Here is a 72,089-nt window from a genome sequence, read left to right as displayed (position 1 = left end):
TAAAACCCTATCAAAACTTGAGGATAGTTTTTTGAAGGAGAGTTAAGGGTTTCATAATTTCATTGGATATTTTTATATTCTATTGTATCTCTGTCAGTGGTCATCTAAGAGCAATGATCACTGTTTAGTCTTTAAATGCCGTTTCGAAGAAGCTTTTGGAGTTTGAAGAGTATTGTTTTCTTTAATAAATAAGGTTGATGGAGCTGATGAAGGGTCAGCATTAATGGAGGTAGTTGAGTGTTATGAGTATTGAATCGAGGTAGAGGTTAAGGTTGGTCGAGTTTGATGTAGTTGATGCAGGCCAGAATTAATGGACGTAGGATTTTTTTTCCACATTATTGTCCTAGTTTTTTGGTTGTCATCTATTCGTGTATAACTCAACCCTATAAGAAGTCAGTAATCTCGATCAAGTTTTATCTGAGCTGACCTTGATCTTTAGTTCGAATGGGACAATTAATTAAAAATATAAAAAAATACTCATAAATTAAAAATAAAAAATAGTTAAGTTCGTTCATTATTCAAATTGATTAGTAACATACTTGAATATAGTTATACAATTTGAGTTATCAAAACTTCGATGATCAAATTGAAATGAATCTTTTTTTTTTCTGTTCGAGATAAATGGAGCAGTGATTCATGATTATATATATATATATATTTGCAAAGTGATTTGAATTTCATTCAAAATGATAATAATAATACAAAAAGTAATTTTAGAAAATATTTAACATGATTAATAATCTTTAGATCTAGTGGCGGATTTAGAAATTTTTTTTAAGGTGAACATATATATATTAATAATATAAATTTTTTACACGATAAAATTTCAAGGTGGACGCATATAATTTTAGGATGAATATATATATTAATGAAGAAAATTTGGAGTTTTAAAAAAGGAAGTTTGAATTCTAGGATATTTTAAAGCATCACCATTGTTTAGATCATATGTTTAAAAGTTTTTAGTTAGAACATTCTATTTTCATAAGTGTAACTTTAATAACAAAATTTCTTCTTTCTTCTCTCTCAAGTAGAATTTATTTAAAAATTTTGGAAAATTTGAGATTATTGGGTGATTTTTAAATTTTAATTCATATCTAATAATATAATAATTATTTATCAAATATATAATATTGTTTAATTTTTAATATTATTTAAGTAATGGATTGGGAGCTTGGCTCAACAAGGCTGATCATAGAAAATAGAAAAGAGAAGAAGCAAAACGCAACGCACAAAGGAAAGACAAGTTCACACTTTGAGAAATACATCTGTATTGGCTCGCTCCAACTCCTCGACCGTCTGCAGCTGCTAAACGCTTTCTTCTTTCTTCTTCAGATTCAAAATCGCCATGCCATGTACTTATCGGAGAAGCCCCGCCCAATAGACGTATACAAAGAGGAAGGTCCCGCCGCCGCCCGCGACATGATCATCGAGGTCACCACCAATGGCGATTTGCCACCTCACCAGCAGCCCCACCACCACAACATCAACAGAAACAGCAAATGATCTTAGGTGAAAGCAGCGGTGAAGATCCTGAAGCCAAAGCCCCCAAAAAACGAGCCGAGACATGGGTCCAAGACGAAACCCGCAGCCTTATTGGCTTTCGAAGAGAAATGGACGGCCTCTTCAATACTTCCAAATCCAACAAGCATTTGTGGGAGCAGATTTCGGCTAAGATGAGGGAGAAAGGGTTCGATAGATCCCCCACCATGTGTACCGACAAGTGGAGGAACTTGTTGAAAGAGTTCAAGAAAGCTAAGCATCAAGATAGAGGGAGTGGGTCGGCCAAGATGTCTTATTACAAGGAAATTGAAGAGATTTTAAGGGAGAGGACCAAGAATGCCTACAAGAGCCCAACCCCAACTCCTAAAGCTGATTCCTTTATGCATTTCGCTGATAAGGGTGTGTCATGTGTGTTTATATTTTTAGGCTTTTCCTTTTTGGCATTTTTAGAAAGTGGAAATTTTTTTGTTCAGTTGTTCATGGGATGAATGGTGGGCATTCTTTGTAAAAAGCTCTATTCTGGTGGTTATTTCAAGACAGATGAAAGCTTTAGTGGTTGAATTTGTTGAAAGTTACTCCCTAAAGTGACTTAAGAGGGAATTATGAATTGCTATTGTTAGAAACTTGGAAGGTGAGATCCCCGGAGTCGGAGCATGTCATAAAGTTGCTATTAGTTTTTAGGTTGAATTTGTTTAAAATTACTTCCTGAAGTGACTTAAATGAGGGCATTATAATTGCTATTGGGAAAGGGGAAAAGAAGGTTACTTTTAGTTATTTCACTATGGGAATTTCTTTGATTTGAAATAACTTTGACTGAGTAGGCTTCCAATTTTGTCGATGGTTATAATGAGTGCTTTATAAGAAGTTTTGTCTGCTTTAATCATGTTTCATGAAGTTGATATTGAAAAAGCTCCGGCTGATATCTTTATTGTGGTGTTTTAGATGGCTATATATGTATTATGTCTGCTCTTGAAGCAAGGTGCCATATCAAAAGAAAAACTGCATGATTTGAAATATGGTATCGTGATCAAGGTCCTTGAAGCATGAATCATGCTGAGCAGATCAGGAATTTTTAGTTTGATAGGAAACTTCCAGATATGGAGTAAAGGTTGTAGATTTCTCTGGTTCTATAAAGTTTAGTATATTATAGCCTGTAAGAGCAGAGAAGTCGAATGTCAATAAGCGCTATAGGCTTCTTCGGTTTCTTTAAAGTTTTGATATGATGTAAGGATTGTAGGCTTCTTTGGTTTCTTTAAAGTTTCAACATGATGTAGGGATTCTGGGCTTCTATTCTACGGTTTCTTTAAAGTTTAGAGTATAGCCTGTAAGATCAGGGAAGTTCTACATAGATAAGCGCAGGAGGCTTCTTTGTTTTTTTTTTGTTTTTTTTTAAAGTTTAGATATGGCGTGAAGGGTGTGGGCTTCTCTGGTTTCTTTGAAGTTTAGGAAACAACCTGTAATAAAAGCAGGGAAGTAGTAGTAAATATGTTTTAAGAATTAAATTCTTATTTTGGTAGACATAATTATCACTATTGGTCTATCGATTTCCATTCTGTTGTTTGTTGCTGGATCCCTTGTCCATTCACTTCATTCTATGTTTTCTTGATTTCATCTGGTTTCACCCTTCACATAAACTTGCTGTTGCACAGCACTTTACAAAAGCAGTATATAAGTATTAACCTCCTGCTTTCGGAGATTTTGATTTCTCATTCATACTGCAACATGTATCAAGTCTTGCATCCTATTATAATGATTTTCGTTATCTTTGCCAATATGGTTTGGTTCTTGCAGGCTTTGATGATACTGGCATATCATTTGGTCCTGTTGAAGGTATGTTGTTGTAATTGAGTTTGCTTTCTTAACGTTTATTCTTGTTTTTTCGTCAAGTTAATCTGGCATATTGATGCATTTCCACACTGAATTAACAAGCAAAAATTATGTACCCTGAGGAGTGATCAAACAACTTCTTACTGAAGCATGTCTTCAATCTATTCTCAATATCATGTCTTTGAAATGTTATGCATCTCCTTCTGCTTGTGTATTCCGGTGTGCAGCAAATGGTAGGCCAACACTCAATCTTGAAAGACGTTTAGATCATGATGGACATCCTCTTGCTATCACAACAGCTGATGCAGTTGCAAACAGTGGAGTTCCACCTTGGAGTTGGAGAGAGATCCCGGGAAATGGTAAGTTATGTAAATTAGAATTTTCAACTGATTTTACCAAAAGATTTGGTGGTTTTGCATGTACGACAAGGTTCAGGTGTTCATTCGCACTTGCTCAAGTGAATGTGATTTTGGCGGACAGTCTTGTTTCAGAGTGTTATGCCCCAAATATTGTCTGAGATGAAAATTTTAAATGCAATGAATATCCACTCCATATATCGATTTCTCATTTTCTTTCACGTTCTTTTTGGTAGGTGGGGACTGTCAGTCATATGGAGGAAGGGTTATAACTGTCAAGTATGGGGACTACACAAGAAGAATTGGTATAGACGGAACTGCGGATGCAATCAGAGAGGCAATTAAATCTGCATTTAGATTGAGAACGAAACGTTCGTTTTGGTTGGAGGATGAAGACAATACAGTTCGCAGTCTCGACAGGGAAATGCCTTTAGGGAATTATACACTCCAGCTTGATGAAGGTAACATCGGTATGGATCCCTTTAGACGATATAATTCTGGTCATTTAGGGAATTAAAACCTTATGTTCGTGTCATGTGTATTGGTGTTTGACTTTTTATGATCAAATTAAGTTGAGTCGGGTTTTGGTATTCTGACGGGTCAAACTCTAAGACATTATCATTTTGCTATCAAACATGTCTGGGGACATGATTACTGACGTTTTTTTCACTGATAGAAGAGAGAACACAATAAGTACTTATTTTTTGTGCATTTTTTACCTCCTGCATTCAGGTTTGGCTATAAAAGTGTGCCTCTATGATGAGTCAGATCATATACCAGTCCACACTGAGGAGAAGATTTTCTACACAGAAGATGACTACCGTGAATATCTAGCCCGTAGAGGCTACACAGGTGTCAGGGATATCGATGGATACAGAAACATAGATAATATGGATGACCTTCGACCTAATGCTATATATCGTGGGGTGAGCTGATTACCAGTGCATTCCTCTCGAGAGGCTATACAAAGTTGCTTCTTGACAATACATGACAATATGGATGAGCTAATATTCGCTCTGCTGCATTATAAAGATGGTGATTATGTTGTTTGCATTGTACTAATCCGAACTGTGTAACGCGGCTGTAAATAACTTGTCGTCTAATGTTTCTTCATAGGACATGGGATCTACTCACCGCCTATGGTACCAGTTCTGTTCATGCGGCCTTCATGACTGGAGTTTGTAAATATGCACTTTAGATTAAGTGCAGGTCTGCAATTTGAACTCCAGTTTTCAACACCTATTTTTTATATTTGCTTCAAACATTTCTTAAATGCATGATACTGATGATAAAGGGGGGGGGGGGGAGGGGGAAATCCACTTACCTCAATCTTGATTTCTAGAAAACAAGTCTTATAAATTGTATAGGGTTATTATTGTTAATCTCTAACAACATAGTTCCCTAATTTTTTATTTTATTTTACCAGTCGGATCAACAATTATCACAACTCCAAGAAATGGGTTTCAATGATAAGCAAGGGGCTATATAGCTACCGCCGGAAATGTCCATGCCGCGGTCGTGAGACTTTTGGGAAATCTCCTTGAAATTTGACTAAGAAACTCTCCCATGTAAAGATTAGTGGATATTGGCTTGATGCCTCGGCAAGCCACAGAGATTATGGGGTCATTGGTGCCTGATTCCTTGTTATGACCTTGCTTAATAAGCAAGTAAACAAGAAAATGTTATACCCGAGAACTTGGAAGTTGTTCGTATAGCCTTATGCATACATACTTTGGATTATCAATACATCCATGGCTCAAGCGAATGCCTTGACCCCGGGAATGATAAGGCGATTTCATTAAAGTTGTCTTTACAGTTTGAGTTAAATTAAGGAGATTCAGATTTGTATATTTATTCCTTTTCACATTAAAGTTGCTTAATAAACATTTCATTGATAACCTCAAAAGGAATACAAGACCTTGACAATGCAGCAGAATGCTGCCTGCCTTAGCAAAACAAAGCTGCAAATCACAGTTTAACTATGAAATAAAAGAAGAAATACAAGACTTCAATCCCACAAATAGCATCCATACTCGATCAAGCTCCCTGCTACTTCACATGAACACGGTGAACGTCCTCGCCGTCTTCTTTGGAATAAAGTGTGACCCTAAGAAACGAGTCCACTCAGAGCCACTGATGTAGTATGTGATGCCTCCTAAACACTTGCATTTAAATTTCCACCGTTGAGAGACTTGAGACCCGTCTGTGACCGTCAAGTTAATCGTATCAACAAGAGGTACAGAAAGTGTGCCGCTATGATCGTCAAAACTACATCCTGCTTCATTGTTTCCATCAAGATAAACTTGCCCCATCACCGAATACATTTTCTTCAGGACTCTGCGGATTCGAGTTTTTTTTTCCTGAAAGAAGGAAGAATGTAGCTTTGGTTGCATTTTTCAATAAACTCTAGAGGCTTATATAAGCTTGAAAGTCTCTGCTTTCACGAGCGATGAGAGGAGAAAATGCATATTGTTTTGGTCATCTCGAGATCTAAAAATGGCAATACTCTGTTTTGATGGATAAAGTTGGTGAGGTCAAAGAGCAAGCAATGCATCATTCGCGAGCTTGAGTGCTCAGTTGTTAGCTTCTGGATGTTGGAAATAATTATATCTGAAATTTTGGGAAGAAAACCTTTCGACGTTGTTCCAACTCGATGCTCTGTTTTTAAGGTACCCTGGCCTGAATGTTTCTAATTTGTTTTGTTTTGGTGTTTGCGAGAACTGACTCGCCATTTGGTGATGCGAATGAATGCGCACTCTCTCGATTTCATCTATATTTAATATTGTGCACTTTTTTCTCTCAGTAGAGAAAACCACGACATCGCTCGCTCGCTCGCTTGCGAGGGAGACGATGAATCAGACTTTTCCAGCCCATTAGGGTAAATTCAAATTTTCATCACTTAACTTTATTATTATTCCTATTTTAGCCACTGTCTTTTCTCTTGTTTTAAAACAATCATTAAATTTGAATAATTCCTATTTCAATTGCTCAGGTCTAAAATAAAAAACATTAAAATCTCATAACCTCTTAAATTATTGTTTGCTTGCCTGGAAATCACGTATCAGTCATGTTATATTTTATTTAATTTGAAATTTTAATTATAATTATTTGTAACTTTTTTCTCATGATCGATTCTTTAATATTTTTAGGGTTAGTATAAAAGTACTCGAAGTTTACTTTAGGTGCTGAAAGAATTTTTTATTAAAAAAGATGTCTAACGTTTTCAACGTTATACTTTAATTTTAGGTGTCTAGATTATAACGATCATTAAATTCGACCTTTAAATGAGAAGTGTCATATTTATGTTTCTTTTAATTTTTTAGTTTTTAAAAAATTAAGAATAATACTAATTAAAAGAACTCATTTTTTTCTGAAATTTAAAAAAACCTCAACACCCTAAGATCCTTCATTTACTCGTTTTCTTTTTAAAGCTCGATGTTGGATGTTAGAGTTTTCACAGGCCGCCCTCATAAACTTGTCAAATAGCCAGACTGACGTCCGATTACGAGATTGTCGCACATAAGTTTTAGATTTTCGAGTCGAGTTGAGTTTATACAATTACAAATTGAAACATTTTTAACATCTAATCGTATAAAAAATAATTTTTCAAACTGAATCAAGTCTTTTTTAACTTTTTTACTAAGAGAAAATCTAAAACCAACTCACTCGCCGACCATTGTAGCACGATGATACTTTGATTTTGAGATAAATGAGTGTTTAGTTCCTAAACTTTTTAATTTTTTTTATTTAATTCCTAAACTTTATTTTAGTATATATCAATCTCGAAATCTCCTAACATTTTCTAACTTACTCTTTAAATTGATTCTTATCTATTTACTCTCTAAAATTGTACTTAACAACGTGTATTTGATCCTTATTTGATAGATTTTGATTCGATTTGATTTTACAGTGTTAATTTTTTTGCTTTAAAAATTTGAGTTCAAATCACATTGAAATTTCAAAAGGATATGATTAAAACGAATTCAAGTTTAGAATCAAATTTAAAATAAAAATATTTGATTCAATCTGATATGATAATAATAATAATAAATTTTACCTTTTATATATTTAACTATCCAGAAGTAAAAAAAAATTCTAAAATTAAAAATTTAATTATCCAAACTCCAGGTTTAAGCTAAAATAAGGGCCCACCTAATACTAAGAAGTGTATAATTGCGAATAAAAGATTAAATACACCTTTATCTCCTTAACTATACCATTTGTACCGAGTTGTTTCTTAAGTATTTTTTTGAAACATTTTACTCCTTAATTATAAATCGTTAATTTCGTTTAAAAAATAATCATAAACCAATCAGAATACGCCATGTCATTATTTTATTTTAATTTTCTTTTTTTAATATGAATAAATAAAAATAGATTAAATAAATAATATTTTAATTATTAAAATAATATCAAACCTTTCTCTCACCTCTACCTCTCCTTCACCTGCTACCCTCCGTTACCAGCCAACTCCGACCCTCCCACCGGAATTAACTATAAAGGTGAAAGATAAGGTCCACGATGGCGAACACGATGATCCTAGTGATTCCTACAACCCTTTACAAAATCCCTCGATATTTCCCATTAAATACATCTTCACTCTCCTTTTACAAAACCCCCCAATCTTTCCCATTAAATACATCTTCACTCTCCTTTACAAACCCCCCCATACTTCCCATTAAATACATCTTCACTCTCCTTTACAAAAAAGCGAAGATAAGGCAATCTGTTATTCTGTTCCAGTAAATTCTGTCTTTACGGTTTGAGCTAAATTAAGGATATTCAGATTTGTATATTTGTTTCATTTCACATTTAAGTTGCTTGTAATAGAACAAAACCAATAAACATTTCATTGATAACCTTAAGGAATACAAGACCTTGACAATGCAGCAGAATGGTGCCTGCCTTAACAAAACAAAGCTGCAAATCACAGAAACGTACGTGATTTATCTATGAAATAAAAGAAGAAATATAAGACTTCAATCCCACAAATAGCATCCATACTCGATCAAGCTCCCTGCTACTTCACATGGACACGGTGAAAGTCCTCGCCGTCTTCGTTGGAATAAAGTGTGACCCTAGCTTTCTTCCCCGCCCACTTGAAGAAACGAGTCCACCCAAAGCCACTGATGTAGTACGTGTTGCCTCCTAAACACTTGCATTTAAATTTCCACCATTCAGACCCGTCTGTGACCGTCAACTCAATTGTATGACCACGAGCTTCAGCAAGTGTACCGCTTTGATCATCAAACCTCCATCATGCATCATTGTTTCCGTCAAGATAAACTTGCCCCATCACCAACGACATGTTCTTCGGGAAACTGTTAATTCGAGTTTTTTCATTTTCTGAAAGAAGGAAGAATGTAGCTTTGGTTGCATTTTTCAATCAACTCTTGAAGCTTATATAAGCTTGAAAATCTCTGATTTCTCGATCGATGAAAGGAATAAATGCATGTTGTTTTGGTCATCGCGAGAGCTATAATGGCGATGCTCTGTTTTTATTGTACCCTGGCCTGAATGTTTCTAATTTGTTTCTTCTCGGTGTTTGCGAGAACTAACTCGTCATTTGGTAGGTGAATCAGACTATCCCATCCCATTAGGGTAAGTTCAAATTTTCATCACTCAACTTTCTTCTAATTTCTATTTTAGCCACTATCTTTTCTCCTTTTTAAAAAATAATCATTAAATGTGAATAATTCATATTTCAATTACTCATGCCTAAAATCAATAACATTAAAATGTCATAGCCTATATTTTGCCGACTTAAATTATTGTTTGCTTACCTGGAAATCAAGTCTTGGTCGTGTAATATTTTATTTCATTTGATTTTTAAATTATAATTATTTGTAACTTTTTTCTTATTATCAAATCTTTAATATTTTTAGGGATAATATAAAAGTAAGTGCTAAAATTATAACCGAAGTTAACTTTAGGTGCTTAAATAAATTTTCATTAAAAATAGATGTCTAGCGTTTCTAACGTTATACTGTTAGGTGCTTAGACTATAACAGTCTTTAAATTCGACCGTTAAGTGACACATGTTACATTTATATTTTTTAAGAAGAATTATTTTTTTAAAAATTAAGAATAATACTAATTAAAAAAAACCCATTTTTCTAAAATTAAAAAATCAAAACCCTAAAAATCTTCATTCATAATCCCATTATCAATCGTCGTTGGTTGGCTTTTGTCATCGTCGAACGGCCACTCACCCATCGTCAAACCTCCATTGTTGACCATCCTTTTTGTTCGTCGTCCTAATCCCTCTAAATCCATAAATTCCTAAAAACCCAAATATTCAATCCCTAACCCTATATGTCTCAAGACATTGATTCCTGAAGGTGAAATATCATACGGGGTGGGAGTTCATATACAATAGATCAAAACATTTATTTAGCAGATATTGGCAATAGGCTTGGGAAGGAGGGCGACGTACAAGGGAGTTTTTATTTTTTTTTTCTAAAAAATGTTTTTTAAATAATATATTTTTTTATTTTTTCTAAAATCTTAAAAATTATCAGTATAACACGTGTCACTTGATAGTTCTATTATCGACATTTATTCCGTAAGAACCTAAAAATATAACGGATAAAACATTAGATATTATCTTTAACGAAAGTTTGTTTAAACACTCAATTAGGATATATCTTATGTACTTATTTTTGCATTAACCTTTTTCATACTCTTATTAATAATTTGCAAAAACGAAACCCTAGATTCGAATGACAGAATCAACTGATAGAATCAGTAAGAAAGACTGCGGCAGCCATGGAGGAGGAGATCAAAGCAGAGTTCTTGAAGAGTGGGTTTACTCTTGACGAAGAAGAAGAAGTACTTAAAAAATGTGAGTTTTCATTTTTAAAATTTCAAATTTATCGCTCTCTTTTTTCTCAATAATTAACAGTAAAGAAGACCTGAGTTATTTGTTTATTTGGTTAGGCCATACTTTTTGTCGAGATTACAGTCTCCAGCCTTCCAAAGTCGTTTCAAGCTGGGAGGTTTATTATCTTAATTGATATTCTACTGATTTAGCTAATCCTCTTTTGTTTTGTTAGTATTTGTATAAGGAGAAATTTGTTATATGATTTCGTTTTCTTTGTTTTTGTTTAGCTTTATGGAAGTGTTAATACTCTAACTAAAAAACTACTTTCGGTGCAGACAACTTGATGATCCTGTTGTAAGGGATGCTGAAATGGATGGGTTTTTAGGACACATGCAGAACGAACAAGCAGGGACGGCTGTTAAAAAGATGTTGATTTGCATATGTACTCTTTCAAAGAAGTTGACATGTCAACATTTTTCATGCTATATTGTCAGGTTGTTAAAATAATCCAAACCTATCATGTTCCGCCCTGACCCTAGAGAAGTGGTTTTCTAAAAATCGGATTCTAGTTAGGCCAGGTCATGTGGCTTTTCCATTGAAATTTTTGGGTTCAGGTTGGAATTGTTTTACACAAAATCCACCTACCAGGGATATTTACTAATATACATCTCTCTTAATTTTAGAACTATTTTTATATTTTAATTATGGTTTGTTAAGTTTGCTAAACTTTATCATAGGTTATATATATATATATTTAATGATATGTATTTGATTTAGTTGGTAGTTTTTTTTTTATAAAAATAGGAGGCCTCATTAAACCCCCTCATAGTAGTCCTTTAACCTAAGGCGAGAACCGACTAGCGGAAGAAGGAAAAAAGTACCTCAATATATTAATGATAAACCAATTACATAAGACTTAAACACACTCCCATTACAACTGAACTCTAAAACACACACAACAACTAAATACAAATCTTACAATCACCCAATCCCCTCCTTTGCTAGCTTATCAGCCTCGCAATTACAACACCTAGGAATCCACCTCACAATAATCTCTTTATTTGAAACAATAGAAACAATTTCCTTAACAAGATTTCTTAGAAAAATAGGAACCGAAGCAGGATCTTTAATCTAATCCGCTGCTAACTTGCAATCACTTTCAATAATCAGCCTACCCTTCAATACCCATTCTGAAGAGACAAATATGTCGATGCATTTTTTGATGGCTTTCAAATCTGCTAGAGGGGGAGGAGTAGGACCAACATTTTCTGAAAAAGAAATAAGAATAGAACAATTCCAATCTATGAGAATACCCCCTATTCCACCAATCATCCCAAAACTACTAACAGCCCCATCCACATTCATCTTAAAGAAATAGACTGGAGGATGACTCCAACAAAGCAAAGGCCTATTCTGATCCTTAAAAGTAGAAATTTTATCTGCCAATGAGGGTCTCTAATTAACAAATCCACTTGAATAGGGAGAAGATGATACTTTGCTAGGAACCATTTCGCTAACCTGAATCGAACAATGAAAAACAAGGAGAATCTGTCCAACTTTCATTTTTCAAAGACAACGTCATTTCTCATCTTCCACATTGACCAAAAACTACCCCCGTAATAAACTTCCATATAGCAAAATTAGGCCTCAAATCTGACCACGAGCTGAGAAGGGAGGGAGGATCAAGAGGCAGAACTAAAAGAAGACCCCAAAAGCCTATTATTTTATTCTAAAGTTCCCACGAAACAGAGCAAAAAATGAATAGATGCTGAGATGATTCATCAAATTGGTTGCAGATAGGGAAGATACTATCTTCCCCTATGGGATCCTCATTTTATTCAATTCTACTCTCACAACTACTTTTTGACGAGAGACTTGCCAAAGAAATGTCTCAACTCTAGAAGGAACTAAACCCAAGCAAACCCATTTCTTCCACAAAAATAGTTCATCATTAAGAGAAGAAAGTGAAATTCTGCACTTTTTAACTAAAAACAACCCATCACTCTTTCCATTCCACAATAAAAATCCTCCATTGAATCAGTTAATTTAATATATTTAAGTCTATCCAATAAATCCACCAACTGAACCACTTCCCAATCGAAAAGATTCCTCCTAGTTTTAATATTCCACTCTCATCCATTCAAATCAAAGCTTCCAAAATCAGCCACCTTACCCCACTTATTAGATGAAAGAGCATAAATCCTAGGAAAATTCAATGGAAAATCCCCAATCCAAATATCATTCCAAAGGCAAATAGATTTACTATTACCAACTTGTAACTTTGCGTGTGATCTAAGGCAACCTCCAATGTAATTATCCTTCATGAAGTTATTCACGATTCCTCTCTAAATCCAAGAGTCATTACGAGAGAAAACCTTGTTGATATCCACGATATGACAACTGACATTATGTTTGCTATATAACAATTTTTTCCACATCGAATTTTTTTCATTAGTAAACTTCTAAACCCACTTTCCCAACAAAACACGATTGATAAGTTTCAAATCAACAACTCTCAGTCCTCTACTACTCATCGGTTTGTAAATATTCCTCCAACTCACCCAATGCATTCTTTTCTTCTCAACCCCACCTCCCCATAAAAAAATCACCATCAAATAATTTATCTTATGGCTAATTTTACACGACATCTTGAAAATAAATATGAAGAAAATGGGTAAGGATGACAATACTGACTTCAAAAGCCCAATCTACCAGCCATAGATAAAGAAGAAGTTTTCCACCCTCTCAATTTCTTATTGAAGTTCTCAATGATCGAATCCCATAATTTCTCCGAATTCTTTTTTGCCCCAAGAGGTAGGCCTAAATAAACCGAAGGAAAATAACTATAGAACAACCAATTGCCTTAGCCCAATCTTGAAGGATGTCATTTTCAACATTTATACCATATAATTTTCTTTTAGCTATATTAAGATGTAACCCCGTTATTAAGCTAAAAATTCTCAAAACTCTTATGACATTTTTAATCTGAGTCTTACAAAAAAAAACCCGTGAAATAGACCTAATTCAATAGCTTTAATTAACATCAGATGAAGTAATTCACCAACCACATTAAACAAAAGAGGAGAAAGACTACAATCTTGTCTTAAACCTTTAGCAATAAGAAACTCTTTTGTAGGTGACCCATTCACTAAAACCGAGATTGAAGCTGAAGAAATACAATGTGAGATCCACGAGCACCATCTCTCACCGAAACCCATCTCTTTCATTATTCTTAAAAGAATCGGCTATTCCACATTATCATATGCTATACTAGAATCCACTTTAAATACAACCCATTTAAGCCCTTGTTTCCTCCAAAAATCAATGCCTTCATTAACTAAACATGCACAATCCAACAATTGTCTCCCCGGGATAAAAACAAACTATGTTGGGCTAACAATTTCTTTGACATAAGATATAAGTCTCTTTGAAAGAACTTTAGAGAGTATTTTATAAAGGCTGCCAACAAGACTAATAGGTCTATAATCTTTAAGACTCTCGGGATTACCTTTCTTTGGAATCAAGTTAATAAAAGCATGATTAACCCAATGATCCCACTTCTTTCCTTTATAGAAATTTGATAAAAACTCCAAAATTTGCTCCTTAAGGTTATTCCAATATTTCTTATAAAAACCCATAGTAAAATCATCCAGACCTGGAGCTTTTGCACTTTCAGAAGAAGAAATTGTTTGCCATACTACTTGCTCTGAAACCTCTCCTCAAGGTAAGCACTTTGAGTTGCTGTCAATTGTGCAAAATCAAAATTAATGCCCTCTACTTCCAATGTTGATTTTTTATTATAAGCAACCTTGACGAAATTGAACACACTAGCTTTAATCTTTTCTGGATCCGAAATTACTTCCTCTTCAGTTTCAAGGAATGAATAGTATTGACTATATTCCCTTTCATAGAACTAAGGTGAAAAAACCTCGTATTTTTGTCTCTATCTTTAATCCATCTCGTTCTGGACTTTTGAAATCAAATACTCTCCTCGAACTTTAGCAATCTCCATAATTCCTTTTTGGATTCAATCAGCTAATCCCACTTCCCCGTAGATAAGATTCCACATTGTGACTTTATCTCCAAGTCATTTATTTTCATTTCTAACAACGAAATATAATTGCCAACCCTAAATGACTGCTGCCAGGCCAATTCATGATCTTCTTTTTGGTAGCATGTAACATTATGAAAATTCCCCCTCGATTCTTCTTCTTCTTCTTCTCTACTGCCAGAAAATATTAAACCATTTCATCAAAACCTTGTTCCTCTAATAGAAAAATTAAAGAAACAAAACGGTTTGGGGCCCCAATTGAAACTAATATCCTCTAGCATAACCAAATTATGATCGGAAATTGATTTCGGTAAAAGACTTTGTGAAATATTAGGAAAGTTGTTTAGGAAACTGCCACAAATTAAGAACCTTTCTAGTTTAACCCATGTTGAAGATGCTCTGTTGTTACACCAAGTGAAAGTTCCTCATGACATTTGCAAATCTATAAGATTAGCTTGTTACACAAAGGATCGAAGAAGGTCGATGGCATGCCAATTTTGTGATTTCCCTAACTTTTCTTCCGGATCAAGATACGCGTTAAAATCACCCCCAATACAAACTGGTTGATTCAGAGAAATTACATAATTCAACAAATCCCCATAAAACTCTTCCTTTTCATATTCAATGGCAGGGCCATAAACATTTATAAAAACAAACTCCTTTTGACCTTCCTTAAATTTCCCAACTAATGCAAGAAACCTATTGTGAATATACTGGCCTGTGACTTCAAACACATTTTCATTCAACATACAAATCAACCCACCCGTAGACCCCTGAGCTGGAGACAACATCACTCCCTTTAACAAATTTTCCCCTATCCTCATTGTAATCAACACATGACATTGTTCAAGCTTAGATTCTTGAATAAAAAGAAAAACTGGTTTGATATTCTTTACCTGCCTTACGACTGCTACAGACTTCTCTTTTCTCCCTAGACCTCTTATGTTCCACAATAGAATACTTAGTTTATAAATATGAAAAATTTACCACCAAACTCCAAAAAAACCAGAAACTGCATAAAACATATACCGACCAACATATCAACCTTCCCTTACTACCTCTGAACCTTTCTCAAGGCTTAAAATTTTGTCAATAAAAGCCTTCTTCCCTTCCTTAAAATAAATTTCTAGCATCTGACAGACTTCCCATGTAGCGATAGCTTCCTCCAACATAATCAAAAAAAGGGTGAAGAAACAATAGAATTATTTACCAAGTCCAGAGCTTCACTAATTAAAGTTATTCTCCTCCTTCTGTGATCTTTTCATGTCCCTGAAGCAGTATAAAAGCCTACTTACAAGTTTTTCTAGAAAAGGTTCACTCTAGCTTAGAAGTGGTAATCCAACTAACTCAACCAAGCAATACGCCAAAGGAACGCCTTTTTCATTCAACAACGGAGCTAACCAATCAAACCAGAAGAAAAGCTTCTCTCGAAAATTCGTCAACGCCTTTAAGAACTCTTCATTTGAATTGAACATGATAATACATGAATTCCTTACATATCCCCAACTTACTATTTTTTACCTCAAATCCCTCATTTTCCAAAACTTTCATCACCAAATCTGGCTCAAAAGGATATTTCATAACCCATGTTAAAGAATTTTTCGCCCAGCAGGAATATTCTGTAGGAACATCATTTCCCATACATTCCTTAATCCATTTGTATTTTATTTTAGACCTCCCCTATTTTCCAACGTTTCTTGTTCCATTCTCAATCTATTATCCACATTCAAAACCTCCTTATACGTTCTTCCATCACTCAGACTTCTCGTTAGCTCTAACTTCTCCTGCTGCCTTCCTTTATCCCCTTCAACTGGCTTGTTAACTTTCAACAGAAATCTACTATCATCTTCTTCTCATTTCCTAGCATTTTTATATTTTGCAACCCCCACTAAAACTCTCTTCCCATCAATCAGCGTTCCATTGATATTCTGTATTGCTCTTCTACTACCTTCCTCCTTCGTATATTGAACAAATGCAAACGTGGAGGATTTATAATTCGGTTTATTCATAAAAATTAGAATGAAGACCCTCATTACTCATCCATAATGGTTGAAAATCTCTCTTAATTCTCCTCTAGAAACTCTCTTACAAAGATTGTCAACAAAGACAATCCATTCCTCACCGGAGGATAAACGACCTGTCACATTCACTCTCTTTCTCACTCTACCTTTCTCACTCATATTCTGTATTAAGGTTTTACTTATATTGTTTCCTTGGAAAATTATTTATTTGGTAGTTAGAATAGAGCTTAAGTTACGAGAAAGCTTAGGGTTTGGAAATTTGTTCATTTTGGGGTCAGGTTAGGGTACTAGAACTTAAACTAAGTGCATGTTTGATACTGGTGGGGGATCGATGGAAAGAAATGAATCTCTGGACTCTAATTATTGTTGAATCCATCGATACAATTCATATGGCATTTGTGGATGTTATCATTTTCTTGGTAATTTTGGTGAATTTCCTCTTGAAGCATTGCCAGGCTTCAAGTTCTATGTTTTGGAATACATTGTATATTTTTTGATTAAGTTAGTTTTTAAAACATGGGATGTGATTTGGCCAGGGTTTTAGATGTTGAGGATGAAGATACAAACAATTTTATTCTTGGAAATTCAACAGGGAAATCTCAGAAACTTCATTTGACATATATGACTCAGCACATAAAACGAATGGGAACATTTTTTTCTTCTGAGAGAAAATCAAAACTGGTGACACCATTCGGTACATGATGCAACAAATTTGTGGTCAAATTCAACACTGATAATCATCCTGCTACAGAGACTGCCAACAGCAGTAAAGATAATGAGAATCTTAAGGATGACATTATCAAAAGGATTCAACCCCAGCAAGGTTGTTAATTGGTAGTCCACATATCAGGGCCAGAATGAAGGTCCAGGTTCTTGTATGACAGGGTTGAAGACAGGGTACCTTACATTTATTATAGCATCAACCATTAATTTCTTTTAGTAGCAATGTATGTTACTAAGATGGCTTATCATTGGTACAGTTCAATGCAATTGAAAACTGGATCAGAAAGCATGTAGTTGCATTTGTTGCATCTAGTCCCCACGAAGTTCCAATGGATCCATCACTTGCTTCAGAGGTAATTTGCTGTTTCACCAGTCCTCATCTCTCGGAGACTTTAATTGGCCTTGCATCTAAAAGAATTTATTGCTTCATAGGAATGAAGTGTCGGAGCATGTCATAAAGTTGCTATTAGTTTTTAGGTTGAATTTGTTTAAAGATACTTCCTGAAGTGACTTAAATGAGGGCATTATAATTGCTATTGGGAAAGGGGAAAAGAATGTTACTTGTAGTTATTTCACTATGGGAATTTCTTTGATTTGAAAAACTTTGATCGAGTAGGCTTTCAATTTTGTCGATGGTTATAATGAGTGCTTTATAAGAAGTTTTGTTTGCATTAATCATGTTAATGAAGTTGATTTTGACAAAACTCCAGCTGATATCTTTATTGTGGTTTTTTAGATGGATATATATATATATGCATGCATGTATTATATCTGCTCTTGAAGCAAGGTGTCATATCAAAAGAAAAACTGCATGATTTGAAACATGGTATCGTGAATCGTGATCAATGTCTTTGAAGCATGAATCATGCTCAACAGATCAGGAATTTTTAGTTTGTTAGGAAACCTCCAGATATGGAGTAAAGGTTGTAGATTTCTCTGGTTCTATAAAGTTTAGTATATTATAGCCTGTAAGAGCGGGAAAGTCGAATGCCAATAAGCGCTATAGGCTTCTTTAGTTTCTTTAAAGTTTTGATATGATTTAAGGATTGTAGGCTTCTTGGGTTTCTTTAAAGTTTCAACATAATGTAGGGATTCTGGGCTTCTATTCTATGGTTTCTGTAAAGTCTAGAGTATAGATTGTAGGAGTAGGGAAGTTCTACATAGATAAACGCAGGAGGCTTCTTTGGTTTTTTTTTTAAGTTTAGATATGGCGTGAAGGGAGTGGGCTTCTCTGGTTTCTTTAAAGTTTAGTAAACAACCTGTAATAAAAGCAGGTAAGTAGTAGTAAATATGTTTTAAGAATTAAATTCTTATTTTGGTAGAGATAATTATCACTATTGGTCTATCGATTTCCTTTCTGTCGTCTTTTGTTGCTGGATTCCTTGTTCATTCACTTCATTCTATGTTTTCTTGGCTTCATCTGGTTTCGCCCTTCACATAAACTTGCTGTTACAGAGCACTTTACAGAGGCAGTATATAAGTATTGACCTCTTTCTTTTGGAGATTTTGATTTCTCATTCATACTGCAACATATACCAAGTCTTCCATCCTATTATCATGATTTTAATGATCTTTGCCGATATGGTTTGGTTCTTGCAGGCTTTGATGATATTGGCATATCATTTGGTCCTGTTGAAGGTATGTTGTTGTAATTTAAGTTTGCTTTCTTTATGTTTGTTCTTGGTTTTTCGTCAAGTTAATTTACCATATTGATGCACTTCCACACTGAATTAATTATGTACCCCGAGGAGTGCCTGATCTGCAGCAAACAACTTCGTACTGAAGCATGTCTTCAATCTATTCTTAATATCATGTCTTTGAAATGTTATGCATCTCCTTCTGCTTGTCTATTCCGGTGTTCAACAAATGGTAGGCCAACACTCATCTTGAAAGACGTTTGGATCATGATGGACATCCTCTTGCTATCACAACAGCTGATGCAGTTGCAGCCAGTGGAGTTCCACCTTGGAGTTGAAGAGAGACCCCGGGAAATGGTAAGTTATGTAAATTAGTAATTTCAACTGATTTTAACAAAAGATATGATGGTTTTGCATGTAGGACAAGGTTCAGGTGTTCATTCGCACTTGCTCAAGTGAATGTGATTTTGGCAGACAGTCTTGTTTCAGTGTGTTATGCCCCAAATGTCAGTCTTATGAAGGGTTATAACTGTCAAGTATGGGGACTCCACAAGGATTGGTATAGATGGAACCACGGATTCAGAGAGGCGATTAAATCTGCATTTAGATTGAGAACGAAACATTTATTTTGGTTGGAGGATAAAGACAATATAGTTCGCAGTCTTGACAGGGAAATGCCTCTAGGGAATTATACACCCCACCTTGATGAAGGTAACATCGGCATGGGTGCCTTTAGACGATATAATTCTGGTCATTTAGGGAATTAACACCTTATGCTTATGTCATGTGTTTTGGTGTTTGACTTTTTATGATCAAATTAAGTTGAGTCGGGTTTGGGTATTCTAACGGGTCAAGACATCATCATTTTGCTATCAAACATGTCTGGGGCACATGATTGCTGACATTTTTTTCGCTGATAGAAGAGAATAACACAATAAGTACTTATTTCTTGTGCATTTTTTGCCTCCTTCATTCAGGTTTGGCTATAAAAGTGCGCCTCTATGACTAGTCAGATCATATACCAGTCCATACTGAGGAGAAGATTTTCTACATAGAAGAGAATAACACAATAAGTACTTATTTCTTGTGCATTTTTGCCTCCTTCATTCAGGTTTGGCTATAAAAGTGCGCCTCTATGACGAGTCAGATCATATACCAGTCCACACCGAGGAGAAGATTTTCTACACAGAAGATGACTACCGTGAATATCTAGTCCGTAGAGGTGTCATGGAGATCGATGGATACAGAAACGTAAATAATATGGGTGAGCTGATTACCGGTGCATTCCTCTCGAGAGGCTATACAAAGTTGCTTCATCTTGACAATACATATGCATGTTGGATATTCTAATATTCGCTCTACTGCATTATAAAGATTGTAATTATGTTGTTTGCATTGTACTAATCCTAACCGTATAACGCGGCTGTAAATAGCTTGTTGTCTAATGTTTTTTCTTAGGACATGGGATCCAGTCAACGCCTACAGTACCAGTTCTGTTCATGTGGCCTGGACTTCTGGTGTTTGTTTATATGCACTTTAGATAAAGTGCAGGTCTGCAATTTGAACTTGAACTCCAGTTTTCAAGACCTATTTTGTATATTTGCTTCAAACATTTCTCAAATGCATGATACTGATGTTAAGGTGAAAAAGTCCACTTACCCCAATATTGATTTCTAGAAAACAAGTCTTATAAAATTGTATAGGGTTATTATTGTTAATCTTTAATATCATAGTTTCCTAAAAAAAATTATTTTACTAATCGGATCAACAATGATCACAACTCCATGAAATGGGTTTCAATGATACGCAAGGGGCTATATAGCTACTGCCAGAAATGTCCATGCTGCGGTCAAGAGACTTTTGGGAAATCCCGAGCAGTAATGCCTTGAAATTTGACTAAGAAACTCTCCCATGTAAAGATTAGTGGATATTGGCTTGATGCCTCGGCAAACCACACAGATTATGGGGGCATGGGTGCCTGATTCCTTGTTTTGACCTTGCTTAATAAGCAAGTAAACAAGAAAATGTTATACCCCAGAACTTGGAAGTTGTTCGTGTAGCCTTATGCATACATACTTTGGATCATCAATACATCCATGGGTGAAGCGAATACCTTAAAACCAGGAAAGATAAGGCGATCTGTTATTCTGTTTCGAGTAAAATCTGTCTTTACAGTTTGAGTTAAATTAAGGTGACTCAGATTTGTATATTTGTTCCATTTCACATTGAAGTTGCTTAATAAACATTTCATTGATAATCTTAAGGAATACAAGACCTTGACAATGCAGCAGAATGCTGCCTGCCTTAACAAAACAAAGCTGCAAATCACAGAAGCGTACGTGATTTATCTATGAAATAAAAGAAGAAATATAAGACTTCAATCCCACAAATAGCATCCATACTCGATCAAGCTCCCTGCTACTTCACATGGACACGGTGAAAGTCCTGGCCGTCTTCTTTGGAATAAAGTGTGACCCTGGCTTTCTTCCCCGCCCACTTGAAGAAACGAGTCCACCCAGAACCACTGATGTAGTACGTGTTGCCTCCTAAACACTTGCATTTAAATTTCCACCAGTCAGACCGTCTGTGACCGTCAACTCAATTGTATGACAACGAGCTTCAGCAAGTGTACCGCTATGATCATCAAACCTCCATCCTGCTTCATTGTTTCCGTCAAGATAAACTTGCCCCATCACCGACGACATGTTCTTCGGAACTCTGCGAATTCGAGTGTTTTCGTTTTCTGAAAGAAGGATGAATGTAGCTTTGGTTGGATTTTTCAAGCAACTCTTGAGGTTATATAAGCTTGAAAATCTGCTTTCTCGATCGATGAAAGGAAAAATGCATGTTGCTTTGGTCATCGCGAGAGCTAGAATGGCGATGCTCTGTTTTGATGAATAAAGTTGGTGAGGTCGAAGAGCAAGCAATGCATCATTGAGTAGCATGAGAGCGCGATTTTCAGCTTCTGGATGTTGGAAAGATAGATATCTGAAATTGTGGGGAGAACCTTTCGACATTGTTCCAACTCGATGCTCTGTTTTTTAAGGTACCCTGGCCTGAATGTTTTCTAATTTGTTTTGTCTTGGTGTTTGCGAGAACTAACTCGTCATTAGGTAGTGCGAATGAACGCACGAGATTTCGTTTATAATTAATATTGCGCACTTTTTTTTTCTCAAAACACAGAAAACCACGACATTGCTCGCTCGCGGGAGAGACGATGAATCAGACTTTCCCAGCCCATTAGGGTAAATTCAATTTTCATCACTCAACTTTCTTCTCATTCCTATTTTAATCACTATTTTTTTTTCAAATAATCGTTAAATTTTAAATAATTTCGATTTTAATTACTCGAGCCTAAAATCAACAACATGAAAATGACATCCTACATTTTGCTGACTTAAGTTATTGTTTGCTTGCCTGGAAATCACGTATTGGTCATGATATTTTTATTTAATTTGATTTTTAAATTATAATTATTTTTCAAAATATTCTTTTCCCGTTTTATTTTGAAAAGTTGTTATTTTTTTCTTCTTATTATCAATTATTTAATTCTTTTAAGCTTACTATAAAATTAATAGCTCAAACTATACCCAAAGTTAATTTAGATGCTTAAAGATTTTTTCCATTAAAAATTGATGTCTAACATTTTCAACGTTACACTTTTGGTGCATAAATTGTAACTATTGTTGAATTCGGCCGTTAAGTGACACATGTCACATTTATATTTTTAAAATATTTTTTTAAAAATTAAGAATAATACTAATTCAAAAAAAATTCATTTTTCTAAAATTACAAAAAATAAAAAAGAACTCAAAACCCTAAAATCCTTCCTTTATAACCCCATTACTGGTCATCGTCAATTGGCCTTTATCATCGTTGTCCTCGATTTGTGACTATTAAATATGGTCACAAAATATGTGCAAGTATACACAATCGGACAAGTAATACAGTGATGATTGAGTATCGTATCCACATGGATTGGATGAAATTTATAAGTTCAATCAAAGCAATTAACTACTTTACATAAGCTTAGTTAATAATATAAAACTTTTTATACGATAAAATTTTAAGGTGGAGACATAAAATTTAGGACGAGCATACATATATTAATGAAGAAAACTTCGAGTTTTAAAGTGTGTACGTGTCCACCCTAAAATCTACGTGCATCGCCATTGTTTACATCATATGTTTAAAAGTTTTTAGTTGAAACATTCCCTCTTCATAAGTGTAAGTTTAATAACAAAATTTCTTCTTTGTTCTACCCAAATAGAAATTATTTAAAAAATTTAGAAAATTTAAAATTATTGGGTGATTTTTTAATGGCCAAACTCACGTAATAATGATTTGGGAAAAAAATTCACAAGATATTGCTCTCGAAGAATTAATTGCTGAAATGGGGCGATTGCTACAGTCATTGTGTTAGTCGCCAGATGGTCCAAACGACCTATTTAGGTCGCCATGCAAGCGGTGTGCTATTGTTGGTCGCCATGCAAGCTGTGCGCCATTGTTGGTCGCCACGCAGTCATGCCATATTCTATTAGATATTGCTTAGTCCAAAGGGATTAGTGCAGGGAGGAAATGAGGTATCATTTGAGCATTATATTAGATATTGCTCTCGAAGAATTAATTGTTGAAATGGGGCGATTGTTACAGTCATTGTGTTAGTCGCCATGTGGTTCAAACGACCTATTTAGGTCGCCATGCAAGCGGTGCGCCATTGTTGGTCGCCATGCAAGCTGTGCGCCATTATTGGTCGCCACGCAGTCATGCCATATTCTATTAGATATTGCTTAGTCCAAAGGGATTAGTGCAGGGAGGAAATGAGGTTTTTATTTGAGCATTATATTAAAGTGGCGCTGTAAGAGCATTATATTAAAGTATATAATATTTATTAAACCCATTAATAATAAAATATTATTATTGTTATTAATGGTTCAACACGGCTAAATTTTTTAGATAATGCGTTGAAAAAGAATTTCGTCAAATATTGCTGTTGAAAAATTATTTTTTGAAATGAGGTTATTGCTACAGTAATCTTGCAGGTCGCCATGTAATCAAAACGACCAAGCAGATCGCCATGTAATCAAAACGACCAAGCAAAGGTCGCCATGCACGGCCCGCAATATATGAACATTTGCGCCTTTGTTTCTTGTTTTTATACGTTATCTTAGCCTTACAAATGGCTCTTGGGGACCATTGTCCTTTGCTATTTTAGCTTTTGTTTTTTGCCAACGGTTGGTTCTTTCAAGAACACAATACAATAATACTCTTATTGTTTTGTGAATAAAAAAGTACCATTATTATTATTTTTTTATGAATTTTCTTTTGGATATTTCTCGAATCCTGACTGCATCAAAATTAGATTATTTTTATAAAATTTTAGACATAAAAATCAACATTATTTTAAAATTTTAATTTAATATATTATACATAAACTTTAATTTTATACAAATATATATATATATATATATATATATATATATATATATATATATATATATATTAAATTCTAATTTGATAAGAAATTATTAAAACTAATTCTATATGTCCGATTGATAGAACTATTGAAATTTTAAAATCTGAACTAACTTTAATAGTTTGTTAGTTAAATAATTTAAGTTATATTTGTTTGTTGAATTTATATTATATAAAAAATTTAGTTAATTAGTTTATTAGTTTAAGTTATATTATAATAAAAATAGTTTATTAGTTAGTTTAAGTTATATAAAAGAATTAGTTTGTTAGCTTGTTAGTTTAGGGTTTATAGTTTATTAGTTTAGGGTTTAGGGTTTAGGGTTTCCAAGTTTATTAGCATCAAAAATAGTTTGTTAGTTATATATAAAAATATTTAATTAGTTTGTTAGTTAAATAGTTTAAGTTATATTTGTTTGTTGAATTTATATTATATAAAAAATTTAGTTAATTAGTTTATTAGTTTAAGTTATATTATAATAAAAAACAGTTTATTAGTTAATTTAAGTTATATAAAAGAATTAGTTTGTTAGTTTGTTAGTTTAGGGTTTAGGATTTATAGTTTAGTCTTTATGGTTTAATGTTTAGTGTTTAGGGTTTAAGGTTTCCACTCATGTTACATATACTATAAACCCTAAACCCTAACCTTAAATCATAAACTATAAATCTTATACCATAAACCCTAAACTATAAACCCTAAACAATAAACCTTAAATCCTAAATTATAAACCCTAAACCCTAAACTAACAAACTAAATTATAGTTTATGGTTTAGGGTTTAGGGTCTAAGGTCTAGTATTTAAGGTTTATTGTTTAGGGTTTATAGTTTTTGGTTTAGGGTTTATGAACTAAGGTTTATAGTTTATGATTTAAGATTATGGTTTAGGGTTTAAGGTTTATAGTATATGCAACACGAGTGGAAACCTAAAACCTTAAATCCTAAACACTAAATACTAAACACTAAACCTTAAATCATAAACTATAAACCTAAACTATAAACCCTAAACTAACAAACTATAAACCCTAAATCATAACTTAAACGTGAATTTTCCCCTTAAACAACTAATACACTATTCTTTTATATAACTTAAACTAACTAATGAACTATTTTTATTATAATATAACTTAAACTAATTAACTAATTAACTAAATTTTTTATATAATATAAATTCAACAAACAAATATAACTTAAACTATATAACTAACAAACTAATTAAATATTTTTTTATATATAACTAACAAATTGTTTTTGATGCTAATAAACTCGGAAACCTAAAACCCTAAACTCTAAATTATAAACCCTAAACCCTAAACTAATAAACTAACAAACTAATTTTTTTAAAATATAACTGAAATAACTAATAAACTATTTTTTTATTATAACATAACTTAAATTAATTAACTAAATTTTTTAAATAATATAAATTCAACAAACAAATATAACTTAAATTATTTAACTAACAAACTATTAAAGTTAGTTCAGATTTTAAAATTTCAATAGTTCTATCAATCGGACATATAGAATTAGTTTTAATAATTTCTTATCAAATTAGAATTTAATATATATATATATATAATTGTATACAATTAAAGTTTATGTATAATATATTAAATTAAAATTTTAAAATAATGTTGATTTTTATTTCTAAATTTTTATAAAAATAATCAAATTTTGATGCAGTCAGGATTCGAGAAATATCCAAAAGAAAATTCATAAAATAATAATAATAATGATACTTTTTTATTCACAAAACAATAGGAGTATTATTGTATTGTGTTCTTGAAAGAACTAACCGTTGGCCAAAAACAAAAGCTAAAATAGCAAAGGACAATGGTGGTCCCCAAGAGCCATTTGTAAGGCTAAGATAACGTATAAAAAAAGAAATAGCGCAAATGTTCATATATCGCGGGGCGTGCATGGCGACCTTTGTTTGGTCGTTTTGATTACATGGCGACCTGCAAGATTACTGTAACAATAACCCCATTTCAAAAAATAATTTTTCAACAACAATATTTGACGAATTATTTTTTCAACGCATTATCTAAAACATTAAGCCGGTTCAACACTTGGGCCACATGGGATATATTGGTTGTTAGACACCATATTATTATTGTTATAGTAAAGTATATAAATATTTATTAAATTATATTAAAATAATTTTTTATTATTGAACCTATTAAGTAGTTTCAATAATCAAATGAGAATGTTGTTTTCCTTAGAGATCATGAGTTCGAGCAACTCTTTCTACAGGGTGTGTATGCGTTATTAATGGTTAACTTCCGACCTTAGATAATTGTTAATTTTCAACGAAATGAAAAATCGGGCACCATATGTGTACTTTACTCTTATTATAAATATATTGATCAAATTAGTATAAAATGATCACTAAAACTTATCAAACTATTACAAGTGATCTTTAAACTTACTGAAATTTATAACTATTTTGTAACACGCAATGACCATTTTATAATGGCTTGATAAATTTAATGATTATGTTATAACAAACATCAATAACCAAAATATTTTTTTACCGCAATTTAATGATCATTTGTGTACGTTATCGTTGTTTATGATTATTTTGTATATATATATATATATATATATATATATATCCAAATTCAAATTTAACAATCATTTTATAACTTTTGAAGTTTCAAGGACATAAAAAATCTCATTAAACAATCTAAATGGTTAACGGAAATATTGTTCTTTCTAGAGGTTTTAGGTTCAAACAACTGGATATGTAAGGTGTGTGTATGTTATTAATGATTAAGAAAAATTCTAAATCGGTGATATATTGTAATTATCCTATACTATTTATAAAAAAATAATATTTTAAAATATATTATTAAAATACAATATACAACAAATAATAAGTAACTATTGATTTTGTGAACCCTAAACCCTAAAATATTTTGGTTATTATTAAAAACCTTTATAAATTCATGGTATGTTGAGGGCAATGAAAGGGGTAGAGGATAGTGATATCTACCATGATGGAGGTTACATATTTGTTTTTATAAGAAGAAATTGATTGGAAGGAGAATGGTTAGGGTTTAGTGTTTAGTGTTCACAGTTTTTAGCAATAACCAAAATATTTTAGGGATTAATGTTCGCAAAATCAATATACAACAAATAATTTGGGTTTATTGTTTATGGTTTGCAAAAATATTTTAGAGTTTAGGGTTTAATATTTAGGTCTATGGTTTAGGGTTTAAGGTTTAAGGTTAAACTTACTAAAATTTATAACCCTAAGCCCTAAATCCTAAAATATTTTGTGAACTCTAAACTCTAAACCCTAAACCTTAAAATATTTTGGTTGTTGATAAAAATCCTAAACCCAATTATTTGTTATATATTGATTTTTGCAAACCCTAAGCCCTAAGCCCTAAAATATTTTGGTTGTTATTAAAAATCTAAACCCTAACTATTCCCCCTCCAATCAATTTCTTCTTATAAAAATAAATCTGTAACCACCATCATGGTAGATATCACCATCCTCTACCCCTTTCATTTCCCTCAACATACCATGAATTTATAAAGGTTTTCAGTAACAATCAAAATATTTTAGGGTTTAGGGTTCACAAAATCAATAGTTACTTATTATTTGTTGTATATTGTATTTTAATAATATATTTTAAAATATTTTTTTTATAAATAGTATAGGATAATTACAATATATCATCGATTTAGAATTTTTCTTAATCATTAATAACATACACACACCTTACATATCCAGTTGTTTGAACCTAAGACCTCTAGAAAGAACAATATTTCCATTAAGCATTTAGATTGTTTAATGAGATTTTTTTTATGTCCTTGAAATTTCAAAAGTTATAAAATGATTGTTAAATTTGAATTTGGATATATGTATATATATACAAAATAATCATAAACAACGATAACGTACACAAATGATCATTAAATTGTGGTAAAAAATATTTTGGTTATTGATGTTTGTTATAACATAATCATTAAATTTATCAAGCCATTATAAAATGGTAATTGCGTGTTACAAAATAGTTATAAATTTCAGTAAGTTTAAAGATCACTTGTAATAGTTTGATAAGTTTTAGTGATCATTTTATACTAATTTGATCAATATATTTATAATAAGAGTAAAGTACACAGATGGTGCCCGATTATTCATTTAGTTGAAAATTAACAATTATCTAAGGTCGGAAGTTAACCATTAATAAAGCGTACACACCCTGTAGAAAGAGTTGCTCGAACTCATGATCTCTAGGGAAAACAACATTCTCATTGATCATTGAAACTACTTAATAGGTTCAATAATAAAAAATTATTTTAATATAATTTATTAAATATTTATATACTTTACCATAACAATAATAATATGGTGTCTAACATCCAATATATTACATGTGGCCCAAGTGTTGAAGCATTAATAACAATAAAAATATTTTATTATTAATGGGTTTAATAAATATTATATACTTTAATATAATACTCTTACAGCCCCACTTTAATATAATGCTCAAATAAAAACCTCAATTCCTCCCTGCACTGCTCGCTTCGGACTAAACAATATATGATAGAATATGACATGGCCTGCATGGCGACCAACAATGGCGCATAGTTTGCATGGCGACCTAAACAATGGCGCATCGCTTGCATGACGACCTAAATAGGTCGTTTGGACCACCTGACGACCAATACAATTACTGTAGCAATCGCCTCATTTCAACAATTAATTCTTCGAAAATAATATCTTGTGAATTTTTTTTCCAATACATTATTACGTGAGTTTGGCCATTTTTTAATTTTAATTCATATCCAATAATATAATAATTATTTATGGAATATATAATATTGTTTAATTTTAATATTATTTTAAGTAATGGATTGGGAGCTTGGCTCAACAAGGCTGATCATGAAAAGAGAAAAGAGAAGCAGCAAAACGCAACGCCCAAAGGAAAGACAAGTTCACACTTTGAGAAATACATTTGTATAGGCTCACTCCAAACATTTGTATAGGCTCACTCCAACTTCTCGACCGTCTGCAGCTGCTAAACGCTTTCTTCTTTCTTCTTCAGATTCAAAATCGCCAGGCCATGTACTTATCGGAGAAGCCCCGCCCAATAGGCGTATACAAAGAGGAAGGTCCCGTCGCCGCCCGTGACATGATCATCGAGGTCACAACCAATGGCGATTTGCCACCTCACCAGCAGCCTCACCCCCACCCCACCACCAACAACATCAACAGAAACAGCAAATGATCTTAGGCGAAAGCAGCGACGAAGATCCTGAAGTCAAAGCCCCCAAAAAACGAGCCGAGACGTGGGTCCAAGACGAAACCCGCAGCCTTTTTGGCTTTCGAAGAGAAATGGACGGCCTCTTCAATACTTCCAAATCCAACAAGCATTTGTGGGAGCAGATTTCGGCTAAGATGAGGGAGAAAGGGTTCGATTCGATAGATCCCCCACCATGTGTACCGAAAAGTGGAGGATCTTGTTGAAAGAGTTCAAGAAAGCTAAGCATCAAGATAGAGGGAGTGGGTCGGCCAAGATGTCTTATTACAAGGAAATTGAAGAGATTTTAAGGGAGAGGACAAAGAATGCCTACAAGAGCCCAACCCCTACTCCTAAAGCTGATTCATTTATGCATTTCGCTGACAAGGGTGTGTGTTTATATTTTTAGGCTTTTCCTCTTTGGCATTTTTAGAAAGTGGGAATTTTTTTGTTCAGTTGTTCATGGGATGAATGGTGGGTATTCTTTGTAAAAAGCTCTATTCTGGTGGTTATTTCAAGACAGATGAAAGCTTTAGTGGTTGAATTTGTTGAAAGTTACTCCCTAAAGTGACTTAAGAGGGAATTATGAATTGCTATTGTTAGGACCTTGGAAGGTGAGATCCCCGTATCCATACCTGAAAATATGTTGGAAACAGACGCTTCAAGAGAAATGATGAGTCGGAGCATGCCATAAAGTTGCTATTAGTTTTTAGGTTGAATTTGTTTAAAGTTTCTTCCCGAAGTGACTTAAATGAGGGCATTATAATTGCTATTGGGAAAGGGGGAAAAGAAGGTTACTTTTAGTTATTTCACTATGGGAATTTCTTTGATTTGAAATAACTTTGACTGAGTAGGCTTCCAATTTTGTCGATGGTTATAATGAGTGCTTTATAAGAAGTTTTGTTTGCTTTAATCATGTTTATGAAGTTGATATTGACAAAACTCCCGCTGATATCTTTATTGTGGTGTTTTAGATGGCTATATATATATATATGTATTATGTCTGCTCTTGAAGCAAGGTGCCATATCAAAAGAAAAACTGCATGATTTGAAATATGGTATCGTGATCAAGGTCCTTGAAGCATGAATCATGCTCAACAGATCAGGAATTTTTAGTTTGATAGGAAACTTCCAGATATGGAGTGAAGGCTGTAGATTTCTCTGGTTCTATAAAGTTTAGTATATTATAGCCTGTAAGAGCAGGGAAGTCGAATGTCAATAAGCGCTATAGGCTTCTTTGGTTTCTTTAAAGTTTTGATATGATGTAAGGATTGTAGGCTTCTTTGGTTTCTTTATAGTTTCAACATGATGTAGGATTCTGGGATTCTATTCTATGGTTTCTTTAAAGTCTAGAGTATAGCCTATAAGAGCAAGGAAGTTCTACATAGGCAAGCGCAGGAGGCTTCTTTGGTTTTTTTAGGTTTAGATATGGCGTGAAGGGAGTGGGCTTTTCTGGTTTCTTTAAAGTTTAGGAAACAACCTGTAATAAAAGCAGGGAAGTAGTAGTAAATATGTTTAAGAATTAAATTCTTATTTTGGTAGAGATAATTATCACTATTGGTCTATCGATTTCCATTCTGTTGTCTTTTGTTGCTGGATCCCTTGTCCATTCACTTCGTTCTATGTTTTCTTGGTTTCATCTGGTTTCACCCTTCACATAAACTTGCTGTTGCACAGCACTTTACAAAAGCAGTATATAAGTTTTAACCTCCTGCTTTTGGAGATTTTGATTTCACATTCATACTGCAACATATATCAAGTCTTGCATCCTATTATAATGATTTTCATTATCTTTGCCAATATGGTTTGGTTCTTGCAGGCTTTGATGATACTGGCATATCATTTGGTCCTGTTGAAGGTATGTTGTTGTAATTTGAGTTTGCTTTCTTCACGTTTATTCTTGTTTTTTCGTCAAGTTAATCTGGCATATTGATGCACTTCCACACTGAATTAACAAGTAAAAATTATGTACCCTGAGGAGTGAGCAAATAACTTCTTACTGAAGCATGTCTTCAATCTATTCTCAATATCATGTATTTGAAATGTTATGCATCTCCTTCTGCTTGTGTATTCTGGTGTGCAGCAAATGGTAGGCCAACACTCAATCTTGAAAGACGTTTAGATCATGATGGACATCCTCTTGCTATCACAACAGCTGATGCAGTTGCAAACAGTGGTGTTCCACCTTGGAGTTGGAGAGCGGAGATGAAAATTTTAAATTCAATGAATATCCACTCCATATATCGACTTCTCATTTTCTTTCACGTTCTTTTTGGTAGGTGGGAGACTGTCGGTCATACGGAACCATGGATGCAGAGGGGCGATTAAATCTGCATTTAGATTGAGAACGAAACATTCATTTTGGTTGGAGGATGAAGACAATATGGTTCGCAGTCTCGACAGGGAAATTCCTCTAGGGAATTATACACTCCACCTTGATGAAGGTAACATCGGCATGGGTGCCTTTAGACGATATAATTCTGGTCATTTAGGGAATTAACAAGTTATTTTCATGTCATGTGTTTTGGTGTTTGACTTTTTATGATCAAATTAAGTTGAGTCGGGTTTGGGTATTCTGATTGGTGAAGACATCATCATTTTGCTATCAAATGTATCTCGGGGACATGATTGCTGACATTTTTTTCACTGATAGAAGAGAATAACACAATAAGTACTTATTTTTTGTGCATTTTTTACCTCCTGCATTCAGGTTTGGCTATAAAAGTGTGCCTCTATGACGAGTCAGATCATATACCAGACCACACTGAAGAGATGATTTTCTACACAGAAGATGACTACCGTGAATATCTAGCCCGTAGAGGCTACACAGGTGTCATGGAGATCGATGGATACAAAAACGTAAATAATATGGATGACCATCGACCTAATGCTATATATCGTGGGGTGATCTGATTACCAGTACATTCCTCTCGAGAGGCTATACAAAGTTGCTTCATCTTGACACTACATATGCATGTTGGATATTCTAATATTCGCTCTGCTGCATTATAAAAATGGTGATTATTTTGTTTGCAATGTACTAATCCGAACCGTGCAACGCGGCTGTAAATAGCTTGTTGTCTAATGTTTCTTCATAGGACACGGGATCCAGTCTCCGCCTACGGTACCAGTTCTGTTCATGCTGCCTAGACGTCTGGTGTTTGTAAATATGCACTTTAGATTAAGTGCAGTTCTGCAATTTGACCTTGAACTCCAGTTTTCAAGACCTATTTTGTATATCTGCTTCAAACATTTCTCAAATGCATGATATTATTTTAAGGGGGGGGGGTCCACTTACCCCAATCTTGATTTCTAGAAAACAACTCATAAAATTGTATAGGTTATTATTGTTAATCTCTAACATCATGGTTCCCTAATTTTTAATTTTATTCTACAAGTCGGATCAACAATTATAACAACTCCAAGAAATGGGTTTCAATGATACGCAAGAGGCTATGGAGCTACCGCCGGTAATGACCATGCTGCAGTCGAGAGACTTTTGGGAAATCCCGGGCAGTAATGCCTTGAAATTTGACTAAGAAACTCTCCCATGTAAAGATTAGTGGATGTTGGCTTGATGCCTCGACAAACCACGGAGATTATGGGGCATGCGTGCTTGATTCTTTGTTTTGGCAGTGCGTAATAAGCAAGTAAACAAGAAAATGTTATACCCGAGAACTTGGAATTGGAAGTTGTTCATGTAGCCTTACGCATACATACTTTGGAACATCAATACATCCATGGCTGAAGCAAATGCCTCAACACCAGGAAAGATAAGGAGATCTATTAGTCTGTTTCGAGTAAAATCTGTCTTTATATTTTTTCCATTTTACATTGAAGCTGCTTGTAATAGAACAGAACCAATAAACATTTCATTGATAACCTCAAAAGGAATACAAGACCTTGACAATGCAGCAGAATGCTGCCTGCCTTAACAAAACAAAGCTGCAAATCACAGAAACGTACGTGATTTATCTATGAAATAAAAGAAGAAATATAAGACTTCAATCCCACAAATAGCATCCATACTCGATCAAGCTCCCTGCTACTTCACATGGACACGGTGAAAGTCCTGGCCGTCTTCTTTGGAATAAAGAGTGACCCTAGCTTTCTTCCCCGCCCAATTGAAGAAACGAGTCCACTCAGAGCCACTGATGTGGTACTTGTTGCCTCCTAATCTCTTGCATTTAAACTTCCATCCTTCAGACTCGTATGTGACCTTCAAGACAATCGTACCACCAGGAGCTTCAGCAAGTGTACCGCTGAGATCATCAAACCTCCATCCTGCTTCATTGTTTCCATCAAGATAAACTTGCCCCATCACCGATGACATGTTCTTCAGGACTCTGCAGATTCGAGTTTTTTTTGTTTTCTGAAAGAAGGTAGAATGTAGCTTTGGTTGCATTTTTCATGGATCCCATGAGGGGTTATTTAAACTGTAAAATCTATGCTTTCTCGAGCGATGAGAGGATAAAATGCATATTGTTTTGGTCATCGCGAGAGCTAAAATGGCGATGCTCTGTTTTGATGAATAAAGTTGGTGAGGTGGAAGAGCAAGCAATGCATCATTGGGTAGCCTGAGAGCGCGATTTTCAGCTTCTGGATGTTGGAAAGATAGATATCTGAAATTGTGGGGAGAAAACCTTTCGACATTGTTCCAACTCGATGCTCTGTTTTTTAAGGTACCCCGGCCTGAATGTTTTCTAATTTGTTTTGTCTTGGTGTTTGCGAGAACTAACTCGTCATTAGGTAGTGCGAATGAACGCACGAGATTTCGTTTATAATTAATATTGCGCACTTTTTTTTTTCTCAAAACACAGAAAACCACGACATTGCTCGCTCGCGGGAGAGACGATGAATCAGACTTTCCCAGCCCATTAGGGTAAATTCTAATTTTAATCACTCATCTTAATTCTCATTCTTACTTTAGCCACTATCTTTTTTCTTTAAGTTTTTTTGAATAATTCCTATTTCAATTACTCAGGCCTAAAATCAATAACATTAAACTGTCATAGCCTATATTTTGCTGACTTAAATTATTGTTTGCTTGCCTGGAAATCACGTCTTGGTCGTGTTAAATTTTATTTAATTTGATTTTTAAATTATAATTATTTGTAACTTTTTTCTTATTATCAAATCTTTAATATTTTTAGGGATAATATAAAAGTAAGTGTTAAAACTATAACTGAAGTTAACTTTAGATGCTTAAATAATTTTTCATTAGAAATATATGTCTAACGTTTTCAATATTACACTGTTAGATGCTTGGATTATAACCGTCGTTAAATTATACCATTAAGTGGCACATGTCACATTTATACTTTTTTAAAAGGAATGATTTTAAAAAAAATTAAGAATAATACTAATTAAAAAAACTCATTTTTATGAAATTACAAAAAAAATCAAAACCCTAAAAATCTTCATTTATAGTCCTATTACCAATCGTCGTCGGTTGGCCTTTGTCATCATTAAACGATCACTCACTCGTCGTCGGACCTCCGTTGTCGAGCCTCCCTTTTATTTGTCGTCCTAATTCCTCTAAATCCATAAATTCCTAAATTTAAATTCCTAAAATCTCAAATATTCAATCTCTAACCCTATATGTCTCAAGACATTGGTTTCTGAAGGTAGAATATCATATACGGGGTGGGAGTTTATATACAGTGATCAAAACATTTATTTAACGGATATTGACAATGGGCTTGGGAAGGAGAGCGACGTACAAGGGAATTTTGATTTTTTTCTAAAAAATGTTTTTTAGATAATTTTTTTTTATTTTTTTAAAATAAAAAATATATATAAATTGTGTTATGCAACCTCTTTTAGGAATAAGTGTTTGATCTAGTCGATTCAAGAAAAAATTAAATTATTTAAATTGATTATTTTTATTTTTTAATTTAAATCTTATTTGATTTTTTGGATTGAGTCATGCCTATTCGATTTGTTCAAGTTTTTGTTTAAATTTAATTATAAATATTTATAATATTATGGTGTTGTTTGATTTTAATTTAAGCAATTTTCTATGAACCATATACAATACACGTAACTATTTTTTCATATTTTTTTAACACACACGTATATATATGTCTAGTGACTCAACTTAAACATGAAAAATCATTCCATTATTCACTAAAAATTTTAAGTTATTCGAGTTATATTTTACAATTTAACCCGAATTTAAAATTTTCGAGTCGAGTTGGGTTTAAACAATTACAAATTGAATCATTTTTTAACATCTAATAAAAATATAATTTTCAAAATTGAATCGAGTAACTTTTTTTACTAACAGGAAATCAAAAACCAACTCACTTGCTGACCTTTTTAGCACAATGATACTTTGATTTTGAGATAAATGAGTGTTTAGTTCCTAAACTTTCTAATTTTTCTTTATTTAATTCCTAAACTTTATTTTCGTATATATCAATCTCGAAATCTCCTAACATTTTCTAACTTGCTCTTTAAATGGATTCTTATCTCTTGACTCTCTAAAATTGTACTTAACAACGTGCATTTGATCTTTATTTGATAGATTTTTATTCGGCTTAATTTTACAAAGTTAAATTTTTTGTTTTAAAATTTTGAGTTCAAATCAAATCGAAATTTTAAAAGGATATGATTAAGGCGAGTTCAAATTTGGAATTAAATTTATAATAAAAAATATTTGACTCAATGCTTAAATACACATTTATCTCCTTAACTATACCATTTGTACTGAGTTGCTTCCTAAGTATTTTTTTGAAACATTTTACCCCTTAACTATAAATCGTTAATTCCGTTTAAAAAAATAATCATAAACCAATCAGAACACGCCATGTCACTATTTTATTTTAATTTTCTTTTTTTAAACTGAATAAATAAAAATAGATTAAATAAATAATATCAAACCTTTCTCTCACCTCTCCCTCTCCTTCACCTGCTACCCTCTATTACAAGCCAACTTCGACCCTCCAACCGGAATTAACTATAAAGGTGAAAGATAAGGTCCACGATGGCGAACACGATGATCCTGGTGATTCCTACAACCTTTACAAAAAACCCCGATCTTTCCCATTAAATACATCTTCACTCTCCTTTACATCCTCTTCGTCTTCATCATCTCTCTCTTCGCCACCAGTTCCATCACTTACAGTGTTTTCCACGGCTTTTATGGTCGGCCCGTAAAGCTCGTATCTGCTATCAAACCAACTTTCACTTCCTTCTTTCCTTTGCTCTCGACTTGCCTTGTGACAGAGCTTATCCTCTCTAGGATCCTTGTAATTCTCGGTTTAATCTTTTTGGGATTTCTCAAGATAACCTAAATTTTAGGCTTCCAAGTTAATTACTCTTCCCCTTATTTCCTTTCCCTCTGTAGTCTGTTTAGCTTTCCTTGTTACTTTCATGTTTATTGTGTTCTATTTATAAGTTAAGTAGGCATTTGCTTATGTTGCTGTTGTAGTCGAATCAAGCTAGGGAATTGAACCATTAAAACGAAGCAAAAATCTAGTTAGATGACCGAAAAGAGTTGTTTTTTCTAGCTATGCTTCTTTTTTTGGGTTCTTCAGTGGGATTCTAATATGGGTCTCAGCTGCTAGATGGGGTAATGCAGTTGCTGATAAATGAAAAAATTGGGCATTTATTATACACATTGTGCTCACTTCTTCTTTGTTCAAGTCACTTATGCTTTCTTATTTGGCGGCAAGTACAGTCTGGTGATTCCGGTGGGAGGTACGGAGTTGACTGGTAATTGAGGAGAGCAAACGGTGAGGGTAGCGAGTAGGGATGGCAATGGGTCGGGTCGGGTTTTTGGGCCACCCGACCCGACCCAAGAAGAAAGGGTTTTTCACCCGTGACCCGACCGACCCGACGAAATTAAGGTTTCACCCGACCCGATCCGACCCGAATATATGACTTAGAAACCCGACCCGACCCGACCCGAAATAATAATAAAAAAAATTTTATTCAATGAAAACAGTGACTTAATTGAAAAAAATTATATATGGAGGGACATTATTGTAATTATCCCTAAATATATAGGATAAAATTATATATATTTTTCGGGTCGGGTCGGGTCGGATTTTTTTCACCCTAAACCCGACCCGACCCGACCCGAACAGTACATTTAAAAAAAACCCGACCCGACCCGACCCGAACCCGAACCCGAAATTTTTTTAAAAAAATCCGACGCGATCGGGTCGGGTCGGGTCGGAACCCGTCGGATTTGGGTTGAGTTGCCATCCCTAGTAGCGAGTGAGGGAGAGGGAGAGGCGAGAGAAAGGTTTGATATTATTTTAATAATTAAAATATTATTTATTTAATCTATTTTATTTATTCAGTTTAAAAAAGAAAATTAAAATGATGTAGTGACGTGGCGTGTTCTAATTTGTCTGTGAATTCTTTTAACGTAAATAATGATTTGAGATAAATGAGATAACGATTTATAGTTAAGAGGACAAAATGTCTCGAAAAACACTTTAGAATTGTTGCGGAATACGACTATCGGATAGAGCAAAATCATAACTGATAATTTGAGAAAATAAAAATGAAGATAAAGAATACACAAATTTTACGTGGAAAACCCCTAAATAATATAGGATAAAAACCACGGGCAACGATAGAAGAATTTCACTATGAGAAAATAGGAATTACAATTTCTCTCGATCTAACAAGGAGAAAACAATGATAATTCTCTCTTGATAAAAAGGAGAAAACAACTCTCAAGAAACTCTCTAAATTCTCTAGTATTGAGAGAAAGCTAGAATGATTTGTGATGGCTTTGAAGCTAAATGAGCTAGGGTATTTATAGTTGAAGCTTAAGGACTAATCTTATAAATACCCTAAAGTTTAGAGACCAAAGTTTGTAATTTTCTCATTTAATTTTCAACCATTGTTGCACCTAATTTTGACATTGTATATTCGGTGCCCAACCCCTTTTTTTTGACAAAAATTAATGCACTTTTGGTACATTTCAACAATCTCCCACTTGAAGATTTGATTTGGAATAATCATATCTTCACACCATTCTTTCTACCTTGTCCCTTCATGTTGCTTATGTCTCTGACAAGCCACAGGAGGATCGATACCAGGTAAATTTATTAGCATTATTACCTTCTTCATGAAATCTGCTATGTTGTCTTTGGTATGGATCTTCTGCATATCTACCGTTCATTCTTCCACCTTTTCATGAATGAAGCGGTAATGAACTCGTATGTGTTTTGTCCTTGAATGAAATGTTGGATTCCTTGCTATATGCAAGACGCTTTGACTGTCACAAAACAGAGAGATATACTCTTGATTGTGCCCAAGCTCCTCCAATATCATCTTCAACCAAATTGCTTCTTTACTGGCTTGTGTAGTTGCTATATATTCTGCTTCTGTTGTGGATGTAGCCACAACTTATTGTAATTTTGAAACCCAGCTTACAGCTTCACTAGCAACTATAAACACATATCCTGTAGTATATTTGCTTTTATCTAAATCCCCTGCATAGTCAGAATCGACATACCAATTGATAAATAAGTTTGATCATCCGTAACATAATGCAATATTTGAGGTCCCTTTGATGTATCTCAGGATCCTCTTTACTGTATTCCAATGCTCTTTGCCTGGATTCACCATATACCGACTAACCACTCCTACTGCTTGTGCAATGTCTGGTCTTGTGCATATCATAGCGAACATTAAACTTCTCACTGTCGATGCATACATCACTTGAGACATATCCATCCTCTCTTCTTCCCTGTTAGGACTCATACTGGAGGATAATTTGAAGTTAATAGGAAGAGGGGTAGAAATTGGCTTACAATCTTGTATGCTGAATCATGACAAGATCTTCTTCAAGTAATTTTTTTGTGAAAGCCAAATCTTCCTATTACTCCTGTCTCGATGAATTTGCATCCCTATAATCTTGTTTGCTGATCCCAAGTCCTTCATTTCAAATTCTCTAGCCAGTTGTGCCTTCAATTCTTCAATATGATCTTTGTTGGGTCCTGCAACCAACATGCATACACATAAAACAATAATATAACAAAATCATTTTCACCAGACCTCTTGAAATAAGCACAAGGGTCTGCATTAAGTCTGTTATATCCAAGGCACATAATGAAGGAATCAAATCTCTTATACCAATACCTCGGCGCCTGCTTTAGATCGTATAAAGATTTGTTAACCAAGTTCTTCTTTTCTTTTTCTTCAAAACCTTCAGGCTGGAGCATATAAATCTTTTCTTTAAGATTTCCATGAAGAAAAGTTGTTTTAACATCTAGCTGCTCTAGATGTAAGTTCAATGTAGCACACATTGCTAAGACTACTTGAACTGTTGTTATTCGAACCACAGGAGAAAAGATTTCATTGAAATCAATACCTTCTTTTTGAGTATATCCTTTGACCACCAGTCTTGCACGATACCTCTCCACTTGATTTTCACCATTTCGCTTGATTTTGAAGACCCATTTGTTACCAATTAGCTTCCTTCCTTGTGGTAGTGACACAAGGTCTCATGTATTCTTTTTATGAAGGGCTTCAATTTCTTCTTGCATTGTCATTATCCACAGTGAAGCATTTAAGTTATTTATTGCCTCCTGGTATGTTGATGGCTCACCGTCCTCTGTTAAAAGACAATATGCAATATTTCCTTCTATAAAATAATCTGAGTGCTGATTGGGACGTCTTCTCACACGATCTGATTGACGAGTTATTGGATCTTCAAAACTCTCTGGTTCTTGTTCATCATGTGCTGGTTCTGCTTCAGAAGAATCTCCTTGTTCAAACTCCTTTTCCACATGTATATGTGAAGTCTCTGACTTTTCAGCACTATCATCGTCTTCTTTTCTTTGTAGTTTATCTTCTACAAAGATAACATCCCTGTTGATGATCACTTTACGGGTAGTGGGATCCCACAAGCGATACCCCTTTACTCCGTCAGTATACCCTAAGAATTTGCATTTCTTGGATTGTTTTTTGATCCCATATCATTCTAGCCGTCTTCTTCTCCTCAATGTTTGACAATACTTCATCTGCTAATGCTAGATGAAAATTTTTCATAGCATTCCCGTCCATTTTTGTAACACTCAACCCGTATCCGACCCGGATACGAGTCCAAGATGTCACATTGACATTTTAAAACCTTTATTCTTGCAAAATAATAGAACATTTGAACTCTTTTTAAGAAAATACGATAATATATTGTTGAATCATATTTGTTATAACCAATTTAAGAAAATATAATTTTTTATGAACAGTAAAATATGGTATGAACAGTGAACAATACCATATGAACAATACCGTGAACAGTACCATGAACAGTGAAAAATTTTGAATATCAATTGTGTATCGATGCACTACTACAGTAACTTCGGAAAATACGTATAAATTCATAAAAATCCGAGTTTTCATTTGTATTAAAAATCCCATTTACATATACACATTTAAAACATTGCAAAACTCTATCATATGATTTTACAAACCGATTAGAATATATCTGATTTAAACCATTACTTACATGCCAACCACTATCCTTATTACAAAATACACACTATACATTTCTTTTCTGATCTGATCTTTAGAAAGGAGAACTGACCTGTCTTGCATAACTTTTATCAATCTTCCTCTTCTCAGAACCTACGTGTAAAACAATTACATGTTAAGTCGTTGACTTAATGAGGCATGAAAACATATGATATTACTCTACTCATATTAATACATAAACAATTAATACTATCATATCATATAAAAGCATATACTATTTACAATACTTATCAGTACTCATATTGTTATCACTAATTCATTTATATCGTGTAAGCATATACTAAACCTTTCTATACTCACCATCGGGCATCCATATCATTTTAAAACAGAGCACACATAGTATCATATCAAGTTATTTATTGTCTTTAAAGATCATGTATTAGCCCATGTATACTTTTGAGAACTTAAGGTATGTGAGTACATTGAGGTGGTGCATCACTATGCTGTCATCACAGCTCGTATAAATGTCCCGAAGGACCTATCCAGAGGTCATAAAGAACCTCGACAACTGTCCATAGGTCCCGAAGAACCTAGGTAAACTGTCCATATATTCCTTAGAAGATAGGTATATTGTCCATATGTCCCGAAAGACATAGGTAATTATGTCCATATGTTCCGTAAAACATAGGTATACTGTCCATATGTCCCGAAAGACATAGGTAATTCTTCGACTCTTGGCATGCCAACTATACCACTAGCTCTCATATTACATAACATGGGCATTATCATTTATAACATTTCATATCACTTGTTATTTCTCTTCTGTCACATACCACATGCATGTGTAAGCATATATTTCATATTACATGTAATCACGTAAATCATTTCATATGGCTTATATCATTTCTCATTTGTTCATGTACGTATGTCATTTCTTGCTCACATATGTTCATATATATATCACATAGCACGTAGAATGACATCTAAACTTATACTTGTACTCATATACATACTTTCATATAGTCAATATATCACTGCCATATAAATTCTCTCACAATTTTACATAATCACTTATATAAAATTAAATATATATTATTTTGATGTATTTACTTTCACATAACTCATCACATAGGCATGTATTCTCATATTTTATTCTCATATATTCACATATTCATATCATATCATTTCATTATTCTTATTATTATTCTTATCACATAGTTATTTTATTTCTCATGTTCTCATGTAAGCACATATATCATGTCTTGTTTACTTATATTCACATATTCATATCACTTATTCATATCACTTATTCATATCATCTCTCTTTTAATCCCATATTTCTCCTTTTTTGTCACATATCATATGTGCAGATAATCACGTAGTTTACTTTCATATAATTCATGTCACTTATGTTCACATAGCTTGTATCACTTTGCATGGTTTCACATAAACATATATATAAATCACATAGCACCTATAAACTCATATATTTCATAGTTCTTTCACGTAGCTCACTATCATATTTTCATATCATATATCTTATAATAGATTCTTATATCATCTCTTGTTTCCTTTCTACCTATTCACAATCACACTATCATATACACATACAAATCATGTCACACCTACAATAACATAAGTACAATTTAAATTGCACTCACCTTAGCCTTGCTTTGATTTAATCATAATTCTTTGATTGTTCTGGAACTTGTTTAGGCTCAAAATCTACATAAACATAATTTCTGAGACAATTATCAAAAGCCTAAACCTTATAACTTGGTATTAATAATTTAGGCTAATTTAATGAACCAAAATCCATTTTTCCTTTAGGGGTGTATCGATGCACTATAGGTGTATCGGTACACAAAATAGCTTCGAAATTTCCATGCATCGATGCCTACCTGTGTGCATCGATACAAACTGAATAATTTCTGGAAATGTACCCTTGATGCATTGGTACATGTTGAATGTGTATCGATGCACACTAGTCCAAAATTCCCATTTATGCACGTAAATTAATTCATTCTAATTTAATTGTGCCATGTTTTAACCCCTTTCATATCCTTAACTCACATACACATGCTTTAAACTCATTTATATCCATTTATCTCATCTTTAATCTCAAAATTCCATCTTTCATATGGAAATCAATAATCATACCAAATTTTCAAGATACTCTAAATCCAATTCTATCACTTCATATCTCTTAATTAAGTTGATGACAAGTCAAATTTAGTTTCAAATTCTACTTATCAACTCTTTTCCAAGAATTCACTTAAAACCCATTTTCTTTAATCTTTCATAACTTCTTCATCTTTTGATTTTAAGACAACTTAAGCTTTCCTTAAGCTTAGTTATCATCTAATGATCAAAACCCAACCATAAAATCAACAAATAATTAACTAACAAAGGAACTCACATTTGCCTTAGAGCCTCACGTTGGAGATAAGAAGAAGATGAAGAAGATAAGTTTAGGAACTTATCTCTTCAAACATGCATCACATGAGTATTATAAAAAATGGTTGTCCCTTGTTCCCATATGTAATGGGGTAAGGAGGAGGTAAGATAGTAGGTTGCCCCCAACACTAGGTTGAAAGCAGCTTCCGTAGGAGACCTCCAAATTATGAAATACCCTCCATGAGACTCGATCCCACGACCTCAAGGTTAAGAACCTTGTGCTCTACCATCTGAGCTGGATGGTATTATAATACCCACTAATTATTATTTAATTATTTTCCTTGTTAAATGACTCATTTTCCCTTTGACTCCTTTAATATTTACTAACAATTTTGCAGGAAATATCTCCACATAAATCATTGAATTATTTAACTATTTTACTTTTATCCCCAATTTATGAAATTTTACAATTTAGTCACTAACCCGTAGTTTGAGATGTTACAATTTCGATCCATTTGTTGTCATCTGTGAAATCTATCGGCCTTTCACTGATAGCTGCTAGACAACCGTCTTTCCTCAGGATGGCCTTCATCTTCAATTTCCACAATGAGAAATTTCTCCCATTGAACTTTTCAATATCAAATTTCGTCGCCATATATTCTATTACGGATAACTCCCACTATTTCACTATCGTGAATAGTTGTCTGGAACCTTCAAAGAATGTGTAATATCTTCTTACTTTCTTATGTTGGAGGATCCACCTTTTGGTGGCAACCACAAGACAATAAGTAGATATTACACACTCTAATCTGGCTCTGATGCCAATTGTTGCGGAATACAACTATCGGATATAGCAAAATCGCAACTGATAATTTGAGAAAATAAAAATAAAGATAAATAAGACATAAATTTTACGTGGAAAACCCTTAAATAATATAGGGTAAAAACCACGGGTAACGGTAGAAGAATTTCACTATGAGAAAATAAGAATTACAATTTCTCTCGATCTAACAAGGAGAAAATAATGATAATTTTCTCTTAATAAAAAGGAGAAAACAACTCTCAAGAAACTCTCTAAATTCTCTAGTATTGGGAGAAAGCTAGAATGCTTTGGGATGGTTTTGAAGCTAAATGAGATAGGGTATTTATTGTTGAAGTTTAAGGACTAATCTTATAAATATCCTAAAGTTTAGTGACTAGAGTTTGTAATTTGCCCATTTAATTTTCAACCATTGTTGCACCTAATTTTGACATTGTATATTCGGTGCTTAACCCCCCCTTTTTGACAAAAATTAATGCACTTTCGGTGCATTTCAATATCAAGCTGGGGACTTGAACCATTAAAACGAAGCAAAAATCTAGTTAGATGACCGAAAAGAGTTGTTTTTTCTAGCTATGCTTCTTTTTTTTTTGGGTTCTTCAGTGGGATTCTAATGTGGGCCTCATCTGCTAGATGGGGTAATGCAGCTACTGATAAATGAAAAATTGGGCATTATTCTACACATTGTGCTCACTTCTTCTTTGTTCAAGTCGCTTATGCTTTCTTATTTGGCGGCAAGTACAGTCTGGTGATTCCGGTGGGAGGCGCGGAGTTAACTGGTAATGGAGGAGAGCAAACGGTGAGGGTAGCGGTCGAGGGAGAGGCAAAAGAAAAGTTTATTGTTAATTTAATAATTAAAATATTATTTATTTAATCTATTTTATTTATTCAGTTTCAAAAAGAAAATTAAAATGAAGTGGTGACGTGGCGTGTTCTGATTAGTCTGTGAATTTTTTATCGTAAATAATGATTTAAGATAAATGAGATAACGATTTATAGTTAAGAGGACAAAATGTCTCGAAAAACACTTTAGAAAATAACTCGGTATAAATGGTATGATTCAGTGGCAAAGATCATCTGAATAAATAAAGAAGTTGGGGGCCAAGTTATCAATAAATTGGAACAACAAAAATCCCGTGAAAGTGCATAAGCCCCCTTTTCTTCCATTTACTTATCCAAAGTGAAGATAAGACAATCTGCTATTCTGTTCGAGTAAATTATGTCTTTACGGTTTGAGCTAAATTAAGGAGATTCAGATTTGTATATTTGTTCCATTTCACATTGAAGCTGCTTGTAATAGAACAGAACTAATAAACATTTCATTGATAATCTCAAGGAATACAAGGCCTTGACAACGCAACAGAATGATGTCTGCCTTAACAAAACAAAGCTGCAAATCACAGAAACATGCATGATTTATCTATGAAATAAAAGAACAGACTTAAATTATTGTTTGTTTGCCTGAAAATCACGTATGGGTCTTGTTATTTTTATTTAATTTGATTTTTAAATTATAATTATATGTAATTTTTTTATCTTATTATCAATTCTTTAGTATTTTTTAAGCTTATTGTAAAATTAAGTGCTTAAACTATACTCAATGTTAATTTTAGGTGCTTAAGGATTTTTTAATTCAAAATAAATGTCTAACGTTTCCAAAATTATACTTTTTGTACCTAGACTATAAAGACCGTTAAGTGACACATGTCACATTTATATTTTTTAAAAACTTAAAAATAATACGAATTAAAAGTACTCATTTTTTCTAAAATTACAAAACCATCAAAACCATAAAATCCTTCATTTATAACCCTATTACTAGTCTTCGCCGGTTGACCTTTGTCATCGTCAAATGACCACTCACCCGTGGTCGGATCTCCATTGTCATCATACATTTTTTTCATCGTCTTAATCCCCCTAAATCCATAAATTTCTAAAATCTCAAATATTCAATCCCTTAACCCTACTTGCCTCAAAACATTGATTCGTGAATATATATATATATATATATATATCATGCATAGTTGAGTGACTCGACTTAAACTTTAAAATCAACCAATTAATTACTAAAATTTTGAATTATTCTAGTTCTATTTTATGATTCAACTCGAATTTGAAATTTTTCGAGTCGGTTGAGTTTATACAATTACAAATTGAATCAAAATTTTTAATATCCAATCAAATAAAAAATTAATTTTTTTAAATTGAATTGAGTCTTTTTTAACTTTTTTTACTAAGAGGAAATCTAAAACCAACTCGTAGCTGACCATTTTAGCACGATGGTACTTCGATTTTGAGATAAATGAGTGTTTAGTTCCTAAACTTTCCAATTTTTCTTTATTTAATTCCTAAACTTTATTTTCGTATATATCAATCTCGAAATCTCCTAACATTTTTCAACATACTCTTTCAATGTATTCTAATCTATCGACTCTCTAAAATTGTACCTAGCAATGTGCATTCGATCTGGATTTAATAGATTTTGATTCGACTTGATCTTATAGAGTTAAATTTTTTGTTTTAAAAATTTAAGTTCAAATCAAAATCATAAAAAGATAAGATAAAGATGAGTTCAAGTTCAAATCTAAAATAAGAAATATTCGACTCAATCCGATCTGATAATAATAATAAATTTTACCTTTTGTATATTTAACTTGAATTAATAATGGACTAAAAGTAAAAATTTAATTATCCAAACCCGAGTCTATATAAGTTTAAGATAAAAGTAAGGGTCCATCTAAGACTAGGAGAGGTATAATCGTGAATAAATAAAAAAGTTGGGGGCTAAGCTGACAATAAATTGGAACAACAAAATCCCAAATTTTCCATTTACTTATCCAAAGAGAAGATTTTCCCACCATTTCCCGCATCCGCAAAAACGAAACCCTAGATTCGAATGACAGAATCAACTGATAGAATCAAAAAGAAAGACGAAGGCAACCATGGAAGAGGAGATTAAAGAAGAGTTCTTGAAGAGTGGGTTTACTCTTGACGAAGAAGAAGATGTACTTAAAAAATATGAGTTTTCAATTTTAAAATTTCAAATTTATCGTTCTCTTTTTTCTCAATAATTAATGGTAAACAAAGACCTGAGTTATTTGTTTATTTGGTTAGGCCATACTTTTTCTCGAGATTACAGTCTTCATCCTTCCAAAGTCGTTTCAAGCTGGGAGGTTTATTATCTCAATCGGTATTCTACTAATTTAGCTAATCCTCTTTTGTTTTGTTAGTATTTGTATAAGGAGAAATTTGTTATATGATTTCGTTTTCATTGTTTTTGCTTAGCTTTATAGAAGTGTTGATACTCTGACTAAAAAACTACTTTCGGTGCAGACAGCTTGATGATCCTGTTGTAAGGGATGCTGAAATGGATGGGTTTTTAGGACACCTGCAGAACGAACAAGCAGGGACGGGTGTTAAAAAGGATGCTGATTCGCATGTGTACTCTTTTAAAGAAGTTGACATGTGAGCATTTTTCCATGCTATATTGTTAGGTTATCACTTGATTCTTTTGCATTTGTATATAGTTTTTTCTTCTTTCTTTTTTTTTTTTGGGGTGGGGGGGGGGTTGGACAAATCATTTGCTTGTTTGATTGAATGGGCCTAAGAGGATACGAAACTTGTGTACGCTTGTTGAATCCCGGTATAAATCATATGGAAGAGTTGTTAAAATAATCCAAACCTATCATGTTCTGCCCTCACCCTAGAGAAGTAGTTTTCTGGAAATCGAATTCTAGTTAGGCCAGGTCACGTGGTTTTTCCATTGAAATTTTTGGGTTGAGGTTGTAATTATTTTAGACAAAATCCACCTATCAAGGATATTTACTAATATACCTTTCTCTTAATTTTAGAACTGTTATTTTTATATTTTAATTATGGCTTGTTAAGTTTGCTAAACTTTATCATAGGTTATATATATATAATGATTTGTATGTTAAAAGTTAGTTTCAAAGTTTGGCAACCAACTTTGAAAATGTTTTTCAAACTTTGGTAAATGTTTCTTTGAAAAATATTTTTCAAAGTTTGGTAAAGTTTGGTAGATGCTTGTTGAAAATAGGAATGAGTAAATTCACTTTAGTCATTACACTTTAGGGTATTTTTAAAGATTAGTCCCTAAGTTTCAACTATAAATACCCTATCTCATTTAGCTTCAAAATTATCCCAAATCCCAAAAATCATTTCTTTCTCCCATTACTAGAGAGCTTTCTTGTGAGTAGTGAATGTTTTGTAAACACCTGTAAATTTTCTCTCTTAGTAAAAGATCTGCAACAGTCCGGAGACGTAAGCAAAATTGGTTGAACTCCGTTATCAATTTCGGGTATTATTTTTCCGCTTTTATTTCGCATTCTCACTAATCTGATTATAGGAAAATTACTTGTACTCGGTTTATTTCCTAACAACTGGTAATCAAAGCTTTTTGTTGTGATTTTTTTCAATTTTTGTAAGGTTACTATTCACGTGAATAGTAAATTTTGTGAATAGTAAAAAATTTGTCGGTGATACAAGTTTGTCGACGGAGGTGTTATAATATACGGTGGTTCGCACAAATTGTCAGAAACGATCCGAAGAAGCTAGATTCGAGTGGAGCGATGGCTGCAGAAGAAGGGAAGGTAAAAATTGAAAAGTTAGATGGTGCGGACTTTGGCTTTTAGAAGATGCAGATTGAAGATTTTCTGTATCAGAAAAATCTATATCAACCTCTCTCAGGAAAGCAACCAGAGGGCATGAAGAATGAAGACTGTACTCTTCTTGACAGACAAGACCTCGGAGTTATCCGACTGACGTTATCCTGCAATGTTGCTTTTAACATAGCAAAGGAAAAGACCACGGCGGGTCTTATGGCGGCTCTCTCCAGTATGTATGAGAAGCCATCAACCTCAAACAAAGTTCATTTGATGAGGCGATTATTCAATTTACGGATGACGGAAGGGGCATCGATGGCACAACACCTAAATGAACTCAACACAATCACAACCTAGTGAGTTCAGTGGAAATTGAATTCGATGATGAAGTTCGAGCTTTAATTCTCTTATCATCTCTACCAGACAGTTAGAATGCTACTGTTACAGCAGTCAGCAGCTCTCGAGAAACAACAAATTAAAATTCGACGATGTTCGGGATCTGGTATTGAGTGAAGAAATTCGACGGAGAGAATCGGGTGAAACATCAACCTCCTCAGCCTTGCACACGGAGTCCAGAGGGAGAACTTCAGAAAGAAATTCAAATCGTGGCAGATCCAAATCCAGAACGGGAAAGAAATATTTTACCTGTTATAACTGCGGCAAGAATGGTCACTTTAAAAGAGATTACCGAGCACCAAAGAAAAATATCGGCGTACATGAATCTACCAATACGACAGAGGAGACAGGTGATGCCATGATTCTAAGCGTCAACAGTTCGATTGAATCATGGATCTTGGATTCAGGGCATCTTTCCACTCTACCCCATGCCGAGAAATCATGGAGAACTATGTCAGTGGTGATTTTGGGAAGGTTCATCTAGCTGATGATGAAACCTTGAAGATCGTCGGAAGAGGAGACATCCGACTAAAGCTGCCAAACAAGACCACCTGGACGCTGAAAGGTGTGAGACATATTCATGGCCTAAAAAGAAATTTGATTTCCGTAGGACAACTTGATGGAGAAGGTTATAGTACAACCTTTTCAGGCTGTGAATGTAAGATTACAAAATGAGCACTCGTCATTTCTCGTGCTAAGAAGACTGGTACTCTCTATGTAATATCAAACTTAGAGAATATCATTGCAGTAGCAGATACTAATGGAAAATCAAACCTATGGCACCAAAGGCTTGGCCATATGAGCGAGAAAGGGATGAAGACACTTTTGTTAAAAGGGAAGCTGTCGGATCTAAAGAATGTAGATGTCGGACTATGCGAGGATTGAATCTTTGGAAAACAAAAGAAAGTTAGTTTTGCAAAGATTGGTAAGACACACAAGGCTGAAAAGTTAGAGTTGGTTCATACTGATGTATGGGGACCATCTCCAGTTCCATCTCTTGCAGGCTCATTATATTATGTCACCTTCATCGATGATTCTACAAGGAAAGTGTGAGTTTATTTTCTAAAGAAAAAATTAGAAGTCTTTGATACCTTCAGAAAATGGAAGGCCATGGTGGAAAATGAGATGGTCTGAAATTCAAGCGGTTGAGGTATGATAATGGAGGAGAGTACAGAAATCGTAGATTCAGAGAATTTTACACAAACAATAGGATCAAGATGGAGACAACAGTTCCCATGACACCGCAACAGAATGACGTAGCAGAACGTATGAACAGAACTCTGAATGAACGTGCCAGAAGCATGATGATACATATTGGATTGCCCAAATTTCTATGGGTTAAAGCTATCAACAATGCATTTTACCTGATCAACCGTGGCCCTCAGTTCCTTTAGATGGCAGAATACCAGAGGAAGTTTGGAGCAAGAAAGAAATAAACCTTTCAAACTTAAGAGTGTTTGGTTGTATTTCTTATGTATACATAGACTCTGCTGATAGAAGTAAACTTGATGCCAAGTCCAACAAATGTGCCTTTGTTGGTTATGGCGGTGATGAGTTCGGTTATCGGTTTTGGGACTACGAAAATCGAAAGATCATCAGAAGCAAAGATGTCTTTTTCAATGAGAATGTGATGTACAAAGACATGTCAACTGTAGAATCAAGTAGCTCCAATACCGAAGCTGAAACAAAGAATTTGCTGAGTTCTAGGAGATTTCTAGAAATGATGTTCCGATCAATCCTGAAGCAGTTCAAGAAGAACCAGGCACACCAGAACTGAGACGCTCCTCCAGAATTCCTAAACCAACCCAACTGTATTCTCTTTCTTTGCACTACTTATTGCTGACTGATAATGGTGAACCAGAGTGCTATGATGAAGCAGTGCAAGTGGAAGATTCAGTCAAGTGGGAGTCTTCCATGAAAGATGAGATGGACTCGCTTACGTCAAATCAGACGTGAGAATTAGCTGAATTACCACCAGGCAAGAAAGTGCTCCACAACAAGTGGATTTACAGGATCAAGGAAGAGCACGATGGGAGCAAACGCTACAAAGCGAGATTGGTTGTCAAAGGTTTTCAACAAAAAGAAGGTATTGACTACAATGAAATTTTCTCTCCAGTCGTGAAGTTGTCTACAATCAGGCTGGTATTGAAAATTGTAGCTGCAGAGAATTTACATCTTGAGCAGTTATATGTAAAGACAACTTTCCTTCATGGTGATTTGGAAGAAGAAATCTATATGAGGCAGCCAGAAGGCTTCATAGAGGCATGCAAGAAAAACCTGGTATGCAAGTTGAAGAAGAACTTGTATGGTTTAAAACAAGCTCCTAGACAGTGGTACAAGAAGTTCGATAACTTCATGGGTAGCAGTGGTTTTACCAGATGCCAAGCAGATCATTGTTGCTACATCAAGAGGTTCGATAATAGCTTCATTATTTTATTGTTTTACGTTGATGACATGCTCGTTGCAGGCTCAAACATGCAAGAGATTATACACTTGAAGCAAAAATTGTCGAAGCAGTTTGCTATGAAGGATCTGGGCGCTGCAAAGCAGATTCTTGGGATGAGGATCAAGAGAGACACAAAGTTGGCAACCAACTTTGAAAATGTTTTTCAAAGTTTGGTAAATGTTTCTTTAAAAAATGTTTTTTTAAAGTTTGGTAAAGTTTGGTAGATGTTTGTTGAAAATAAGAATGAGTAAATTCACTTTAGTAATTGCACTTTAGGGTATTTTCAAAGATTAGTCCCTAAGTTTCAACTATAAATACCCTAGCTCATTTTACTTCAAAATTATCCCAAATCCCAAAAATCATTTCTTTCTCCCATTACTAGAGAGCTTTCTTGTGAGTAGTGAGTGTTTTGTAAACACCTGTAAATTTTCTCTCTTAGTAAAAGATCTGCAGCAGTCCGGAGATGTAAGCAAAATTAGCTGAACTCCGTTATCAATTCGGGTATTATTTTTCCACTTTTATTTCGCATTCTCACTAATCTGGTTATAGTGAAATTACTTGTACTCGGTTTATTTCCTAACACTGTATTTGATTTAGTTGGTAGTTTTTTTAGGATAGAGTTTAAGTTATGGGGCAGCTCAGGGTTGGGTTTTTTTTTTATTTCGGGGTCAGTTGAGGGTAGTGGAACTTAAATTAAGTTCAGGTTTGGTGCAAGTGGGGGATCGGTGGAAAGAAATGAATCTCTAGGCTCTAATTGTTGTTGAATCCCTCAGTAGAAATCGTATGGCATTTGTGGATGTTCTTATTTTCTTGGTAATTGTGGTGAATTTCCTCTTGAAGCATTGCCAGGCTTCTAGTTCTGTGTTTTGGAATACATTGCACAGTTTCTAATTAAGTTAGTTTTTAAATCATGGGATGTGATTTGGCCATGGTTTTAGGTATTGGGGATGGAGATACAAACAAAGTTATTCTTGGAACTCCAACAGAGAAATCTCATAAACTTCAGTTGGACATATATGACTTGGCACATAAAACGAATGAGAACATTTTTTCTTCTGAGAGAAAATCAAAACAAGTGACATCATTTTGTACGCTATGTAACAAATTTATGGTCAAATTTAACACTGATAATCTTCCTGCTATAGAGACTGCCAACAGCAGTGAAGATAATGAGAATCTTGAGGATGGCATTATCAAAAGGATTCAAGCTCAGCAAGGCTGTTCATTGGTGGTCCACAGATCAGGGTCGGAACGAGATTCTAGGTTCATGTATGACAGGATTGAAGACGGGGTACCTTACAGTTATTATAGCATCAATAATTTGTTTCTTTTATCAGCAATATATGTTACTAAGATGGCTTATCATTGGTACAGTTCAATGCAATTGATAACCGGTTCAAAAAGCATGCAGTTGCATTTGTTGCATCTAGTCCCCGCAAAGTTCCAATGGATCCATCACTTGCTTCAGAGGTAGTTTGCTGTTTCACCAGTCCTCATCTATCGGAGACTTTAATTGTCCATGCGTCTAAAAGAATTTATTGCTTCTGAGGATCAAGTTTTCCGTTGGGTTGGTCTGCTGTGATGTCAAGGGTCATCTAAATGATAAATCCATCTTGTTGCAAAGAAGGTAAAATATCAAGGGCCTTATATTTGTTATATTCACGTACTTCAACCAATTAAGAGGGAACCAAATAGGTTTTCTTTGTGTTAACTGGTCTAACCGTTGTAAAAAATAACAGTGGATTTTATCATCGATGAGTCAGCTGCATAAGAAATGAACAATCAAATACTTTAACATGTGTGCCATTGTAATTAAATACTGAATAGAGCTATCTTAATTCAAATCATGTTTATGAAGTTGATATTGACAAAACTCCCGTTGATATCTTTATTGTGGTGTTTTGGATGGCTATATATGTATGTATTATATTTGCTCTTGAAGCAAGGTGCCATATCAAAAGAAAAACCGCATGATTTGAAATATGGTATCATGATCAAGGTCCTTGAAGCATAAATCACGCTCAATAGACCAGGAATTTTTAGTTTGATAGGAAACCTCCAGATATGGAGTAAAGGTTGTAGATTTCTCTGGTTCTATAAAGTTTAGTATATTATAGCCTGTAAGAGCAGGGAGGTCGAATGTCAATAAGCGCTATAGGCTTCTATGGTTTCTTTAAAGTTTTGATATGATGTAAGGATTGTAGGCTTCTTTAGAGTTTCAACATGATGTAGGGATTCTGGGTTTTATTCTATGGTCAAATTAAGTTGAGTCGGTTTGGGTCAGAATTGACGGGTCAAACTCTAAGACATCATCATTTTGCGATCAAACATGTATGGGGCACATGATTACTGACATTTCTTTCACTGATAGAAGAGAATAACACAGTAAGTGTAACACCCCCAACCCGTATCCGACCTGGATACGAGTCCGAAGTGTCACATTGACTTTTCAAACATTTATTCGTATAAAATATTGAGTAATTTAAAAACTTTTATAACATTCAACTTATTCAAAACGTTTACAAAACTATTCAGAGTTTATACAATATATTCTTTTGAATACATGCCAACTAGAACTTTATATATTAAAGTACATATTAATCACCTCTTTTCTGATCTGACATTGAGTAAGGAGAACTGACCTGTCTTACTCCACATCGCTCTATACTCCTATCCATACCTACGTGTAAATCACTTACACGCTAAGTCGTTGACTTAGTGAGGCATATAAAACATATAATAAAACCATAAATCATTTCATATAACATAATGCATACTTATACATATATCATTAATATACTTATCAGTACTCATATCATTATTACTAATTTCTTTCTATCATGTAAGCATATATTGAACCTTTCTATACTCACCATCGAGTATCCATGTCATTTCACAACAAAGCATATATATAGTATCATAACAAGTTATTTATTATCTTTAAAGCCCTTGCATTAGCCCATGTATACATTTGAGAACTTAAGGTATGTGAGTACATTGAGGTTGTGCATTAGTGTTGTCACCACAGCTCGTATCAATTCCCTCATGGGGCACCGAACCTTAGTTCAGTATTCGTCCTAAAGGACCAGTCCATAGATCCCGAAGAACCTAGGTAAACAGTCCATATGTCCCAAAGAACATAGGTAAACAATCCATATGTCCCGAAGAACATAGGTAAACCCTCGACCCTTGGCATACTAACTATACCACTAGCTCTCTTATCACATAACATGGGCATTAACATTCATAACAATTCAATTTACTTATTCATATCCTTTCTCTTATGAACATATATCTTTTCTTTTCAGTCACGTACCAAATGTACGTGTAATCATTGATCTTATAATCACATGTTCATTCTCTTCGGTCACATACCATATGTATGTGTAAACTTATATCTAATATCATATAACACGCATCACAAATGCATGTATTCACATAAATCATTTCTTATAGCTTTATTCATATCACATATTCATATAAGCTCATATCTTATTTCACATATACTTTCCATATAACTTATATATCTCATAATCACACAAATCATAACATTGATCACCAATCAAATAACATTTTAAGAGTTACTTCTTACCATAGTAACTCCATCACTGGCTCATCGCAAGCCAAATGTTTATTCAATAATATAAGTACAAATTAAATTGCACTCACCTTAGCTTTGCTTTGATTCGATTATAATCCTTCAATTGATCCGGAACGGGATCACGTTCTATATCTACATCATCATACATAGATCTATATTAGTATTATAACTAATATACTCTAATGGTTCACTCCTTAGACCAAGAAAAATGACAATTTCATCTTTCAATATGCATCGATGCACTACTGATGCATCGGTGCATAAAATGCATTCGATGTTGTATTATTATTGGTATGCATCGATGCACTACTTATGCATCGATGCATGAATTGCATTCGATGTTTTTATTTTAAAAGAGTGCATCAATGCACTACCAATGCATCGATACACCTTCAAACAATTTATGGGTTTTAAACTTGATGCATCGATGCACTATGAATGTGCATCTATGCACTCTGCCCAGAACCTCTTTTTGAACCCGAAAATCATCAACTCTTCACTCAAATGCTTCATATTTCATCCCCTTTCATATTCCTAACTTTCATATACATGTTTAAACTCCTTTATAATCAATTATCTCGTCTTTAACCTTAATATCCTCTCCTCTTTATTAACTTCAAGAATCATACCAGATTTTTAACATGTTTTAAATCTAATTCTAACACTCCATATTCCTTAATTAGATTGATGACAAGTCAAATTCCTTCTCAAAATTCACTTACTAACTCTTTTCCAGAATTTCCTTAAGAAACTCATTTTCTTTAATCTTTCATAACTTCTTTATCTTTTGATTTTAGGACAACTTAAGCTTTCCATAAGCTTAAGTATTACCTAATGATCAAAACCCACTCTTAAAATTAACAAATAATTAGCTAACAAGGAATCTTACCTTTGCAAGCTTGACTCTTCTCTCTCTCGTACATGAAGAAGAAGAAGAAGAAGATGAAGAGAATATCTCTTCATCCTTATCCCCTCTAACATATATATCCTTATCATATCTATTTTTAATTCATTTATTAGTCAAATGACCATTTTACCCTCTACTTCATTTGATAATTACTAATAACTTTTAGGATTTATTTTCAGATAAATCATTGAACTAATCCATTCTTTTACTTTAATCACCAAATTTCTGAAACTTTACCATTTAGTCACTAACCCATAGTTTGAGATGTTACAGTAAGTACTTATTTTTTTTGCATTTTTTACCTCCTGCATTCAGGTTTGACTATAAAAGTGTGCCTCTATGACAAGACAGATCATATACCAGTCCACATTGTGGAGAAGATTTTCTACACAGAAGATTACTACCGTGAATATCTAGCCCGTAGAGGCTACATAGGTGTCAGGGAGATCGATGGATACAGAAACATCGATAATATGGATGACCTTCGACCTAATGCTATATATCGGGGGGTGAGCTGATTACCAGTGCAGTCCTCTCGAGAGGCTATACAAAGTTGCTTCATCTTGACAATACATATTGCATGTTGGATACTCTAATATTCACTCTGCTGCATTCTAAAGATTGTGATTATGTTGTTTGCATTGTACTAATCCGAACCGTGTAACGTGTCTGTAAATAGCTCGTTGTCTACTGTTTCCTCATAGGGACATGGGATCCAGTCTCCGCCTACGGTACCAGTTCTGTTCATGCGGCCTAGATGTCTGGTGTTTGTAAATATGCACTTTAGATTAATTGCTGGTCTGCAATTTGAACTTGAACTCCAGTTTTCAAGACCTATTTTGTACGTTTGCTTCAAACATTTCTCAAATGCATGATACTGATGTTAAGGGGGGGAAATCCACTTACCCCAATGTTGATTTCTAGAAAACAAGTCTTATAAATTTGTAAAGGGTTATTAAATCTCTAACATCATAGTTCCCTATTTTTCTTTTTATTTTATTTTACCAGTCGGATCAACAATTATCGCAACTCCAAGAAATGGGTTTCAATGATACGCAAGAGGCTATATAGCTACTGCCGGAAATGTCTATGCTGCGGTCCAGAGACTTCTAGGAAATCCCGGACAGTAATGCCTTGAAATTTGACTAAGAAACTCTCCCATGTAAAGATTAGTGGATATTGGCTTGATGCCTCGGCAAACCACAAAGATCATGGGGCATAGGTGCCTGATTCCTTGTTTTGGCCGCGCTTAATAAGCAAGTAAACAAGAAAATGTTATACCGAGAACTTGGAAGTTGTTCATGTAGCCTTGTGCATACGTACTTTGGATCATCAATACATCAAATGGCTGAAGCGAATGCCTTAAAACCAGGAAAGATAAGGCGATCTGTTATTATGTTTCGAGTAAACTCTTGTCTTTACGGTTTGAGTTAAATTAAAGAGATTCAGATTTGTATATTTGTTTCATTTCACATTGAAGCTGCTTGTAATAGAACAAAACCAATAAGCATTTCATTGATAATGTCAAGGAATACAAGAACTTGACAAATGACAATGCAACAGAATACTGCCTGCCAAATAAAAGAAGAAATATAAGACTTCAGTCCTGCAAATAGCATCCATACGCTCAAGCTCCCTGCTTCTTCACATGGATACGGTGAAAGTTCTCACCGTCTTCTTTGGAATAAAGAGTGACCCTAGCTTTCTTCCCCGCCCAATTGAAGAAGCGAGTCCACTCGGAGCCACTGATGAAGTACGTGTTGCCTCCTAATCTCTTGCATTTAAACTTCCTTCCTTCAGACTCGTATGTGACCTTCAAGACAATCGTACCACCAGGAGCTTCAGCAAGTGTACCGCTGAGATCATCAAACCTCCATCCTGCTTCATTGTTTCCATCAAGATAAACTTTCCCCATCACCGATGACATGTTCTTCAGGACTCTGCAGATTCGAGATTTTTCAGGGAACCCATGAGGGGTTATTTATACTGTAAAAGCTCTGCTTTCTCGAGCGATGAGAGGATAAAATGCATATTGTTTTGGTCATCTGGAGAGCTAAAAATGGCGATGCTCTGTTTTGATGGATAAAGTTGGTGAGGTCAAAGAGTAAGCAATGCATCATTGGGTAGCATAAGAGGGTGATTTTCAGCTTCTGGATGTTGGAAAGATAGATATCTGAAATTGTGGGGAGAACCTTTCGACATTGTTCCAACTCGATGCTCTGTTTTTAATGTACGCTGGCCTGAACGTTTCTAATTTGTTTTGTCTTGGTGTTTGCGAGAACTGACTCGTCATTTGGTAGTGCGAATGAACGCCCACTCTCGAGATTTCATTTGTAATTAATATTGCGCACTTTTTTCTTTAAACGGAGAAAACCGCGACATCGCTCTCCCCTTGTCGCTCGCTTGCGGGACAGACGATGAATCAGACTTCCCCAGCCCATTAGGGTAAATTCTAATTTTAATCACTCAACTTTCTTCTCATTCCTACTTTAGCCACTATCTTCTTCTTTTTAATTTTTTTAATAATTCTTATCTTAATTACTCAAGCCCGAAATCAGTAACATTAAAATGTCATAGCCTATATTTTGCAGACTTAAATTATTGTTTGCTTGCCTGAAATTCACGTATTGGTCATGTTATATTATATTTAATTTGATTTTTAAATTATAATTATTTATAACATTTTTCTTATTATCATTTCTTTAATATTTTTAGGGTTAGTATAAAAGGAAGTGTTCAAAATATATCTGAAGTTAACTTTAGGTGTGTAAATATTTTTTTTTATTAAAATAGATGTCTAATGTCTCTAACGTTACACTTTTAGGTGCATGAATTATAGCGACTGTTAAGTTTGACCGTTAAATGACACGTGTCATATTTATATTTTTAAAAAAAATAAAAAATAAGAATAATACCGATTACAAAAACTCATTTTTTTAAATTATAAAAAAAACTAAAAATCCTTCATTTATAATCCCATTACCAGTCGTCGTCGATCGCCTTTGTCGTCGTCGATCGCCTTGTCATCGCGAACGACCACTCACCCTTCGTCGGACCTCCATTGTCGACTATCCCTTTTGTAGACATCCTAATCCCCCTAAATCAATAAATTCCTAAACTTAAATTCCTAAAATCTCAAATATTCAATCCCTCACCCTATTTGTCTCAAAATATTCATATAGTTGATATCTAGTAAGTCAAAAACATTGATTTCTCCGATACTAGCAGTGGGCTTGGGAAGGAGAGACACGCAAGGGGAGGGGGTGAGGAAATTAGGGATTTTGATTTTTTTAAATGTTTTTAATAATATTTTTATGTTTTTCCTAAAATAAAATTTTTAAAAATTATAAGTATGACATGCGTCATTTAACAAATTTTTTAAGTGGCGTTTACTGTGTAGGCACCTAAAACTGTATTAGAAAAAAAACATTAGATACTTATTTTTAACGATTTTTTTAAACACTTAAAGTTAACTTAGGATTTAATTTATATACTTATTTTTGCATTCACTCTTCTTTATACTCTTATTAATAATTTGTACTCAACCGATGAATTTTGGGTATTTAGATAGGTCGATGGCTGGCTTTCATATTACAATTAGGGATGGCAAACGGGCGTCGGGTGCGGATACCCCATCCCCATACCCACCTACTATTTTTCAATCCACCACCCGCCCACCACCCATGATGGGTACAAATTTTCAAATCCATCCCCACACCCACTAGCGACATACCCATCTAGACCCGCCTGACAACAAACTAATGAGATGTTGGAGTTGGTTCCCAGACAGTTCGTGATGGGGTAGCAGCGCATGCTTCAATTTGTCAGAGGAGTGGCTCTACGAATGTTATAGAGACAGATTATAGGGAGTATGTAGTCGCAGAGCTTGATTGTTGTGTTGCTTTCGATGTTAATGCTCATAGTGAGCCTAATATGGGTTTTGAGGGGCTAAAGAACATGGAAACTGCTTCTTTTGATGTTAATGCATATAGTAACGTTAATTTGTGTTTGGATGGGCAGCATGGGCTAAAGAACATGGAAAGTGACGTGGTTAGTGAGATTATGGGTTTAATCAAAGAGCCGAATATTTCCCTAATTAAATACCAGATTAAAGACTAAATATCCTTAATATTAAGTTAAATTATATGTTATATATTATATAATATATAATATTAAATTTATAAATTAGTCTCTAAAATTACACCTAAATTCATAATGATCCAAAATTTAATAGATATTTAGCTGGGCGGGCGGATGTGGGGTGGGCGGATGCGGGGGGGGGGGGCGGATGCGGGGCGGGTAATGTCTCAAACCCATTACCCGCCCACCATCCACGACGGGTACCACTTTATAAATCCACACCCGCTTACTACCCGCTAAAATTATACCCATCCCCGCTCCAATTGGAGCGGATGCGGTGCGGAATCCACGAAATCGTACCCGTTTGCCATCCCTAATTACAATTCTATTGGTTTTTGACATGTATAATTGACGGACCACCTTAATCTCAAATGAAGGAATAAAAATGATTGCATGGCTTTTATGTTGGTGATAGCCAATGCGTGAATTAACTAACAGCTCGGTGTTGGATGTTAGAGTTTTCACGGACCGGCTTCAATCTTCATAAACTTGTTAAACAGCCAGACTGTCGTTTGAACGAGCTTGAATCAAGAAAAAAATTTTAATTATCCAAATTGATAAGTCTTATTCTATAATTTTTATTTGATTTTTTAGATTAATCCAGACCGACCCAGATCACACACCTGACTTTGATGGGTGAGTCTCCCATCGAAGATTTTATGCATACATAAAGACTCGAACCTGAGACTTTGTTTAAGTGATATCAAGATGCTTACCACTTGAACTAACCCCATTAGTATATTATGGTACTAATATTTGACTTTAGGCAACTTTTCTATAAACTATTGTATACATAACTATTATTTCATATTTTTTTAATATGTGACGTGTGTGTATGCCATGCATAGTTGAGTGACTCGACTTAAACTTGAAAATCAAATTATCAGTTATTAAAATTTTTGAGTTATTCGACTTTCATTTTACAATTTAACTTGAATTTGAAAATTTTCAAGACGTGTTGAGTTTATGAAATTACAAATCGAATTAAATTGAATCAATTTTTTAACATCTAATCGAATAACAAAATTAATTTTCCAAATTGTATAGAGTCTTGTTTAAATTTTTTTACTAAGAGGAAATCTAAAACCAACTCGCTCGCGGACCATTTTAGCACGATGATACTCTGATTTTGAGATAAATTAGTGTTTAATTCCTAAAATTTCCATTTTTCTTTATTTAATTCCTATACTTTATTTTCATTTATATCAATCTCGAAATCTCCTAACATTTTTCAACTTACTCTTTAAATGAATTCTTATCTTTTGACTCTCTAAAATTGTACCTAACAATGTGCATTTGATCCGAATTTAATAGATTTTGATTCGACATGATCTTATAGAGTTAATTTTTTTTGTTTTAAGAATTTGTAAATCAAATCAAATTTTAAAAAAGATAAGATTAAGATGAGTTCACGTGTGGATTCAAATTTAAATAATAAATATTCAACTCAATCTAATCGGATAATAATAATAAATTTCACCTTTTATATATTTAACTAGAATAAATAATGGACTAAAGGTAAAAATTTAATTATCAAAACTCGAGTCTATATAAGTTTAAGATAAAAGTATGGGCTCATCTAAGCCTAAGAAGGGTATAATCGCTAATAAACAAAAAGTTGGGGGCTAGGCTAACAATAAATTGGAACAACAAATCCCCGCGAGAGCGCAGAAGCCCCGTTTTTCTTCCATCTACTTATCCAAAGCGAAGATTTTCCCGCCATTTCTCTCATCCGCAAAAAGAAAACCCTAAATTAGATTGACAGAATCAACTGATAGAATCAGAAAGAAAGACGGAGGCACCCATGGAAGAGAAGATCAAAGCAGAGTTCTTGAAGAGTGGGTTTACTCTTGACGAAGAAGAGATACTTAAAAAAATGTGAGTTTTCTTTTTTAAATTTTCAAATTTATCGTTCTATTTTTTCTTAATAATTAATGGTAAACAAAGACCTGAATTATTTATTTACTTGGTTAGGCCGTACTTTTTGTCGAGATTACAGTCTCCAGCCTTCCGATGTCGTATAAGCTGGGCGGTTTATTATCTCAATAGGTAATTCTACTGATTTAGCTAATCCTCTTTTGTTTTGTTAGTATTTGTATTCGGAGAAATTTGTTATATGATTTCGTTTTCTTTGTTTTTGCTTAAATCTTGAATATTTATTATGTTTACAGAAGTGTTAATACTCTAAAAACTACTTTTGGTGCAGACATCTTGATGAACTTATTGAAAGGGATGTTGAAATGGATGGGTTTTTAGGACACCTGCAGAACAAAACAAGCAAGGGCGGTGTTTGATAAAAAGGATGCTGATTAGCATATGTACTCTTTTAAAGACGTTGACATGTGAGCATTTTTTTCATGCTATATTGTTAGGTTATCATTTGATTCTTTTGCATTTGTATATAGTTTTTTTTTGTGTTTTGGGGGGGGGGTGTTTGATTGAATGGGCCTAAGAGGATACGAAACTTTTGTGCACTTGTTGAATCCCAGTATAAATCATATGGAAGAGTTGTTAAAATAATCCAAACCTATCGTGTTCCGCCCCGACCCTAGAGAAGTGGTTTTCTGAAAATCGGATTCTAGTTAGGCCAGGTCATGTGGCTTTTCCATTAAGATTTTTGGGTTCAGGTTGGAATTGTTTTATACAAAATCCACCTACCAGGGATATTTACTAATATGCCTCTCTTAATTTTAGAACTTTTTTTATATTTTAATTATGGTTTGTTAAGTTTGCTGAACTTTATCATAGGTTATATATATATAATGATCTATATTTGATTTAGTTGGTAGTTTTTTTAGAATAGAGTTTAAGTTACAGGGCAGCTCAGGGGTTTTTTTCATTTCGGGGTCAGTTGAGGGTACTAGAACTTAAATTAAGTTCAGGTTTGGTGCAGGTGGGGGATCGATGGAAAGAAATGAATCTCTAGGCTCTAATTGTTGTTGAATCCCTCAGTAGAAACCGTATGGCATTTGTGGATGTTCTTATTTTCTTGGTAATTGTGGTGAATTTCCTCTTGAAGCATTGCCAGGCTTCTAGTTCTGTGTTTTGGAATACATTGCACAGTTTCTGATTAAGTTAGTTTTTAAATCATGGGATGTGATTTGGCCAGGGTTTTAGGTGCTGAGGATGGAGATACAAACAATGTTATTCTTGGAACTCCAACAGAGAAATCTCAGAAACTTCAGTTGGACATATATGACTCGGCACATAAAACGAATGGGAACATTTTTTCTTCTGAGAGAAAATCAAAACAAGTGACATGATTTGGTACGCTATGTAACAAATTTTTGGTCAAATTCAACACTGATAATCTTCCTGCTATAGAGACTGCCAACAGCAGTGAAGTCATGAGAATCTTGAGGATGGCATTATCAAAAGGATTCAAGCTCAGCAAGGTTGTTCATCGGTGGTCCACAGATCAGGGCCGGAACGAGGTTCCAGGTTCTTGTATGACAGGATTGAAGACGGGGTACCTTACAGTTATTATAGCATCAATAATTTGTTTCTTTTATCAGCAATGTATGTTACTAAGATGGCTTATCATTGGTACAGTTCAATGCAATTGATAACCGGATCAAAAAGCATGCAGTTGCATTTGTTGCATCTAGTCCCAGCAAAGTTCCAATGGATCCATCACTTGCTTCAGAGGTAGTTTGCTGTTTCACCAGTCCTCATCTATCGGAGACTTTAATTGTCCATGCGTCTAAAAGAATTTATTGCTTCAAAGGATCATGTTTTCCGTTCGGATGGTCTGCTGTGATGTCGAGGGTCATCTAAATGATAAATCCATCTTGTTGCAAAGCAGGTAAAATATCCAGGGCCTTATATTTGTTGTATTCACGTACTTCAACCAATTAAGAGGGAACCAAATAGTTTTTCTTTGTGTTAACTGGTCTAACCTTTGTAAAAAATAACAGTGGATTTTATCATCGACGAATCAGCTGCATAAGAAATGAACAATCAGATACTTTAACATGTGTGCCATTGTAATTAAATACTGAATAGAGCTATCTTAATTCAAATCATAGTTGATGAAGTTGCTTCAGAGGTAGTTTGCTGTTTCACCAGTCCTCATCTCTCGTAGACTTTAATTGTCCATGCATCTAAAAGAATTTTTTGCTTCAGGGGAATGAAGAGTCGGAGCATGTCATAAAGTTGCTATTAGTTTTTAGGTTGAATTTGTTTAAGGTTACTTCCTGAAGTGACTTAAATGAGGGCATTATAATTGCTATTGGGAAAGGGGGAAAAGAAGGTTACTTGTAGTTATTTCACTATGGGAATTTCTTTGATTTGAAATAACTTTGACATAGTAGGCTTCCAATTTTGTCGATGGTTATAATGAGTGCTTTATAATAAGTTTTGTTTGCTTTAATCATGTTAATGAAGTTGATATTGACAAAACTCCAGCTGATATCATTATTGTGGTAATTCCTTTAGGGAATTATACACTCCACCTTGATGAAGGTAACATCGGCATGGGGTGCCTTCAGACGATATAATTCTGGTAATTTATGGAATTAACATATTAGCTTCATTCCATGCGTTTTGGTGTTTGACTTTTTATGATCAAATTAAGTTGAGTCGGGTTTGCGTCAGAATTAACGTGTCAAACTCTAAGACATCATCATTTTGCTATCAAACATGTCTGGGGCACATGATTGCTGACATTTTTTTCACTGATAGAAGAGAATAACACAATAAGTACTTTTTTTGTGCATTTTTTACCTCCTGCATTCAGGTTTGGCTATAAAAGTGTGCCTCTATGACGAGTCAGATCATATACCAGTCCACACTGAGGAGATGATTTTCTACACAGAAGATGACTACAGTGAATATCTAGCCCGTACGGGCAACACAGGTGTCACGGAGATCGATGGATACAGAAGCGTAAATAAAATGGATGACCTTCGACCTAATCCTATATATTGGGGGGTGAGCTCATTACCGGTGTATTCCTCTCGAGAGGGTATACAAAGTTGCTTCATTTTGACAATACATATACATCTTGACAATATTGATGACCTAATATTCGCTCTGCTGCATTACAAAGATTGTGATTATGTTGTTTGCATTGTACTGATCTGAACCGTGTAACGCGGCTGTAAATAGCTTGTTGTCTAATGTTTCTTCATAGGACATGGGATCCAGTCAATGCCTACGGTACCAATTCTGTTCATGCGGCCTGGACGTCTGGTGTTTGTAAATATGCACTTTAGATTAAGTGCAGGTCTGCAATTTGAACTTGAACTCCAGTTTTCAAGACCTATTTTGTATATTTGCTTCAAACATTTCTCAAATGCATGATACTGATGTTAAGGTGAAAAAATCCACTTACCCCAATCTTGATTTATAGAAAACAAGTCTTATAAAATTGTATAGGGTTATTATTGTTAATCTCTAACATCATAGTTCCCTAAAAAAATTTATTTTCCTAGTCGGAGCAACAATTATCACAACTCCAAGAAATGGGTTTCAATGATACGCAAGGGGCTGTATAGCTACTGCCGGAAATGTCCATGCTGCGGTCGAGAGACTTCTAGGAAATCCCGGACAGTAATGCCTTGTTTTCACCTGGCTTAATAAGCAAGTAAACAAGAAAATGTTATACCCGAGAACTTGGAATTGGAAGTTGTTCGTGTAGCCTTATGGATACATACTTTGGATCATCAATGCATCCATGGGTGAAGCGAATGCCTTAAACCAGGAAAGATAAGGCCATCTGTTATTCTGTTTCGAGTAAACTCTGTCTTTACGGTTTGAGTTAAATTAAGGTGACTCAGATTTGTATATTTGTTCCATTTCACATTGAAGTTGCTTAATAAACATTTCATTGATAATCTTAAGGAATACAAGACCTTGACAATGCAGTAGAATGCTGCCTGCCTTAACAAAACAAAGCTGCAAATCACAGAAGCGTACGTGATTTATCTATGAAATAAAAGAAGAAATATAAGACTTCAATCCCACAAATAGCATCCATACTCGATCAAGCTCCCTGCTACTTCACATGGACACGGTGAAAGTCCTGGCCGTCTTCTTTGGAATAAAGTGTGACCCTGGCTTTCTTCCCCGCCCACTTGAAGAAACGAGTCCACCCTGAACCACTGATGTAGTACGTGTTGCCTCCTAAACACTTGCATTTAAATTTCCACCAGTCAGACCCGTCTGTGACCGTCAACTCAATTGTATGACCACGAGCTTCAGCAAGTGTACCGCTATGATCATCAAACCTCCATCCTGCTTCATTGTTTCCGTCAAGATAAACTTGCCCCATCACCGACGACATGTTCTTCGGGACTCTGCGAATTCGAGTGTTTTCGTTTTCTGAAAGAAGGATGAATGTAGCTTTGGTTGGATTTTTCAAGCAACTCTTGAGGCTTATATAAGCTTGAAAATCTCTGCTTTCTCGATCGATGAAAGGAAAAAATGCATGTTGCTTTGGTCATCGCGAGAGCTAGAATGGCGATGCTCTGTTTTGATGAATAAAGCTGGTGAGGTCGAAGAGCAAGCAATGCATCATTGAGTAGCATGAGAGCGCGATTTTCAGCTTCTGGATGTTGGAAAGATAGATATCTGAAATTGTGGGGAGAACCTTTCGACATTGTTCCAACTCGATGCTCTGTTTTTTAAGGTACCCTGGCCTGAATGTTTTCTAATTTGTTTTGTCTTGGTGTTTGCGAGAACTAACTCGTCATTAGGTAGTGCGAATGAACGCACGAGATTTCGTTTATAATTAATATTGCGCACTTTTTTTTTTCTCAAAACACAGAAAACCACGACATCGCTCGCTCGCGGGAGAGACGATGAATCAGACTTTCCCAGCCCATTAGGGTAAATTCAAATTTTCATCACTCAACTTTCTTCTCATTCCTATTTTAATCACTAATTTTTTCAAATAATCGTTAAATTTTAAATAATTTCGATTTTAATTACTCGAGCCTAAATCAACAACATGAAAATGACATCCTACATTTTGCTGACTTAAGTTATTGTTTGCTTGCCTGGAAATCATGTATTGGTCATGATATTTTTATTTAATTTGAATTTTAAATTATAATTATTTTTCAAAATATTCTTTTCCCATTTTATTTTGAAAAGTTGTTATTTTTTTTTCTTATTATCAATTATTTAATTCTTTTAAGCTTACTATAAAATTAATAGCTCAAACTATACCCAAAGTTAATTTAGATGCTTAAAGATTTTTTCCATTAAAAATTGATGTCTAACATTTTCAACGTTACACTTTTGGTGCATGAATTGTAACGATTGTTGAATTCGGCCGTTAAGTGACACATGTCACATTTATATTTTTAAAATTTTTAAAAAAAAATTAAGAATAATACTAATTCAAAAAAAATCATTTTTCTAAAATTACAAAAAATAAAAAAGAACTCAAAACCCTAAAATCCTTCCTTTATAACCCCATTACTGGTCATCGTCAATTGGCCTTTATCATCGTTGTCCTCGATTTGTGACTATTAAATATGGTCACAAAATATGTGCAAGTATACACAATCGGACAAGTAATACAGTGATGATTGAGTATCGTATCCACATGGATTGGAGGAAATTTATAAGTTCAATCAAAGCAATTAACTACTTTACATAAGCTTAGTTAATAATATAAAACTTTTTATACGATAAAATTTTAAGGTGGAGACATAAAATTTAGAACGAGCATACATATATTAATGAAAAAAACTTCGAGTTTTAAAGTGTGTACGTGTCCACCCTAAAATCTACGTGCATCGCCATTGTTTACATCATATGTTTAAAAGTTTTTAGTTGAAACATTCCCTCTTCATAAGTGTAAGTTTAATAACAAAATTTCTTCTTTGTTCTACCCAAATAGAAATTATTTAAAAATTTTAGAAAATTTAAAATTATTGGGTGATTTTTTAATGGCCAAACTCACGTAATAATGTTTTAGGAAAAAAAATTCACAAGATATTGCTCTCGAAGAATTAATTGCTGAAATGGGGCGATTGCTACAGTCATTGTGTTAGTCGCCAGGTGGTCCAAACGACCTATTTAGGTCGCCATGCAAGCGGTGCGCCATTGTTGGTCGCCATGCAAGCTGTGCGCCATTGTTGGTCGCCACGCAGTCATGCCATATTCTATTAGATATTGCTTAGTCCAAAGGGATTAGTGCAGGGAGGAAATGAGGTTTTCATTTGAGCATTATATTAGATATTGCTCTCGAAGAATTAATTGTTGAAATGGAGCGATTGTTACAGTCATTGTGTTAGTCGCCAGGTGGTTCAAACGACCTATTTAGGTCGCCATGCAAGTGGTGCGCCATTGTTGGTCGCCATGCAAGCTGTGCGCCATTGTTGGTCGCCACGCAATCATGCCATATTCTATTAGATATTGCTTAGTCCAAAGGGATTAGTGCAGGGAGGAAATGAGGTTTTTATTTGAGCATTATATTAAAGTGGCGCTGTAAGAGCATTATATTAAAGTATATAATATTTATTAAACCCATTAATAAAAAAATATTATTATTGTTATTAATGGTTCAACACGGCTAAATTTTTTAGATAATGCGTTGAAAAAAATTTCGTCAAATATTACTGTTGAAAAATTATTTTTTAAAATGAGGTTATTGCTACAGTAATCTTACAGGTCGCCATGTAATCAAAACGACCAAGCAGGTCGCCATGTAATCAAAACGACCAAGCAAAGGTCACCATGCACGCCCCGCAATATATGAACATTTGCGCCTTTGTTTCTTGTTTTTATACGTTATCTTAGCCTTACAAATGGCTCTTGGGGACCACCATTGTCCTTTTCTATTTTAGCTTTTGTTTTTGGCCAACGGTTGGTTCTTTCAAGAACACAATACAATAATACTCTTATTTTTTGTGAATAAAAAAGTACCATTATTATTTTTTTATGAATTTTCTTTTGGATATTTCTCGAATCCTGACTGCATCAAAATTAGATTATTTTTATAAAATTTTAGACATAAAAATCAACATTATTTTAAAATTTTAATTTAATATATTATACATAAACTTTAATTTTATAAAATTATATATATATATATATATTAAATTCTAATTTGATAAGAAATTATTAAAACTAATTATATATGTCCGATTGATAGAACTATTGAAATTTTAAAATCTGAACTAACTTTAATAGTTTGTTAGTTAAATAATTTAAGTTATATTTGTTTGTTGAATTTATATTATATAAAAAATTTAGTTAATTAGTTTATTAGTTTAAGTTATATTATAATAAAAAATAGTTTATTAGTTAGTTTAAGTTATAAAAGAATTAGTTTGTTAGCTTGTTAGTTTAGGGTTTATAGTTTATTAGTTTATTAGTTTAGAGTTTAGGTTTAGGGTTTCCAAGTTTATTAGCATCAAAATAGTTTGTTAGTTATATATAAAAATATTTAATTAGTTTGTTAGTTAAATAGTTTAAGTTATATTTGTTTGTTGAATTTATATTATATAAAAAATTTAGTTAATTAGTTAATTAGTTTAAGTTATATTATAATAAAAAACAGTTTATTAGTTAATTTAAGTTATATAAAAGAATTAGTTTGTTAGTTTGTTAGTTTAGGGTTTAGGATTTATAGTTTAGTGTTTATGGTTTAATGTTTAGTGTTTAGGATTTAAGGTTTCCACTAATGTTACATATACTATAAACCCTAAACCCTAACCTTAAATCATAAACTATAAATCTTATACCATAAACCCTAAACAATAAACCTTAAATCCTAAATTATAAACCCTAAACCCTAAACTAACAAACTAAATTATAGTTTAGGGTTTAAGGTCTAAGGTATAGTATTTAAGGTTTATTGTTTAGGGTTTATAGTTTTTGGTTTTGGTTTAGGGTTTATAGACTAAGGTTTATAGTTTATGATTTAAGGTTAGGGTTTAGGGTTTATAGTATATGCAACACGAGTGGAAACCTAAAACCTTAAATCCTAAACACTAAACACTAAACCTTAAATCATAAACTATAAACCCTAAACCCTAAACCATAAACTATAAACCCTAAACTAACAAACTATAAACCCTAAATCATAACTTAAACGTGAATTTTCCCCTTAAACAACTAATACACTATTCTTTTATATAACTTAAACTAACTAATGAACTATTTTTTATTATAATATAACTTAAACTAATTAACTAATTAACTAAATTTTTTATATAATATAAATTCAACAAAAATATAACTTAAACTATATAACTAACAAACTAATTAAATATTTTTATATATAACTAACAAATTGTTTTTGATGCTAATAAAATCGGAAACCTAAAACCCTAAACTCTAAATTATAAACCCTAAACTAATAAACTAACAAACTAAATTTTTTAAAATATAAATGAAATAACTAAGAAACTATTTTTTATTATAACATAACTTAAATTAATTAACTAAATTTTTTAAATAATATAAATTCAACAAACAAATATAACTTAAATTATTTAACTAACAAACTATTAAAGTTAGTTCAGATTTTAAAATTTCAATAGTTCTATCAATCGGACATATAGAATTAGTTTTAATAATTTCTTATCAAATTAGAATTTAATATATATATATATAATTGTATACAATTAAAGTTTATGTATAATATATTAAATTAAAATTTTAAAATAATGTTGATTTTTATTTCTAAATTTATATAAAAATAATCTAATTTTGATGCAGTCAGGATTCAAGAAATATCCAAAAGAAAATTCATAAAATAATAATAATAATGATACTTTTTTATTCACAAAACAATAGGAGTATTATTGTATTGTGTTCTTGAAAGAACTAACCGTTGGCCAAAAACAAAAGCTAAAATAGCAAAGGACAATGGTGGTCCCCAAGAGCCATTTGTAAGGCTAAGATAACGTATAAAAACAAGAAACAGAGCAAATGTTCATATATCGCGGGGCGTGCATGGCGACCTTTGTTTGGTCGTTTTGATTACATGGCAACCTGTTTGGTCGTTTTGATTACATGGCGACCTGCAAGATTACTGTAACAATAACCCCATTTCAAAAAATAATTTTTCAACAGCAATATTTGACGAATTTTTTTTCAACGCATTATCTAAAAAATTTAGCTGTTCAACACTTGGGCCACATGGGATATATTGGTTGTTAGACACCATATTATTATTGTTATGGTAAAGTATATAAATATTTATTAAATTATATTAAAATAATTTTTTATTATTGAACCTATTAAGTAGTTTCAATGATCAAATGAGAATGTTGTTTTCTTTAGAGATCATGAGTTCGAGCAACTCTTTCTACAGGGTGTGTACGCGTTATTACTGGTTAACTTCCGACCTTAGATAATTGTTAATTTTCAACGAAATGAATAATCGGGCACCATCTGTGTACTTTACTCTTATTATAAATATATTGATCAAATTAGTATAAAATGATCACTAAAACTTATCAAACTATTACAAGTGATCTTTAAACTTACTGAAATTTATAACTATTTTGTAACACGCAATGACCATTTTATAATGGCTTGATAAATTTAATGATTATGTTATAACAAACATCAATAACCAAAATATTTTTTTACCGCAATTTAATGATCATTTGTGTACGTTATCGTTGTTTATGATTGTTTTGTATATATATATATATATCCAAATTCAAATTTAACAATCATTTTATAA

General features: G+C 33.7%; 2 protein-coding genes and 2 pseudogenes across 2 annotated transcripts in view; all 4 read left to right on the top strand.

Annotated features, from left to right (window-relative positions):
- The window catches only part of LOC120143329 (signal recognition particle subunit SRP72-like), a 4,393-nt gene extending 4,290 nt beyond the window's left edge, over nt 1–103 (top strand). Inside the window, 1 exon segment of the mRNA XM_039157680.1 lies at nt 1–103. This exon segment is cut by the window's left edge and continues 820 nt beyond it. The gene's annotated coding sequence lies outside the window, so the exon portion shown is untranslated.
- A 1,113-nt stretch (nt 104–1,216) lies between these two features.
- Nucleotides 1,217–5,389, top strand: LOC120143330 (annotated as a pseudogene).
- Nucleotides 5,390–29,318: 23,929 nt separating this feature from the next.
- Nucleotides 29,319–32,941, top strand: LOC120143332 (annotated as a pseudogene).
- A 14,322-nt stretch (nt 32,942–47,263) lies between these two features.
- On the top strand, nt 47,264–64,099 carry LOC120143237. Its single transcript, XM_039157616.1, has 4 exons — nt 47,264–47,297; nt 47,436–47,511; nt 47,655–47,786; nt 63,543–64,099. The coding sequence occupies exons 1-4, from the start codon at nt 47,264–47,266 to the stop codon at nt 63,694–63,696; spliced, it is 396 nt and encodes a 131-aa protein (XP_039013547.1). The 3' UTR covers nt 63,697–64,099.
- Nucleotides 64,100–72,089: the final 7,990 nt, after the last annotated feature.

Source organism: Hibiscus syriacus, unplaced genomic scaffold (assembly GCF_006381635.1).
Source record: "Hibiscus syriacus cultivar Baekdansim isolate YM2019G1 unplaced genomic scaffold, ASM638163v2 tig00110840_pilon, whole genome shotgun sequence".
Lineage (NCBI taxonomy): Eukaryota > Viridiplantae > Streptophyta > Magnoliopsida > Malvales > Malvaceae > Hibiscus > Hibiscus syriacus.
Note: the sequence above shows the minus strand (reverse complement) of the source record. Positions and strands in the feature narration are given on the sequence as shown.

Excerpts from the sequence above, each read along its gene's own strand:
- LOC120143237 (XM_039157616.1), top strand. The coding sequence starts at position 47,264 with ATGGAAGAGGAGATTAAAGAAGAGTTCTTGAAGA. Across the intron at positions 47,298-47,435 it reads TAAAGAAGAGTTCTTGAAGA|GCCATACTTTTTCTCGAGAT; the intron begins GTGGGTTTACTC and ends TTATTTGGTTAG. Across the intron at positions 47,512-47,654 it reads GAGGTTTATTATCTCAATCG|ACAGCTTGATGATCCTGTTG; the intron begins GTATTCTACTAA and ends CTTTCGGTGCAG.